The 72089-nt window shown below is 43.4% G+C and overlaps 1 long non-coding RNA gene across 1 annotated transcript; it reads left to right on the forward strand.

Annotated features, from left to right (window-relative positions):
• Positions 1-29331: 29331 nt before the first annotated feature.
• LOC143831315 (uncharacterized) lies at positions 29332-52630 on the forward strand. Its single transcript, XR_013228815.1, has 2 exons — positions 29332-29533; positions 51654-52630. It is a non-coding gene; the product is annotated as an uncharacterized LOC143831315 (long non-coding RNA).
• The last annotated feature ends 19459 nt before the right edge of the window (positions 52631-72089 follow it).

Here is a 72089-nt window from a genome sequence, read left to right on the forward strand (position 1 = left end):
AGAGTATGATGTCTACCTGTCTGCTATGTTCCCTTTAGGACATGATGAGAAAGGGTGCCATTCATCACATGCTTTATCTGCCAGACTTCAGGCTCACTAAATGTATGCGTTTAGTGTTTTTTTTTTAATTTGACAATGCAAAGCAAGAAGAAATTGAAGGCAAGGAATTCTCCTTTTCAGGGAGTAGGAAGGCTCATTGCCACAGCCTTTGCCCACAAGGTTTATCATTTCTATATCCTGTCGGATTTGTGAATGTTCTTCCATTAAGAATTATGCTGGCCTTTATAACAGCCATGTTAAGCACGCTGTTGCATTGTGTTTTGACAAATGAAAAAGTAAAACTGAGAGGTGATAGCTTAGATACTGATTCTGGACTGAGGTGAATATCTGAATATCTGAATCCACGACTTCTTCATCTGAGCCGAATTTTCAGGGGCTGGCTCCAGGCCGAGTTAAAACAATGTATAGAAAAGTACATGATTCCGAACAAAGGCCTATAGAAAGGGAAAGGATGTTGAACAGAGGCCATCCAGGCTTCTTGAGTAATAGCCTCCCCTTTCTTCCTTAGATGATGAATGAATTCAAGATTTTAAAGCCCTTTGTACACTCAAAATAATAAAGATGGAATACTAAGACTTTGGAGGAGGGGAGGGTCTTCATAATGTGGGGAATTGAAAGAAAACAATCGAGCTGTTACACCACTTGAAAGCTATGTTGAACTTTTCCAACTGCTTCTTCTGCGGCCTGACTTCAGTTTTATGATGTATCGCCTTGGACGGCTCACAGCCACATTCCTAAAGACACTTGAGTGTTCCAGAGATCTCCCAAAATACAAAAGCTATTTTAGGATCAAGGGAGTGATAAATCCATACAAATAAAAAGTGCAAGAATTCTAGGGGCAGGGAGAGAAGTCTTGCAGGCAACCAAACAAAAACAGCAAACTCTATTTCAAGGCACAAGTGTGGGAGAATGAATTACTGTGGCTAGGATATATTTGTCAGCTTCCTGGATGTGACCCAGTTGAAAGCAGAAGCTCAGGGCAAACAGGTCAATGTTTGGTTTGGGTTTCTTATTAATACTTGTGTGTGTGTGGCTGCTTAGAATCAACCCAGCTGAACATTAGTACAAAGTAATTATGTCAAAAATAAGGCACTTGTTTATGTTAACTGCATAAAATTTCTTGAACTGAATTGGGCTGCCAGTTCTGGGTTGGGAAATATCTGGAGATTTTGGAGTAGTGCCAGAAGTAGGTGGAATTTGGAGTCGGGATGGACCACAGTGGAGTATAATGCTATGGAGTCCACCCTCCAAAGCAGCCATTTTCTCCAGGGGAACTGATCTCTGTTGCCTGAAGATGAGCTGTAAAACTGGGGGATCCCCAAGTCCCACCTGGAGGCTGGCATCCCTAAGGAAAAAACACTCCAAATGGGTTGGAGGCAGCAGAGTTGCCCTCTGCACCATCTTGTCTCCAGGCTACTAGATGCTCTCCCTAAACCACCAGCTTGTCTCTTTGTGATTCATCATGTTGGTATCAAGGGAATTACAACTGCATCCCCCCCCTTCAGTGGGCACTTTCCCTTTCCCACCTTAGAGGTGGTACCACCACTCAGCTGAAGGTGGGGGAATAAAGAGGTCAAAGTGGGTCAAGGAAGAGAGAAATTGGAGCTTAGCTCCACCCATCCCCCTATATTGTCTGTGGGCAGAGCTTCCACAGAGAGGCTCTACCTGCAGCCACTACTCCCTTTCCTCTAGGTCCAAGCAGAGGAGGTTTTTCCTTTGTTCTCCTTCAATGGGGAAATTCCCAAGAGCCATGCCTATCATGCTCAGAATGGGCACATCATCATATGGAAGCTGCCTACTTGTGTTTCAAGTGAACTGTGACAGATAAAAGCTGGTATACCTAGGGCTTTTATATGGCTGTCATAAGACAGGTGGGGGTTGCTCCATCCATGCTTTTACAAATAGAATTGCAAATATATCCACTGAGAACAAAGGATGAAAAATTCTCAGTCTATATCCCTTCTGTCATTGTAACCTAGAAAGACACCAGTGTTGTGGGTCACTGTTACACCCAGCACTTTTTCTAGGCTTCTGCCCAAGAGCATGAGTTTTCAGATAGCTAATCAGAGAATAAGTGTGTGGAGCTCTAGATAACTTTGAGGGGGCATAGGTCAGTGGTAACATACCTTGTGTTCCATGGAGAAGGTTCCCAGCTTAATCCATGACATCTCAGGTTAAAGGACTGCATGTAGCAAGCTAGAAAAGATTTACCTGTGGATTTAGGGAGTTGACCATACCGGACTAGATGGACCTGTAATCTGTGTAAGGAAGCTTCATGTGGGGGCCGCAGGTCCAAATGATTTCCTGTATGACTACATGAAATAAGTTACATATTCTATGCCAATAAAAGGTTACTGACTGACTGACATGAAATAAGTTTGACATGTCCTCAATAAGAACATCTTGAATTTATAGTGTCGTTACTGATTATAGAATCTTGGTTCTTCATCTGAGAATGTGTAAATATGCTATCTTCCCATTTTGAAAAGCAAACTCTTCAGTCATTATAGCTGTGGTGGGTGGAGGATCAGGAAGTCAAATGAAGTGGCTCCAGAGAAAAGGCTCACATTAAAACCAGTGATTTTACCCTTGTATTTGTGTGGCTTTATCCTTTCAAACTATTCTGGTCAACTATGAATGTTTGTCTATTTTTAAACCAGCTATCCTCTACATTTTGATTGTATCATGTATTTGGTGGCTTCGGTGTGTTTTTTAAAATATAAAAGCCTCGGGGACAAGAGTAGCTTCCATTATCATGCTATATGCAGTAGCTTTGTCACCCCAACATTTATTTTAAAGCCCCTGTTCGAGGCTTAATATACTAATTAATATGAATAAGGGAGCTTAGAGCAGCACCATAAATGAGTAAGTGTTTCATATTGGTGAAATATTGAGATTTGTGCATTGTTTAATCACCAAACAGCTCTAGAGCATTAGATAAAATGACATTCAGTATCTGGAAACCATTTAAAGGTCTGTATGCTTATCTTGCTTTTCATTTCCTAAGTCCCAATGCAAACAACCTGATTTTCCTTTTCCTTTCTCCATTTTTGTATAATTTTGACAGCCTTTCTCTTTTTGCCTATTCATCCGTTTCAATTAGCTTCCTTATTGATTTCAATCTTTTTCTGCTATCACCACTATCATTGTTTACCCACAATACCTTTGGTGTCTGCTACACACATTTCCCATCAATTCTTGTGCAACCTTAGGAGCCATTTGATTCACATCTTCTGTTTTATTCTCTCTTTCTTCCTCCCCCACGGCCTTCTTGCAATTGCCATTCCTTTAGTAGAGTCCCTAGTGAGACCCTGGATATCTTCGCATTTTAAATTCTCTTTCCAGAGCTGGTCAGCTGAAAAGGCCTTGCTGTTACAAAAGAGGGATGACATCAGCTGTTTGCAGAATAACCATGACAACCCTCTGGAGATCAGCAAGGCTGCTACATGGGGCTGGAATTTAAAAGGAAAACTCATTCTCCCAACAAAGTTTTAGGAAGAGCCTCCAGGTTTAATTGGAATAGTTTTTGTTTTGTGTCCATGTGTGTCAGCTTTTTGACCTATTTTATAAGAGAAGACATCTCATTCATTCACAAGTATCTTTATGAGTAGTTGCAGTGGTGAATTTTGTTAATGAGACAAAATGAAGTCTCTCTTGATTAATTTTATTGGAGACCAAAAGATAAGGTTACAGTTAGGATTGCCAGGGCAAACCTGGAAATTAGTGACAGGGTAAGGATCAAGGATATGGTGTGGTGGGCAGCATCACCAGTGTCACCATAGAGTTTCCAGTGATTCCTAGAGCTATTTCTGTCCATTCTGGGTACTCTTTGGAAACTATTCCATTGAGAAAGCAATATCAGCGAGGTTTTTAAAATTAATTTAATGTTTTTCCTGCCACCATTCTAAGAGAGTAATAAACAAATAGAAATTTCCAAACTGGCAATGGCAAAAAGCTTTATTCAGAACAAGTTCCTAGGTATGAAACCTCGTTTTTGTATATTACTTCCTCAGTAAACTGTAACAAAATCAAAGCATATCATGTCTTCATGCAGACCTTATATAAGAAGAAAATATACATTTTATGTAACTAAAATAGTTTTCTACCTTATTTCTGAATTATGTTATCCCCAGGGATACAAACAAAGTCTTCAAGAGAGAGAGATCAGATGAATTCCAAGAGAGGTCTGAATCTCACAGGGCTTGAAGAAACCACAAAGTGCCATCGCGTCCAGTCTTCCCCTCACAGACACACCCCTTCTTTGGGACTTACAAATTACATACTCCTGACAGGTGTTCATCCATTTTCCTCCTAAAAACTTCCAACAAAGGAGGCCCCACCACCCTATAAGGCAGCATATTCCATCTATAAACAGCCTTTGCTGTCAGAAAATGCTAATGTCTAAGTGGAACCTCCTTTCCTGTAATTTGAATCCATTGCTCCTAGTTTCTAAACCTGAGGTAAGCAAGTTGGCCTCTTCGTCAACATGTCTACATTTTATGGAGCTAAACACAGCTACCATAGCACCCCTTGCCCTTCTCTTCTCCAAGCTACACATACCCAGCTCTTTCAACCTTACTTCAAAAGGCATGGATTCCAGCCCTTCAAGCATCCCTGTTTCCCTTCTTTGAACATGTTCCAAATGTCAATATTCTTCTTAAACTGTGGCGCCCAGAACTGGACAGTGGAGAATGGGAACTTGGGGTCTGGGGAACCCTAAGATGAGCAACAATTACTTACGAATAACTGAGCTGCAGCACACTGTTAACTACAAACACCAAATTAGAAGTTGTAGGCAAGTGAAACAGAAAGTATATCTTAGAAATACAAAAAACATTATTCACAGGACTGTTCCATACACCACAGATTTGAACAGGGTTGTTGTGTTGAGAGTGGTATTGGTATTGAGGGTGGAGAAGGTTGTAAATGAGTTTTTCCAAGGCAGGGAAGAGGGTGCCTCAGAAACCCTATCATAGTTTTCTCAGAGATGCCAAGCACTTGGAGGACAACATATACCTATTTCTCTTGGTGTGTGTCTAAGGAAGTGTGGTGTAGGTTGTAGCCCTCAAGTATTCCTAAAAAATTTTATATGCTACCATAACGAGGACAGGGGCATAAAGAATGGGGTATTTTCCCAACAAAACTATATTAGTGCCTGCTCTTGCCATCCAGGCCTGCTATGATAGCAACTCACAATCATGACTGAAAAATTCAGTCTGAAGTCTCACAAAACAAATTTATCCAAATCTTTTAATTTTTTTTTACATAGTAAAACATCTCATAGCTCTGGAGATACTTATATGTGAAATAGACTTACCAAATTAGCATTAGGCTGGCAAGGGGGAAAGTGTCTGAAAATAGGGAGGACATTGGCAGAATCCCAATGGGCTGATGTCACTTCCTATAAACCTGGAAGTGATGGCAGTGCATCATATCAAGCAGACACCTTGGCATTTGGGGAAAATATAGTTTTTTGCCCAAATACCAGGGCATCTGTGGCATCCCCCATGGTGCATTGACATCACTTCCAGGAGCATGCGGTATGTAAGTATTTTGCTGGCACATGGGTATTAGGTCCACCATGAGGAGACTGTATACTTTAAATTTGTCCTATTAGCCTTTCATTCATTTCCTGGTGTCCATTCTGGGCTGCTTCTACATGGGGATTTCTCTCAAGATAGAACAAAGTATGCCCCCCCCCCAATTTGTTGGTGAGCTTCCACATGAAGTTGTACTCTTTCCAAGCACAGCCAATAGACCTTCCCTTTCAAGGACTTAATAAAAAAAATGGACCACTGAAGTGATACAATCACCAAAATTGTGATTCTAGGTTTCTAGATGGGAATTTTCAAATATTGGTTGAAGCTAGTGATCCAACAAAATCTACTGGGTCCTCAGAACACCCTCCCCCACCAAAGATTTCCAATGAGAACATCTCAAATGAGCCAGTACCAAGAACCAGAAAACTGTTAATCAAGGTTTTTAATGTTTTGACAATTAATGTGATGTTATAGTATTTTAACAAGATTAATTTTAGTATACATTATATTTTGTATTGTGAATTACTATGTTGTGCACCACATTGAGATGTTTGGGAGGGCAGTATATAAATTAAATCAATAATAATTAATAAATAAAAAGATGCAGCCCCCCCCCCAAAAAAAAAACATTGTCCTTTGCTTCTACTTAAAGGGGCAATGATACACCAGCTGTACCACTGGCAGACCACTTAGTGCTGCCTTCTGAGTGATGATGCATTTCCCCAAGCTTTTAAGCATTTTAACAGGGCCTTTTACAAAAATTGCAAATCAGCCACTGTTCTGCTGATTGAGGAAGGGGGTTGCCCAGTTATGGGGATCCCCAGCTAGATTCTTGTCAAGCCTGCCAGTGCAACCAAGAAGAAGAAGAAGAAGAAGAAGAAGAAGAAGAAGAAGAAGAAGAAGAAGAAGAGTTGGTTCTTATATGCTGCTTTTCTCTCCCCAAAGGAGTCTGTAAAGCGGCTTACAGTTGCTTTCCCTTTCCTCTCCCCACAACAGGTGGGTGAAGCTGAGAGAGCCCTGATATCACTGAACCGTTTTATCAGTGTCGTGGCGAGCCCAAGGTCACTCAGCTGGCTGCATGTGGGGGAGTGCAGAATCAAATCTGGCGTGCCAAATTAGTGCACTGCTAGCCACCACACCAAACTGGCTGATCATGAAGGATGACATCAGCAGTGTGGAGCATAGAGAAGCTGTCCCCTTGCTCACTGTTGCATTTGCAGGGGACAACTCTTCCTAACACTACATATATTATGGAACCCACCCTGCGCATAAGTTACAACTGTTCTGAAATCTGAATACTCAGAGGTGGCAGGAAACAACAAACAAGAAGGTGCTTATCATATCAATGACCTATTCTTCCCCAAATTGTTATGTTCTAAAAGTCATAACTAGTTTAAGGTCACTCTGTGCCTGTCTGGGGTTTGTAACAAGTATTTCAGGTTCTTCTAACAAAATAGTGGGTGGTAACCTACATTTGACTGGAGGAACTACAGTCAAAAATAACAGAGTCATGTGGCACATTCAAAAGTAAAAAGTTTACTAAGCTTTTGTGAGTCAGAGCTCATAAACCACAATACTTTCATTAGTCTTTAATGACTAATGACCTAATGAACCCTCACACAACATTTATTGAAGTTTTGTATTGTTTTATAAAACATGGTTTAGAAGGCCCCACCTGAAATGGGTGTCAATAAACTGGCATTCAGGACATTTTTCTGGCTGCTGAGGTTTTCAGCTGTGGAGATTATAGATCTCAGAAATTAATCTTAAACTGAAGCAGATTCCACCTAGGGGAGCGAGTCAAGTACAGAACTTCATACTATTTGCAGCATGTCAATTCACATAATTTCTCCTGCAGGGCAAATAGATCCCCTGACACTGGATAAGTGGTACAGGTGGAAAGCCCTCTTCTCACATGCTGTAGTCTGGATTCATATAGTGGTCTCGTACTCCCAGAAATGGTGTTCCCAGAATGTCTGACTGCATGTGTCCAGGGAGCATGTGGCCCTGAAGCACATGCTTAAAGCTCACTCGTTATGCTGCATTTCAGCTTAGATGGATGGTTTTTTTCTGTTACAAAAATCCACAGAAAAGCCATGACTCTCAATAGAACAACTTTTACTGAAATATGAATCAGTAGAAATAACTCAATTTCCCCCTCAAAGTCTGAGAGTCCCCCTCAAATTACAAACCCATTTACTAGATGTACATTACTTATTTAGCCCCTCCTGTATTTCCCTGGTAGCCTTCCTAGATCACTTGCTTTTTTACAATCTGGGTATGTATAAGCAATATCAAAACTGGGATGTCTGTGGCTTATATAAATTAGTAGGGTTTTTTTTTTCCTTTTAATCAGCCTCTTTCAGGTATTCAGTTTCATCAGAAATTACAAATATAAAGATAAACTTGATTCAGATCCATCAACTTAATCATTTTATTATGCAGCCTATAAAAACCTTTGTTTCTGAGATTTTAAACCAGTTTTAATTCAGTGCATGCAAAAGTGATGCTTTAGAGTATTTACAAATGTTTAGTTAAAATCACATTTTGGGATATGAGTATGGTATATCATGTGTGGGAAAGGGAGTTGGAAAAGAAAATGGATTCTAAAGTTTGAGAGACATTTTGGAAGGACCCTCCCTTCAAATCAATTTCTACTTAATTAAGAGAAAACTCCTTGAAGTTCTCGTATACCAGTAAAACTTTGTTTGTCTACAAAACATCATCTATACAATGCTGGAGATGCCATGATATTACTGGCAAAAAATGGGGGGAGGGGTTTGATATATGATAAGAGTAATAAAATTTTGAAATTAAACATAATAGCTGACATTTGCTTCATTAAATTTAATTACAGGAGAAAATGGCATATACATCATTGATCACTTTTTTCTTAATACTAATGAAATCCATCATATCTGAATAGTGAAAAATAATTTATCAGATTAGATTAGTAAAAAAAAGAGTATAAATACTTTTTACACTATCTGGAAACCATTTATAACTTTGGCTAATTAATACTCAACAGTTCTTCATCCTCCACTCAGTACTAAGAATCTAAGGAAAAATGTAATTTCACAGATTAAGCAAACAAACAATGGAGCTGGAGCAACATCTTCTTGAATCAGTAAAACCAAATGTATGGCAATAATCATTAACATTTTGTTTTATTTTTTCTTTCCGTTTCCTAAATTTTTTGTTTTGTATTTGTTTAGGGGGAGGTTGTGTGTTTTTGTGTTCACGTCTGTGCTCGTAATGTATGATAATTTGTTTGTTTGTTTTTGTTTCTGTGTTTGTTTGTTTGTTGTCCCCCACTCCAGGGACAAGCCAGCTCCTGGCGATTTACAATGACATCCCAGTAAACTTTAAAAAAATACAAATTATAAAATCCCTTGGTAGCATATCCCCATTCTACTCCCTCCTATCCCACCAGTCCTGCATGGGCCAAATAACCCAACACCACCAGCTATTACCAGCTGACCTTGGGCGGGGGGGGGAGGTGCCTTCTATCCTAGGTGTTCAGGGCATCCTGAGGAGAAACCCCAGATAATCCACAGCCAGGCCTCAACCAAATGCCTGGTGGAAGAGCTCCATCTTGCAGGCCCTGTGGAACTGTAATAGCTGTCAGCTCTTCCAGGAGTTCATTCCACCTGGTCGGGGCCCGTATCAAAAAGGTTGGTCAAGGGCAGGCACACCTCCCATGGGCTGGGGACCACCAGCAGATTCAAACCCCAAAAGTGAAGAACTCTGCAGGGGCCATAAGGACACAAGCAGTTCCTCAGTTATGTGGAGCCCTGACTGTGGATGGCCTTGAAAGTTAATACCAAAACCTTGAACTTGATCTGGAATGCAATTGGCAACCAATGCAACTGCCTCAGCACTGACTGGAAATAGGCCCAACAAGATGAACTGGATATAGAATTATAGAAACATAGAATAACTAGGCTTCAAAGCCCATCCATAAGGACGGGCTTTGAAGGGGACAGGGCAGACACCCACAACCCATCCCTGCCAAAGCCTCCCCCACCCACCCCCCGTGGTGGGCCTGCTCCAAGGGCAGCGCCGAAGCCTCTCCCGCCTGCCCCCTCCCTCGCAAGTCCCTGGCTTTGGCGGCGGGCCTGCTCCAAGGGCCACGCTAAAGCCTCCTCCGCTTGCCCCCTCCCCTGTGAGTCCCCAGCTTCAGCGCAGGCCTCGGAGCAGGGTCGACATATGTCCAACACGGCAGGACAGCTCCAATGCCCATGCCAAAGCCTCCCCTCAGCAGCTTCCTACCTGGCACATCCTTCGGGGAATGGCAGAGGGGCCAATCAGAAGGCGTTTCATGCCTTCCGATTGTCCCCTCTGTCCTCAGGCCAGGGGCCAGGGTAAGGTGACCAGATTGTCCTACTTTTGGAGGGACATTTGGGGTACCTAGCAAATTGTACTGATGTTGAAATTAAAACATATATATCACAATACTATTTTTGCGTTCTATGAAACTTTTTGTTGCTCCATATAGACCAAATTTTTAATCAAGAACCCCCCCCCCGGTCAATGGTGTCCCGCTTTACCAATGATAAACTCTGGTCACCTTAGGCCAGGGGCCAATCGTTGGCCCCTTTATGCTATCACGGACTGAGCCCACCCCACCCTCCTTAGGCTTTTATTTATACCATGGAGCGGTATAAAAATAGAGTTGGAAGGGATTTCATCGGTCATCTAGTCCAACCCCCCTGCACTATGTAGGACACTCACAACCCTACCACTCATCCACTCTAACCTGCCACCCCCTTAAGCCTTCAGAGAATCAGCCTCTCCATCAGATGGCTATTCAGCCTCTGTTTAAAAATTTCCAAAGATGGAGAACCCAGCAGATGACCCCAGCAGCCGCATTTTGCACCAACGGTAAATTCTAGGTCTAGGACAAGGGGAGGCCTATGTCAAGTGAATTACAGAAATCTAGTCTTGAAGTGGCCATTGCATGGATCACTGTAACCAGGTGTTTTGGGAGCAGGTAGGGTGCTAGTAGTGTGGATTGGCATAGATGTACAAATGCCACCTGGGCAACTCTGGTAATCTGTGCCTGCATAGATAGGGAAGCATTGAAGTTCACCCACAAATTCCTGGCAGTGGGTACAGCCTCAATTAGTGAGCAGAATTGTAAGTGATTGCACAGTAGAATCCAGATCTTCTAGATCCAGCACTTTAACTGCTGTACCACACTGGCATTACTATGGTGGAACTATGCCATTGATCTCTCTTCAGTTATCTGATCCAAAAAACAACCCGAATCTCTGAGAAGAAAAAGTCACTGGAAGCCATGTAAGGCTAAATCAAAAGGAAAGCGACATACCAAGGACTGCAGCAGAAAAATGGAGAAAACATTCTCAGAAGACTGGTGCTGAATAGCTATAGCATTTTCCCAGAAGTTTTCTTGGGAAAATATATCATCAGTGCTGGAAAGGCCTGACTTATCCACAGTTTGTCCATATTAATCAGAGATTATTTCTCTGGCAAGAGAGTTGGAAATTAAAAAAAAAAATCTTTTATATGGTTTCCACTCATTTTAGAGGGTTTGGCCAGGTTGCAAAACAGTTTATGTTTCAATTGCAGGTACTGGCCAAATCTACAGACTTGCTCAGAGAAATAGAAAACTGTTAAATCAAAGCAAGGAAAAAAGTTCAAGGAAAGCAAGAATTTTTTTTTAAGTTCATTCTCCAATTTGAGTTTCTGGAGAAGGGCTGGGTTGTTTGCATGACTGGTCCTTGCTTGCATCACTTTAGTAAAATTGGGGTCTCATGGTGACCACAGTTATTTAGAGGTGGGAAGACGTTTGTAAACCAGGCTTCTGTTGGATCTCGGAGCCATCAGGGGTTCAATTGCCAATTAATATCCATGTGGAGTTATAATAATCTCTTTAACAGAGAAGTTAAAGGTTTTTAATTGTGCTGCCTTCTGGCTATCCAGGAACAAACAAAAGCCAGTCATTGCTGCTACCATTAGCTGGCTGATGTATTTTGTGAGAGAAGTGTGCCTGAAATCTCTACCATGTTTTCCCTGTACTAAACTGCCATAGAGATTGCCCTCAGATTTGAGTCCTGAAGAGGGCTGATTTTCTCCAGCAAATATATTATGTTTTGGGGTGTCTAAGACTCAGAACTTCTGGGACAATCTCCTACTTCTTGTGGGAGGGATACCTGAGATAGAACTGGAATATGGCTCTTTTGCACTACTTTTTAAACCATGATGATGCTAAATGAGCATAAGGAGCATGAAGAAATCATGCTCCTCTCAGCCTGAATGAAGGGAACATGTGCATGTGCTCATGAGCAAGCAGAGTAGTGCCTTAGTGATATGGCATGGGAGACTGTCTTGCCCAGCAACTCCCCACCATGGGGTGAGGAGTCCTGTTGGGTTAGAATTGCCAGGTCCCTCCTGGCAACCAGTGGGGGATGGGGAGACTTACCAAAAGAAAGAGGAAGGCTTAGGCCGCATCGCCAATGTTGCACAGGAAATGACAGCATCACATGATCTGATATTTGGGCAAAACTCTGGGGGGAAAGGTTGCCCAAATACCAGAGCATTACCCAGAAGTCACTGGCATGATGATGTCACTTTCACTGCAATACCAGCAAGGTGGTCTGGGCCTTCCTTTTTCTACTGGTAAGTCTCCCCCTCCCTCCCTCCCTCCCTCCCTCACAAACACCCACACACACACACACACACACACACACACACAGACCAGCCAGCTGATTGATAGCAGGACCTGACAACAGAGAATCCCTGCCTCTAGCAGGGGGTCAATAGAACTATATATTAAACTACTTTTGTTTTTTGTGTCTCAAACAGCTTTTGGGCTATTTTCTATCTATGAACCATTTCCACATGAGGAATCTGCCTCTGGACAGCCTCCAGATGCTGGCAAGTTTTAGAGCCCCCTCCCCATGACATCATCTGCATCCCATGGCTGAACAGTGGCTGGCTCGAATTTTGGGCAGATTTGCCTTGGGATGAGAGAAATCACCAAACCTGGATTTGCCACTTTTTATCTTGTATCTCATTGGTGAGCAACCAGGGGAAAGCCCATATGGTGGGGGAAAGGTGTTATAGTCTCAGTAGCATTGTTCTGCCCTCAAACCCACCCTCCCCTCTCCATTTCCTGCTCCAATAATTTTTTTTAAATGTTTCGGTCCACATAGCTGCGGGACTGCAAAGCTACTTTGTCAAAGGTAAAATAAAATCTTCTGTAAAGTCTCCACAGACTTTTTTGGATCAGGAAGGCAAAACACAGTCCTGTTTGTGTTTTCTGGAATTGGAGAATGAACAGAGAAAGAGTGGGGGGGACATGATGAAGCAGCCCTCTTCCAATCAGCCAGGCTTCTATGTGCTTTGTTTTTAAGCACACTGTTTACACAAAATCACTTTTTGGGGTTCAGTTACCATTTCTAGCCTCTCACAAATCTACCCGGATATAAACAGAGTCCAAAACGCCATGAATCCCAAAAGTGTGGGGGGGTGCTTTATCGTTCTGGCATTTCTCCATAGCAACACGGAAGTATTGATTTTTTATTGAAAATGCTTCTGTGTTGTGGTATCACAAAAAAATAATAATTTTGGGGCTTAGGGGTGAAGAAAGTTTCAATCCACAAGAGAACTACTGTACTGTGATTGGTGGCTTGCTGTGATTGACAAGCCAAGAAGCGGGGGGAGAAGTTTGCCTTATTTTCCCTTGCAGCCTCATCGGGAGGCAAAAAAGCACCATGAGGCAGAGGGAAAATGTGGAAAGGGTCTCTCATGAGGAGGCATGTAAACGCATGGCTTACGACTGCTCATTTGCAAGCAGGAGGCAGAGCCAGGTTTGCATTCCACATGGAAACAGTCCCACTGTTTAGCCAACTTGTCTCTTTGTTTTCTACCAGGCTGGCAGGAGGCTGGCAACCCCATGTCAGGTATATATATGAAAAACTGAAGAAAGGACAGAAATCACAATTACAGAGAGTCCTTAAACTTAAGGGCTTAAGGTGGGGATCCCTAACATGCTACTCATGTATGCTGTGGCACACATCAGCACCTTTCCTGGCACCCACCATGTGTTTTTGAGAAAATGGCAGAGTCATCTGAGACTTTTGTCCATCAAGGCTTCTCATTAGCCATTGGAAATTTGATAAACTCTGCAGATTTTTTTACATCTTCCATTGACACCAGCTGCCCCTACATCATAAGAATCTTCACTGTGTAACTAAAGCTGCAGCAGGCATTTTGTGATTGGCTTTACATCCTCTTATAACACTATTTTGTGGCATCCACGATGCTGTGTCAAAATTCCAAAGGTGCCTACAAGACCCAAAAAGGAGGGGGATCTCTGAACTGGGGATGGCTACAAACTGACTCACAAATTAAGTTCATCATGAATTTTGGCTGGTTCATAGTTCACAAAGTGGTTTTGTGCTGGGGCAACTGGCATGAACATTCTACACAATTTCATGTTGTTCATGGTAGTTCATGAAAGGATACATTTTCAGATAGACTGTCTCCACTCAATTAAGGTGCTTACAAAGCTTCAAAGAAATGGGGGGGGGCATAATTTTCCAGGCTGGAAAACACCAATAGAAGCTCTTCAAAGCTTCACAGGCACAGCTGGCTGCCAGTAACAGAGTTCCCATTCTGCCCCATGGGATCAGAATGCTATATATGCTCCGCAGCCTCTGCTCTGTTAGCCTCGGCTGTTAGCAGCCTCGGCTGTTAGCAGTTAGACAGAGGGGGAGGGAACTTGTAAAAGCAGAGCATATTCATCTATTCCTGATTGTGAACATCTACTTCCCAGTAGGGTTTGGGTGTTAGGTAGACTCTGGATTCTGAGCCACACTGTCTCTGTTCATGCTAGGTAGTAGGACATAGTTACTGGGTGCCTTGGCTCAGTGAGGACTCACATTTTAATAGCCTCCTGGTCCTCTGCTAGGGGTTAGGTGTTAGATGGATTCAGGGCTCTGAGCCACCCTGTGTCTCTGCTAGCCTTTAGCCTGCACTCTTCTTTGCTGAGCTCATACTTCCATTGCAAGAGACGTGCATTTAGGAGAGCAGTGCTGCCTTTTATCCAGAGCTCTCGGATACAGGCCTATTTGTACTTCCCTTATTGAAGATAGGATGCATCCTGGTGATGATGCCCACCTGCAACCTCTCTGCCAAGGCCCTGCCATGTGAGAGAACAGCCAGTTAGAATAATAGAATCATAGAGTTGGAAGGGGCCATACAGGCCATCTAGTCCAACCCCCTGCTCAACGCAGGATTCCAATGTGAATGCAAGCACTCAAATCAGGTGGATGACTAGCCCCTGGCTGGCTGTGTGGATGCTGAACACATTGGTGGTTCTTGAAAAATCTTGAGGATATGCACCACTTGGGAGGTCAACCAGTCCTTGGATCTGATCCTAGCTTCTCTTCCCCATGCAGGGTGGTCATGAAGGAGATGGCATCCTGTGTGGCAGTCTTCTGCTCCCCCAAATGCACAATCATAGCTTAGGTGCACTTCATCAACCCTCTCCCCCTCCCTCTTGCACAGCAGCATATTTGATGTTGCATGAGAAGTGGACAGCTAGGCCCCAGCAAGGTATCAAGCAAGGACTGAATCTCAAGGGTATCCGTGTTTCAGATGGCCCTGACAGTGCCCTCCAGGCTCAGAGTATCCTTCAACATCATCAGAAGCACATGCACCAGGAAAATATTGTCCTTGAGGTATACAGCCTTCACCACTGCCAGCATGGTGACACTGGCATCTGTGACTATGTAGCCATGGACAATGTAACCATCCCCAACCCCTTCTCTCAGGCTACTCTGTATCACAAAACAGCAGTGCCTTGCACTGTGTGGTATGCATCCATTCCCTGCACATGGAACAGAACACTTTGTAGCCCAGTGGCAGAACTGTCCCCTCCTGGGCCTGGGCCATGCACTGACAGTACTGCTGGCTGCTCCAGAGATCTGTTGTGAAGTGCCTCATTCTGCCTGGCACTCCAGAGAGCTGAGTCTTGACCATTGCCACTGCAGCTGGTGTAAGGCTACATCTCTCATGAAGGAGAAGAATTGGCCATCCTCAGCAAGCATCTTGCTGACAAGATGGGTGACTGCTTCCTAGGCCTACCACATAGCCCTTGGAGGGTGGCCCGTCTTGCTGTCCCATCCACAGCAGCTCAAGTGCAGCAGACATTCTTTCCTGAAGTGGCCTCCTGATCCCCCTCTTCTTCTCCCTGATGAAGGGGAGTGGGCCTCTTCTCCCACCTACCCAATCTGGCTGCTGCTCTATCCTCCAGTAGCAACATAGTTGGGTGCCCCCTTTGCATGTGCCTGTGGAAGATGCAGAAGGACAGAACGAATGGGATGAAATTAATTCAAAAGAAATTCCATCTAAACATCTGGAAGAAGTTCCTGACAGTTAGAGTGGTTTCTCAGTGGAACAGGCTTCCTCGGGAGGTGGTGGGTTCTCCATCTTTGGATATTTTTAAACAGAGGCTAGATAGCCATCTGACAGAGGGGCTGATTCTGCAAAGGCAAAGGGGAGAGGTTACAGTAGATGAGTGATAGGGATATGAGTGTCCTGCATAGTGCAGCTGGTTGGACAACTCTATTATTCTATGATTCTATGATTCTATGAAATGACAAGGGTTTGTGCCCCTCTGGACACAGGTATGGCACACCTGGCACTCTGCCACATAGGAACCACTGAGGATGCGGAAATGTTTCCAAACTGTGAGCTTTCCCCCACCTGAATCATTGCTGTCAGATCCCTCCTTTCCAAAGAGTGCTAACAAGTCTTTTGCCTCTGTGGAGATAATATCAGCATGTCAGCCAATGCTCTGGAGACTTTATGGCAATACTGACATCATGGATCAGGTCATCATGTCAATGCATTGCACAATGCCACGACTGCCCCCAAAACTCCTGAGGGTACCAGGCAGTGTCTTGATATCCTTTCTGGAGTGGAGATGAGGATAATGGCATTATGTTGCACATCTTCATTCTATATCTTCTGATATATATTATTATTATAAATTTATTTATTATTCAATTCATAGACAACCCCTCTCTGCAAACAGGTGTGGTACAGTTTATGTAAAGGAGTCATGACTCAGTGCTAGTCTTCATGCTTCATGTAGGTTGAACATGAGTCTCCAATAATCTACATTCCCTTAATATTCAATATGTTTGGGTTTTTGTTTTGTTTTTTTTAAGAGAAGCAATTCTGAGCACTGAACAACACTCAGGCCAATTTGGATAGCTAGTTGAGGCAGCCCCGAATTTCTCCCTTCTCTTCAAACCATGTCAGCTGTTCTTGTAGCTGTGCAAGGAATGTGCATGCTGATAATTTGATCCAATTATCACTCTTTAGCCTGTGGCTGTCATGCCAAGAGCTCTTCTCACTCACCCCATTCTCTGCATGCTTGGAGTGTTTGCAGGACTGTCTGTGATGGAAAGTGAAGACGAGAGAACTTTCTCTGGGACAATTAAACTTTGGAATGCATGACAGGTCCTGTTCTCTCTCTTTGGGCCCTTGGGGACAGCAGGCAGCATCTGATAGAGTTTGCAGGACGACAACTCAGCTGTAAAATAACCCAAGGCAAGAGAAATGTAGTTCCTTGAGAAGAATTCTTTTGGACTTGGGCTATGATTTCGCCCAAGACTTTAAATAAGCAGGTTAAAAGTAAGGTGATGTAAACAGAGCAGAAGTCTTGGTGGTGTGCAGATTAAGCATCATTTGTTTGTTTATACATTTGTATCCTACCTTTCCCCCCTACAAGAACCCACCTCCTTTTTATTCTCACGTAAACTCTTACGTAAATTCCAGCAAATTTGGAAAACTCAGCAATGGCCACAGGATTGGAAAAGGTCAGTTTACATTCCAGTCCAAAAGAAGGGCAATGCCAAAGAATGTTCAAACTACCGCACCATTGCACTCATTTCTCATGCTAGCAAAGTTATGCTCAAAATCCTACAAGCTAAGCTCCAGCAATATGCTAAAGTCTTTGATTGTGTGGAGCACAACAAATTGTAGCAAGTTCTTAAAGAGATGGGAATACCAGAGCATTTTATTTGTATCTTGAGAAATTTATATGCAGGTCAAGAAGCAACAGTGAGAACTAAACATGGAATCACTGATTGGTTCAAAATTGAGAAAGGAGTTCGGCAAGGCTGTATACTGTCGCCTTGCCTATTTAACTTGTATGCTGAGCACATCATGAGAAAGGCGGGATTAGAGGAGTCACAAATTGGGATCAAGATGGCAGGGCGAAATATCAACAACCTCAGATATGCAGATGATACCACTCTAATGGCAGAAAGTGAAGAAGAACTAAAGAGCCTGTTGATGCGGGTGAACGAGGAGAGTGCAAAAGTTGGCTTGAAACTCAACATCAAGAAAACAAAGATCATGGCATCCGGCCCTCTCAATTCCTGGCAAATAGGGGAAGAAATGGAGATAGTGACAGATTTTATTTTCCTGGGCTCCAAGATCACTGCAGATGGGGACTGCAGCAAAGAAATTAAAAGTCGCTTGCTCCTGGGGAGGAAAGCCATGGCAAATCTAGACAGCATCCTAAAAAGCAGAGACATCACCCTGCCAACAAAAGTGTGTTTAGTCAAGGCTATGGTATTCCCAGTCTCTTTAAATTGCACACTGCCCAAGTACGTCACAATCTTTTATTTCTCTAGAAAGCACCACTCCTGATTTCAACTGCTTTTTGGAGTAATTGGGAAAGTAGCATGCCTATAAATTAAACTGTGAACTTGTGCAAGGTGCAATGTCAGGTGTTTATAGCCCAGTGGAGGCCAGTGGGATGTTGGTAATTGACTGAAGCTGCAAAACTGGTTTTGTTACGTGATGCTGCACAGGATTACAGTTGTTGGCAAACAAGGAGCAGGTGGGTGGTTTAAGCTAGGTCATGAAGCTTGGCATGACTTATCCTGTCCATTCCCTGCAGCAAAGCTTGCTGCAAGGCCTTTGATGAAAGAGTGATGTGGGAAGAGGCAGCATAGAAAACAAATACAGTAGTGGGTTGTGCGTGCCTAATTAAAATAAATTGACAGGTGTAGTGTGTTCCGATGCACATGACTCCCTTTTCGCTCCATTTTGGAAACTGCTTAACACCTTGTAGGAAGAAGAAAGCTGTGCCCTGCAAATGCTACACACTAGCTGTGCAATCTGTTCCCCCTTAGTGCAGCAGTCAAAGTATTAGACTAGGATCTGGGAGAACCAGGTTTCAATCCCTGTTCTGCTAAGGAGGCATGCTGGGTGACCTAGAACTGGTCACTCTGTTGTGAGGGTAAAATGGAAGAGGGCAAAATAATGTTGGTAGCCACTATGGGCATCCACTGGAGAGAAAAGCATGGTATATCTAAATAAATGAATCGATTGCAGGAGGGGGTCACCTATTAAACATAGAAAAGGGAATTCAGTATTGCAGGGGTAGTCAACCTGTGGTCCTCCAGATGTCCATGGACTACAGTTCCCATGAGCCCCTGCCAGCAAATGCTGGCAGGGGCTCATGGGAATTGTAGTCCATGAACATCTGGAGGACCACAGGTTGACTACCCCTGCAGTATTGCACATACTCTATTTTGATGACAAAGTAAGAAGAACACATGCATGTGTTAAGAGCTGTCAATATCCTTAGGACTTAAAGTAGCCCTATGAATTGTTTTTAAGTGCGAAGTCGTGTCCGACTCATCATGACCCCTTGGACAATAATACTCCAGGCCTTCCTGTCCTGTACCATTCCCCAGAGCCCCATGAATTAATGACCTCCAAAATAGCCTATCATTAACAACTTTGCCTCAGGTCTTGCAAATTGAGGGCCATAGATTCTTTTTATTAAGTCAATCCATCTCACAGAGCCATCTCTGAGAGCCAGTTTGGTATAGTGGTTAAAAACAGCAGCTTCTAATCTGGGTTAATCACAGTCCTGATAGTACTGTTTTCACATAGCAGTCTCTCTCAGAGTTCTCTCAGCCCCACCGCCTACATCACAGGGTGTCCGTTGTGGGAAAGGAAGGGAAGGTGATTGTAAGGTGCTTTGAGATTTCTTTGGTACTGAAAAGCAGGGTATTAAAAAAACAGCTCTTTTTCTCTCTGACCTATTCTGTGCCAACAACACCATGCCAGTCTGCCACCAAATGTTTAGGCTGGGGCAAGTTGTCCTGCCTCTTCCTGGGTCTAGAGAGGGGAGCATTTTCCCTGCTGCACCCAGACCACCCGGGATTTGTGCATTCAGATGAGGCAGCCAGGGCGGCAAGGTTCCACTGCACTCTGGAGCAATGGTAGCCTATTTTTTTGTTTGTTTGTTTGAAGAACATGGCATTCTTTAAACAAGATAATGCCCCCGGGAGCTCCACTGCACTGTGCAGTGTGGCAGAGCCACCTCAGGCATTTTTTGTCCCCTCTAGGGTGCTACAGTCATGAACGCAGGTGGGTATTCGCTGGGCAAGGATAGCCTCTTCCCTTCTTGAGGGCCAGGCCTGACATAGGCCCTGTAGGCGCCCAGGCAAAAAAGGGAATGCAGAATTATCTGCACTCCCTTGACGCGGGGCAAATAAAGGCCTGTGTTGAGCCAGGTCTGGGACAGCCCCAGCCCAGTGAGGATGTCATGCTCTCTCTCTTTCTCTCATATCAAGTGTATCCTTTTTCTGCTGCCTTCTACTTTTCCTAGCATTACTGGGAGGAGGGAGAGGTTAATGAGGCCAAACTATGATAGCCTCACTTTGGTCATTTTAGCTTCTATGGAGAATTCAGGCTTGATTTGATCTAGAACTCACTTATTTGTCTTTTTTGACATGTTACAGTACTCGTAAAAACCCTCCAAAGCCACATTTCGAAGGAATCAATTTTCCTCTTGTTAGCCTCCTTCACTGTCCAACTTTCAAATCAATTCATAATAATACGTATTATTTTGATCTTTTTTTCCAGTGACAATTCCTTACACTTAAGGATCTTCTCTAGCTCCTTCATGGCTGCCCTTCCCAGTCTCAATCTCTCTCTGATTTTTATTTTGTTTTGTTTTGTTTTTGCAGTCTCTCTTTCGGCTTATGATGGAGCCCAGGAATAAGAAATCTTTAGCATTCTTTAATTTCCATTTCTTCATCATCAACCTTAAGGTTGTGTGATTTCTCAGTAATCATTATTTTTGTCAATTTGATAGACAGCTGTTGTCCTGCTTTGGCACTTTCTACTTTAACCTTCACCTGTAATTGCAAAAAGTCTTCATTTTTTTCTGCCAGTAATGTGGTACCATTAACACATCTCAGATTATTAATGTTTCACCAGTTTTCATTCTACCTTCTTATAAATCTAATCTGGCTTTCATTTAGGTCAGTGGTTCTCAACCTTTTCTTCACCACGACCCCAACTTTGGAGCCAAAGCCCAGTGGGGACCCAGCTGAAGGAGCTGCCAGCTAGCAATGGGGAGGTGCTTACACCCCCCCCAGCTGTGGCCATGGCTGACCCACGGGGGAGGAGGCTGCTGCTGCCACTGCCACATCCACATTACTCACTGTACCACACTGGGCCAGGCTTGGGTGCACATCTTGTTCCCTTGGCTTGCCTCTTCTCTCCTTTCTCCCTTCTTTTAACCATGGGGGTTTCCACAGCGGCCCTGCTGCAGAGCATGTGGGGCTTGCTAGACGGAGTCAGCTGAGATGGGGCGACTTTGGACCCGCAGGAGAAGGGGGTCACTTTCTTGCCAACTCCAAAAGAGCTGCGCGAAGCTTTTCAGCACATTCCTTGGCAGGCGCCAGCGTGAACCTCCGGGCAGGCTGGGCAGCTGCAGAAGGAGCCAGTGAGGTACTGGAAATGCGTGTGCACACACATGTGCACAACAATCGAGGCGGCATGGAGGCAACCATTGCCATGGTTCTACCGCCTCCACCCGCCTCTGCCACCACCACCCACCTCCACATCCCATTCAAAATATTACAAATATTCAAAATATTAACCAAAAGTTCAAAGGACATATAATGTGTTCAAGCATCAAGCTGGCCAAAAATACAAAGAAAAGAGGAAATATGCAGCCCTTTAAATCCCATAATTTATAATTATTCTATAATTATTTAGAACATGCAGCATTTAAACTCCGTCATTACCTTATGTCTCAGAGTTGGAACTTCTCCTAATTGTCCTTTGCTAGATGATCAAGATGGGGTCACTAGGAAAAGTTTAGTCCTTTATGTCTTGAACCTCCCTAGTCATAAATCCAGAATGTTAGAGAGAACTTTTCCTCATGTCCTAAGAATGTATAAACTTATCGTTGATGGCTTATCCCTTTCTGGAGTCAGTCCTTATCTTCTTTCTTCAAGAGGACGAAAACACCAGTTTCTGTCCTCTTTAGGTGTGACATTACAGCAAGGAAAGATGGTAAACCTTTAAAACATCATATGTAAGCATATTACATGATCAATTCCATGTGGACACACCCAGGGTGACCAGGGTACCAAGAATTTTGTTCCTTTAGTCCCTATGAGATGAGATCAGAAGTGGACTAGAAGGGGGAAAGGGTCCTGAAAAAATGTTCCCACCCACATGGCTCCAAAGGGAAGAAAGGAAAGGCTACCTGCCTGCTCTGCCTCCCCCAGCCTCCCCCCCCAAAAAAAAAGAGGGTAAGAGAGGCAGTGGAAATTCCAATGGCAGAAGGGTGCCACATGGCCTCCCTGTCACCACAAGAGACTGTAAAGGCTTTCACACAGCTCTTTAGCCAGTGGGCTGGCCTAGTCCTGATAGTGGGAACCCATTTGCCTACCAGCTTCATAAAACCATTGGCCCACCAGGAAAAGTCCCACTGGCCATAATGGCCAGTGTGCCCTGGGTAAAGATGCTGGGGACTGATTAAACCTGTGACCATCTGCTTGCAAAGTATATGTTTTTCTGCCACTAATGAAGGAATGCTCGGATGCCTGTAATCCCATGCACATAGGAGTAAGCTTCATAGAACATATCGGGACATTCTGCATAAACATGAACAAGTTTACACTAGAAGATGGCAGTACTTTGCATACTTTTTTGGTCGTAAGATCCATTCAACTCAGTAGGAGATAGTTTTAAGATAGTTTTGCATGGGCAAAAAAACAGAAGGCATGGCGCAAAGCCTGATACAGCTTTTTATGTAAACCAACCATGAAATCCATGACTCTTGCAAAGTGCTCGTAGCATTTCGACTAGAAATTCTTTGTATAAACCACTGCTAGATGCCTTGTAATCTAGTAACTCCACAGGAAATAAGAGATATTTTTTGCTGGCCACTGAACCATAGTGCTTCAAAATAATGTTTTGGTAATTTACAGAATTTCTTCAGGCATATCAATCCAGATATTTAAAACTGGAAAATGAGGCAATAAAAATTTTGATAATGACATGCCTCGTATCAAAGCAGTCATCTTCTATTTCATTTGCAATACAGCCTGAACTGCTACAGAGAACTGAGTCAAATATACAGGAAATTACTGGAAGAGATTTGCCTATTCACATTGCCTGTGGTCTTTTTCCCGTTGGAAAATATGCAATAATCAGAAAACTTGGGTTTAAAAAACCAATGATATCCTGTGGCATTTAACAGTAAGATCTGTTGACTAGCTGCAGAAAGAACAAGACTCTATCAGAGAATTTTCCTTGGTTTTCAGGCTTTGTGGCCATCCATGAATAATATTTCAGATTTCTACTATAAGCTTTATCGGATAACAAAAATCAGAATCTGACACCTTATTTAAACTTGTAAGGAAAAATGTATAGCTTAGAATTTGGGATAGAATCATAAAGCTGGAGAAGAAACCACAGGTCTTGTTTTTGCTGTTCCAGCCTAAACTACTGCCAGGTTTTCTTCTAGCTGAGTATTTTCTTTTAAAAATGAATAGAAAGTGTTTCTTTCACTTTGCATTCCATTGCACAACTGTCTTTTATCATGGTGACTAATACCTTAACTTTTGGCCACTGGAACTATTAATCAATGCAACAATAAATGGAAGGTTGCAGAAGTCATACAGGCTTTCATTTCCTGCTTCATGCAGTCGGCACACACAAAAATGCGCCAAATATAACAAAAGGTGGAGATTAAAGAGTCTTTGCAGTTCTGTGCGCCGACCCAGTTCAAAGTTTAAGAACCCTTAGAGTTGAAGTGAATTCAAACAATGTGGGTGAGCAATGGAATGTCAATAATTATTACTAACAGAGCAAAAAACCCAGCAACACTCAATTGTTGTGGAATAAAGAATGGTTAAAAAAATGGTTATTATGAATTGGTGCACAAAATATACCAATTCTATAAATAGGTTCAAATATATGTTTAAAGATTTAATATATGCTTAGAGATTAAGCTTTAACAAATACTAGCAATTGAGATTAATAATTTGCCACAGTGACATTCTAATGTTTCCCTTCAGTTCTATAATGACATGTAGAAATATCTGCATACATTATCCGTGGATGTCTGCACTATTTTGTAAACCAATTTTTTAAACACAATATATGTATACTTGTAAGTTATCCGTGGATGTCTGCACGGTTTGTAAACCGATTTTTTAAACACAATAAATACATAATTGCAAATATGGCATATTTCCCAATGATGGAAGCAGGTATGTCTTTTTCCTGCCAGTGAAAAAATAAGTTATTTTCTGCCACAAACTCCTGGCACCTGCGAGAAGGTGCTTAGAATTTGCTGATATCTAATTCATTCCTTCCCCTTTGTCCTGCCCCAACATACTCAAGAGTGGAAAATCTAGCATGAGCTGCAGGTGACATGGCGTCCAATGGAAATTCTGACGCATGTGAAGTTCAATGGTTCTTTCTTTCATTTCTGCATAATATATACTTATTTTCTTTCTATCACCTGTAGGAACGTTTTATAGAGTCCTCCAGAACAAGCAAAAAGGAAAGTCTATGCTCTTTCTTTTTTATTACCCAGCGGGCCGTGAAATGAACAAAATAAATTAATTGCACATGGTCCACATGTTTCCATGGAACAATCAGCACTTTTAAGAGGCAAACCACAAAATTTACTCCTTAATCATGACAAAACCTGGTAGTTTGCCGTCTTTGGGCCTGAATGCAAATACAATTCCATGCTTTTCTCTAGCTTTTTTTTTTTTAAGGCAATACAATATAGATTTAAATATAAATTATGTATTAACCCAACTTCTGTAAAATAATCCAGATTTTTGACTTCTTCTTCCTTGGTAATAACATTAATGCTGCCTAGTAGTAGTTAACTAGCATATTTTAAAAGTGCTCACATTACTTCTTATACATTATTTCATCATGCCTACAGCAATCTTTAAACCCCCCCCCCACTCCGGAGGAGCGGGAGGAATAAAAGAGTAAGGGCATGTGGGGAGGAGTTAGGGCAGGGCCTGTCCGGGTTAAAAACTCGGGGGGCCCAATCAGGAGTGTGTCCATCCAAGGCCAAGTGGCCAATGGGGAGCCTCGCTTGCCCTGGCTGGGGAGTCACCAGACAGACAGAAGACGCTGCATGCCCGGTGAGTCCTCCAGCCGCCTTCCTCCCACTAGGGAAAGGAGTAGGGACGCCATGTCGAAGAAGCCTTCCCCGCCCACCGCCGCCTTTCTCCAGCTTCTGCCGGACCCGGGCGCTCCTTCGCGGCGGCGAAGGAGTGCCCGGGGCCGCCAGAAGCCTCGCCGGCCCTCCCCAGCCAGGCTGCTCCAGCAGCTGGGAGAAGCCTCCAGAAGACCTGCCGGTGGGGGGGGGGGCTGCGCAGCCTTCTCCCGCCCGCCCTAGCGCCCATTTTATTCCCCTTTAAAATGGGCTTTATTCCTAGTACATCAATATTACAGGTGTGTGTCTCGAAGGGCTACCTGATAGATTCATGGCTGAGCTAAAATCTCTAGTTTCAGAGCTCACAGTTGTTAGCTGGTGCACTGTGCAAGGGTCAAAGGCTATGCAAAGTATGCATCACTTTTTTCTTGGCATACCTTGAGTAGGCTATGCCATGCACTCTTCTCTTATTTATCAGAAGTCCCCTGAAAGCAAGTCAGATAAATAAATGCCACAGGAACCAATTTACTGGTATCGGCTGCCAGTTTTCTGGCAGGTGTTTCCTGCTGAAGGCAGCATAATTTTTATTATCATCTCTTTCATTTATTAGCTTTGGAGCATGTTTAAAATCCAACTGGCATGTCATGTTTTCTTTCAGTGGATTTATAGGTTTTTGATTGAAAATTACAGTAGCTAACTTTAATGTGTCTTTTAAGTGCATTTTGTATTTTTAATAGTTATGGCCTTTAAAGGCTCCTGGAGAAACACCAAGTTGCCTTTTTTGTTGTTGTTGCTGCCCTGTTCTTCAAACAGAGGAGGTGGAAAAATGATAGAAGCTGTGAAATCACATGCACATAATATTTAGGTAAATGGACAATGCTAAGCTATGGCTGACACTGCCCCAAAGCCCAGGGCTCAGTTACTAGTATTCCTGGCATAACAACTGGATTCTCAACAATGGCCTATGTTTTCCAGGCCACGTTACAATAATATCACAAAGAAGGGTATGTACTTTTATGAGTTGTGTGAAGGGCTGCCAGCTCAAAGTTGGGAAAAATCCTGGAGATTTGCAAGTAGTACAAGGGAACAGTGGGGTTTGGAGAAGGGAGAAACCTCCACAAGGTATAATGTGATATAGTCCATCCTCCTAAGCAGCCATTTTCTGCTGGATATCTAACTTCTCTATCTTGAGGATCAGTTGCAATTCCAGAAGATGTCCAGGCCATACCTGGAGGTTGGCAACTCTGTGTGTGTGTGCGAGATAGTTACTAAAGGAAAAAACAAGAGCAAGAGACTTCAGGATGACCAATCAGAACCATCTTAATGAAAAATGACTCTACTATTGGATACCTACAAGGCGACTGGTGTAGAAAACTCAGTTTTTCCTCAAGTTTTGGGAAAGTATCATATGAAAATATTGTTCAGGGTCCCTTTCTTCTATAAATGCAAATTTAAAAATTAATCTTAAAATGTAAAAAAACAAAAGGAATTGTTGATAAATTAAGACATTAAATATGTCAATGGAGTTTATGTTTAAGGAGTTTTGTGTCAAAACTTCGGGAAGATTGTTAAACTGACTGCTACAGGAGATTAGATGCTGACTTTTCCAGATGCTTGCAGGGTTTGTTAATTCCGCTCATTTGAAACTCAGCTTGTGCGCATAGAACCTTCAAACGCAACTTTACAGTAACGAGAACCACACGGAGCCATAGGACTACTGCTCATTTGCATATGTTGTTTATACAAGCTCAGTATCTTGACCACAAACCCATTTTTGCTCCTTAAACACCACTGTCTTTTAAACCAAATAAGTTTCTAACTATAGAAAAGGTACTCTTGGGATATAATGGGCATGGAGCAAAGCAAAGTAGTAATTTGGAAAGCCAGAAGAGGACAGGAGCCAATTGTTCTGACGTGCGTTTGGTTGGATTAATTTCCTGTGACCAGACTCAATTCATTAACTTCTGGTTGGCGGAGAATTTTCAAGAAACAAGAAGCATAAAGTGGCTATATAAAATTATTATTTTCTCCTTTATAATGCCAATTACTGTTCATCCAGTAAGCGCTACTTTATTGGCAAGTCAGTCTACGTCAATAAACTTGCATTGCTCTTAGCCAGCAGAATTTAACCTATGTAGCATGCTCAATGCATGGAATCTGGCCACAGAATAGAACCAAAGGCCCTCAAAGCTTGATCAGCTTGACACTGAGGGTCTGTTCTCATATATGGAGAATGCTTATGCCACCTCCCTGTGCTGTGGGACCCTAGTGGACTAGGGTTCCCAGTGCTTTCTGCTGATGGATTGCAGGACCAACCCATCCATAAATGCAAATCCATTGTTGTGTTCATGTTTTGGCACTGCATATTTTCTGCTTGCTGTCTCCCCTTTTCCTTTGGAGTAGGTAGAATGCAGCTTAAGTCTCAGGAGTATCCTTTTTCAGTGTGACACAAAGTTCACTGCAGACAACAAACACTTCTAATGAGAACAGCTTCGCAACTGCACACAGTACACAGTGTACACAGTGTCAGCTACAAGTTCTTCCAATAATCCAAGTTCCTCCTCCACAGGGATACTAACAAAGGAAGTTTCCTCACATGCTAAAAAAGAATCCTGAAGGCAGGCAAAAGACTCCTCTTAATCATTAAAAAAAATAACAGTGCAATCCTGTGCAGGTTTACTGTGGTGTAAATCTATTAAAACGAGTGTATTTAGACCTGAGAGACTCTGCATAGGATTCCTCTTATGACTGTCGTCCCACACATAGCTAATAAGGAGCAAGGCCATATGGAACTACTACATATAGTACAGGCTACAGAACTCCTCCAAAATCTTCAGTGTCTCATTCATTTGCCAAGAAAAGCAATTTTACTACATTGTTGTCTTCGGTTTAACTCCGTATTATGACTTCTTGTTCTCATATTTATGATCTAAGGGAAAAGATGATTTAGTCCAAATCCAGTCCGAACTTGTTTGTAGAGAACTGGTCATCTTGTCTCCTTATTAACTAAACAAGAAATCCCATAGAAGCAACTGCTGCTGAGGTAAAATGCTGTTTGACATGGCATTCTATTCAAACTGTGGACAATATGTTTTGGTTAGGAGTGCGGACTTCTAACCTAGCATGCTGGGTTTGATTCTGCACTCCCCCACATGCAGCCAATGGCAGAGAGGCAGGGCAGTCCCCGAGGCAGCAGCCGGGGAGGATTACGAGAAGGAGCTGCGGCCCAGTACCAACTGATGCAAGGACCGGGGGTTGGGCACCACTGATCTATAGTGTCTCTGAAATTGTACACAGCAGGCTTGATCCAAATCAAACTAGCAATTTCCACTGACTCCCCCTTCCTGGTACAAAAACCGTCATCGTCACCCCCCCTTCATTTCATTTTTCAGGGTTTCCTATTCCCCAGGAGCAGGATTTCATGGAGATCAGTAGGCTATGTTGGTTGGGGGAGGCAGGAAATGTCCTTTCTACCACTGGAAAGTTTAGTCTCGATCCAACAAATGCTATATGGTTAAGCATCTGCTTAAGTCTCATGGACTAAAATTTCTGATTTGCTGAGTTGGAACCTAACAAAGATGCTGTTCAGAAGAGAAATCAGAAAAACAAATTAAAAAAACAAGTTCTTTGTTTATCTCCACATTCCCTGTAGTAAAACTGTGGTTTTCGTTCCTAAGAAAACATTTTGGGGTGGGGGATCTTAGTTGCTGTCTAACTCAGGAAGACTGACTAAACCTGTCCCCTTTTGTTGTTTTCTCAGCAGGGTCAAAGTTCATTCTGTTTGCTTTTTTATAGCTTTTCTCAGGCGTAGGTCCTGCGCTAGTGACACAGCCAACAATTCCTTGTTCTAATTTGACTTTGGGTTCCTTGCAATTATTTCCGTATAGATCCTTGCCTTTTATTTGCTTACCAGGGAGCCCTCTGTCAGATTTAGGGCCTGCCACAAAGCTGTCCTGGAGCTTTTGAGAGCCCCTATTGATTCAGAGTGTGATCCCAGACTGTGAAGGCTGCAATCTTATCCTCATTCTTTCCCCAGTTTTAATTTACTTCTGACACCAGGAGTCTTCAACTCAGAGGCTTCTGCTCATTGCAGATGCCAGCCGCTGCATCAACTTTCCACTGGCTTCTGAACTTTAATGAGGAAAGTGACATCATGAGAAGCTGTTTCCATGGGGACAGACAGTGGTCACTATTGGTTTCCATGGCATTGTTTAAGACATGTGCTGATGTTAAGGGAATGAAGAATACACACCCACCAAGCTATTTGTATGCTGTCTAATAATCTTACAAGTTAAACAGTTTTACCTTTATGTTCTATGCTCTATATTTCCAGAGTATAATTGCCAAGGCAAGTCTGTAAGCTCTGTGGGACAAAAAGGATTTCTATACAACAGCTCTTTGCTACAGAGTTGTTTGCTTCTGAACAGAAGAGTAGGTGAGTGCTAAATTGTGCCTGGCTATATTTAGATGAACCATGAGTAAGGTTCATAGAATCATAGAGTTGGAAGGGGCCATAGAGGCCATCTAGTCCAAGCCCCTGCTCAACGCAGGATCAGCCCTAAGCATCCTGCCACAAAGCTGTCCTAGGTTGCCACATCCCCACTGGCCACCAGCAGGGGTTTAGGGTAAGGTTGCCAGATCTATGTTAGGAAACTTCTGGAGATGTGGGGAGCAACCTGGTATGGGTAGGAACCTATGTGAGGGCACAATGCTGTAGATCCTTAAATAACAAAAATGTACAATTATATTCCAGATAATCCTCAACTTTTACATTTCTACAAAATTTCATATTCCCCCATATGACATACTGAACCTGAAATATCTTTTCTCAAATATAGCTATGTATGAATCAAGATCTAAATTTGACCCTACACATAAAGTGGGGGCTATATCTATGTTTGAGAGGGTGGCGATTAAGGATTTGAAAATTATGGAAAGATCAAAACATCAGTTTATAAATTAGAATAAATGGGAAATTAGGGTTTTAAAATCATTATTGGATGATGATATGATTGTGATTAGACCTGCATATAAGTGTGATAGTGTAGTCATGATTAAAACTGATTATAATAATGAGATGTATAGACAGTTTTGTAATAATCAACATTATAAAAGGATTCAGTACAGTAAGATTTCAGAAGTAATGAAAATAATCCAGATAGTGGTACAGGAGAGATTGTATTTAGATTACATATCTAAAAATAATGCTCAGTTTTTTATTAATAAACACCCAGCCATTCCTGATTTATATATATTTACTAGAAATGGAGTAGCCTTCATAATCAATAAGAAAGTAGGAAAAGCAGTCTTGGGATACAATCCCCAAAATGACAGAATTGTCTCAGTTTGAATACAAGGCAAACCATTTAACATAACAGTAATCCAAGTCTATGCCCCAACCACTGCTGCTGAAGACGATGAAGTTGATCAGTACTACGAATCCCTACAACACCTTCTAGAAGCAATGCCAAAAAATGATGTGCTTAACATCGTGGGGGATTGGAATTTTAAAGTAGGAAGTCAAAAGATAACTGGGATAACAGGCAAGTTTGGCCTTGGAGTACAAAATGAAGCAAAGCACAGGCTGGTAGAATTTTGTCAAGAGAATACAATGGTCATAGCAAAAATTCTTTTCTGACAACCCAAGAGACGACTCTACACATGAACATCACCAGACGGTCAACACAGAAATCAGATTGACTATGTGCTCTGCAGCCAAAGATGAAGAAGTTCTATATAGTCAGTAAAAACAAGACCAGGAGCTGATTGTGGTTCAGATCATCAGCTTCTTGTTGTAAAAAATTAGGCTTAAATTGAAGAAAGTAGGGAAAAGCACTAGGCCACTCAGGTATGAACTAAATCATATCCCTGACGAATATACAGTAGAGGTGACAAATAGATTTAAAGAATTAGATCTGATAGACAGAGTGCCTGAAGAACTATGGGCAGAGGTCCTCAACATTGTACAAGAGGTAGCAACTAAAACCATCCCAAAGAAAAAGAAATGCAAGAAAGCAAAATGGCTGTCTGAGGAAGCTTTACAAATAGCTGAGGAGAGAAGGGAAGTGAAAGGCAAGGGAGAAAGAGAAAGATACACCCAACTGAACGCTGAATTCCAGAGAATAGCTAGAAGAGATAAGAATGCCTTCTTAAATGAACAGTGCAAACAAATAGAAGAAAACAATAGAATGGGGAGGACCAGAGATCTTTTCAAGAAAATTGGAGATATGAAGAGATCATTTCATGCAAAGATGGGTCTGATAAAGGATCAAAATGGATCTCGCAGAAGCAGAAAAGATTTTTAAAAGGTGGCAAAATTATACAGAAGAACTATACAAGAGCGAGCTTAACATCCCTGATAACCATGATGGGATAGTTACTAACCTGGAGCCAGACATCCTGAAATGTGAAGTCAAATGAGCTTTAGGAAGTCTGAGCAAAAATAAAGCTAATGGTGGTGACAGCATTCCAGTAGAACTATTCAAAATCTTAAAAGACGATGCAATAAAAGTGCTACACTCAATATGCCAGCAAACTCAACAATGGCCACAGGATTGGAAAAGGTCAGTTTACATTCCAATCCCAAAGAAGGGCAATGCCAAAGAATGTTCAAACTACCGCACCATTGCACTCATTTCTCATGCTAGCAGTTATGCTCAAAATTTTACAAGCTAGGCTCCAGCAATATATGGACCGAGAACTTCCAGAAGTATAGGCAGGATTTTGAAGAGGCAGAGGAACTAGAGATCAAATTGCCAACATACGCTGGATCATGTAGAAAGCTAGGGAGTTCCAGAAGAACATCTACTTCTGCTTCATTGACTATGCTAAAGCCTTTGATTGTGTGGAGCACAACAAATTGTGGCAAGTGTGTTTTTAGTCAAGGCTATGGTATTCCCAGTTGCAATGTATGGCTGTGAAAGTTGGACCATAAGGAAGGTTGAGCGTCAAAGAATTGAGGCTTTTGAACTCTGGTGCTGATCTCCTAGAGGAGATCAGCCCTGCCTGCTCCTTAGAGGGCCAGATCCTGAAGATGAAACTCAAATACTTTGGCCACCTCATGAGAAGGAAGGACTCCCTGGAGAAGAGCCTAATGCTGGGAGCGATCAAGGGCAAAAGAAGAAGGGGAAGACAGAGAATGAGGTGGCTGGATGGAGTAACTGAAGCAGTAGGTGCAAACTTCAATGGACTTTGAGAAATGGTAGAGGACAGGAAGGCCTGGAGAATCATTGTTCATGGGGTCATGATGGGTCGGACACGACTTCGCACCTAACAACAACAGCAACTAGAATTAAAGCACTATTGGGGGGTGGAGGGAGGAAAATAGCAAAGAGAGAGGGAGGTAGAAAGGAAGAGAGTGATTAAGATAGAGAGCATGGCATTGGGAAGAGTAAGGGGAGAGGTTGTCCAGTCTGTAAGGGCATAAGGTTAAATATGTGTGTTGGGGGGGGGTTGTGGTGGCGTGGTGACAAATGAGGGCAAGGGTTTTTCATGTATGCTATAATCTGTTGTAATCTGTTGCAAGACAGCTGTACTGGGAGTGGCGGAATATAAATGTAACTAGGGGCAAAGCCTGTTGTATCCAAGAATACAGTGGGCGCTAGAGCTTGGCAGTGGGAAGAGGAAGGGGAGGAGTTGTCCAGTCTGTAAGGGCATGGGGTTGAATGTGTGTGTTGTGTGGGAGGTTATGGTGGCGTGGCGGCAAATGAGGGCATGGGTGTGGAGATATGGGTGTCGATAACCTGTGATTTGGAATGTTCATTGAGTGTGGGAGAGGACTGACCTTTGGGAATTGTGGCATAGTGGTTACAGATGAGCTTTCAAAAGCCATGTCTTCAGACATGTGAAGGGAAAACCAGACTGGAGACTCTTCTTAGGGGGAGATTACATGGGGAGGTGAGGAATTTTGTTGAAAACTGTTTAAATCAACATTTAAATTTCATCTACCTGCACATTTTTGTTAGATCTTTTTGACATTGTCCTAGAAAATAATTGCTTCCAGTTTGAAGACTAATAGTTTAAGTATGGAGGTAGCAATCGCAATTGCACCCATGGTCACCAATCTTTTTATGTTATGGATAGAGAACGTGTGGGTTTGCAATACACTGATCAACCCTTTCTTTAAATATGTCAATTTCTATGTATGGATATTCCTTTTCTATTTTTCCTACTTGGAGGCTGGCATTCCTGACCTTGAACGGTTCCTAGGAGTTACCAAGGTATATTTTACAGCAGAATGTGGCTCATTAAAGCTTGTGCTAATTTCTGCCAAAGTGGAACAGCAATGCAAATTTGCTTTTCTTATACAAAGTAAGGTTTAGGCCATAACTCTACTATACTCATATAGGGGTTGGTTTTGTATATAATATCCAAGCTGTCATTGTGATAAATGCAGAGCTAGTCCCCTCACTTGTCCACATGGCTGATGGAGATAATGTCAAGATCTGTACAGATGGCATTACACTGTTACTATGAACATGTATTCACCCCCCCCCCTACACACACACTTCCTTTGAGAATGCTTTTAGCAAAATATTCCATGTAGGCTGAATAGAGCCTTTTAAATATAGAAATTGAAACTGCACACCAAAAGAATCAAAAGAAAATCATTTAAAATAACAGGGCATGTTCTTATAAAGACTGATATGATTTTTTTTGGTGGAGGGGGGGGCTTTTGGGGCTCTCAGAAGGCGAGAAAGATGAATGGGGACAATGTGCCATATGGCATCATAGCTTCACTGGTCAGGGCACTACAGAGCAACTGGGCAATTGAGATTTGGGTGACCTTAAGTGTGCATTTCTGAACCTTGGAAATGCCACTGTTGGTGCTACACTTCCCTTCAATGGGGCCAGAGTAGAACATACCTACCCAAAGAAGCCTGCAGTAAAATTCTCATTGCCATTATTATCCCCATCCAGGTTTGATTTGGGCAGCCTCTATAGCATTGCTAAAGCTGTAGAGGCCACCTGTCCCTTACACCTGGGTTGTTTTACCATCCCACACAGTTCTTGCTAGGTTGGAATCAATACATTTTCCAGATCCTCAGATGCCTTCTTCATTAGTTTTCTGGTACCAACAGAACTGACACAATTAGCAGCAAATGTGGCACTGCTCAGTTTGTTTCGCTGGAAGAGTGCTTGAAGAAACAGTTGCAATGTTTCCAGTTTTAATTGCACATTAAGATAATATATTACCATATTCCTCCAGTAATAATTGTAAACAAAATATCTAGGATGAAGTATCTGTGGTGTTATTGATGTGCCACAAAACAACAGCTGTATCCAAAAGGTGAAAAGACATCTGGCAACCTTCATCTTCTCATGAAAATCCTTTGATCATAAAATTTGTCCAATCAATGAAAATAGCCTGGCGGTATTGACTTTATAGCAGAAATAAATACTTTGAACCAAACATACACTGTGTAGCTTTGATATATTATTACAGAACATAATTTTAATTTATAGTAGGGTAGAAAAGATCACAAGAAAACTGTGTATGTTGATTTCTCAAATAGAAAAGTACTGTTTTGTTTCAGGACAAACCATCAGCTGTACATTATCCAAATATTAGGTAACGTTTTGCTGAAAGGCAAAGTAATTTGGAACTTTCATTTTAGTATACATCTTTCTCTGATTCCAGAGTTTCACAGACATAGTTCTGACTCCAGGTCTACAGTTTCACCAGGCCTATAGTTGAGGCCAGGTACAATATTGAAATTCTGGTCTCCCTGCTCAAAACAGCACCCAAACTGTCACCATCCTGCAAACCAACATATGCATCTCCTTCCCCTCCCCCCAATTAAAGGCAACTTTGATATAATTTGGTTTGTTAGCATATTAATATACTAGGGGCAAAGCCCGTTGTCTCCAAGAATACAACGGGCGCTAGAGCTTAGCAGTGGGAAGAGGAAGGGGAGGAGTTGTCCAGTCTGTAAGGGCATGGGGTTGTCATGTGTGTTGTGTGGGAGATTGTGGTGGCATGGTGGCAAATGAGGCCATGGGTGTGGAGATATGGGTGTCAAGAACCTGTGGTGTGGAATGTTCATTGATTGTGGGAGAGGACTGACCTTTGGGAATTGTGGCATAGTGGTTACAGATGAGCTTTCCAGAGCGATGTCCTCAGATATGTGAAGGGAAAATCAGACTGGAGACTCTTCTTAGGGGAAGATTACATGGCAACCAATTCCCCCCAGTTCTGCGTCATTTCCCTTCTTGTGTGAATTAGGCCACATTCACCAAAATGCCCCTCTGCCCTAATACACATAGGGTAGTCACAGTACACAGGTGTCCACCCTGTTCCTTCTGTCTCCCATATTTTCACTGTTGGTAAAATGTTATGTGGCCACATGCTTCTTTCATGGTTGCTCCTTAGAAGAACGGATTTTTGTACCCTATTGCTTACTACCCAAAGGAGTCTCAAAGCGGTTTACAAACACCTTTTCCATTTGTCTCTCCACAATAGTCAACCTGTGAGGTATGTAGGGTTGTGAGAGATCTGAGAGAACTGGGAATGGGCCGCAGTAACCCAGCAGGCCTCAGGTGTCTCAAAGCATTTTCCAATCGTCTTCCCCTTCTCTCCCCATAGCAGACTCCCCATGAGGGAGGTGGGGTAGCGAGCCTCACAGGGAAGGTGGCAACCCTAAGAGGAAGACTGTCTGTGCACACCTTAGTAAGGTTTTTAATACTGTTTTTTTATTTGCCAGGCCAAGGTTATTTGCCAGTTACTATTTCAGTTACTATGTGTCTCCAGACATTTACTTGTTCTCTATTTAGTTTCAGTCTGTAAATATTTATTTAGATCTTCCTGCACTTTCCAGACTCACAGGACTGATGCTGGTCTGCCTGTCTGCGCCACAGAATACAAACGGTTGCTGATAAGGGCTGGCCATAACCCATAGGCCAGGAGGGACACTCCTGCACCACTCCCTACCAACTGCAGGCAAAAATGGCTCATTTGAAGGCTGGACTCTGAGGCATTGTACGATTTTGAAGTCCCACCTTCAAACCTCCAGGAATATTTCCAACCCAGGGGTAGCCAACCTACAGGTGTGGCCTGGAGAGCTCCTGGAATTACAGCTCACCTGCAGAGTATAAAGATCAGCTCCCCAGGCAGAAAGGGCTACTTTGGACAGGGTTGTGGTAGAGAAGAAACATTTAAGGCTTCCCACACAGGTTGTTGTTGAATTGAAAGACTTGAGGCCTACTGCACAGGGTTGTTGTGCAGATGAAACAGGAGACAATAGAGCCAGTTTCCTCTGCAGAATAACACTGTGCAGTGGCCTCAAATCTGCAGAGAGTTGCAAAGAAGAAAGACACATGGCTTGGCTGTGTCTAACCCCCAGCCAGAGCAGTATTTTAAGTGAGAAGGGGCTTTTATGTGGCCTCCCTGTCAGGCAACTGTTTGGCAGAAGGAGTAAGTCCCCTCCCCCTCAAAAGGAAGGCCCTCAGGCTCCCCTGCGTTGCTCTTGGAAAGGCCTCCTTCCCTCAGTCAGGGCCTGTCAGAGGTTCCTTTGCAGCAGGCCTGAAGGGAGGGGGAGGGGGGAAGCGCACTCTGCAGCCTCCTGCCAGCTCTGTCAGGGTTCTGAGGCCATTTGCAGTTGGACATGACAGTTAGGACAGCCTTGGGGCGAAAAGGGCTGGCACTGTCCAAGCCTCTGTTCTCACCCCCCTTGGCAGCCCTGCTGACCTCCTCTCCCTGCGGTGGTCAGGAGCAGACTGGCAGCCAGACTGGTCTGGGTGAATGGAATTTTGGTCTGTCCTGGTGAGGGGCCAATAGGAAGGCACTTCGCGCACCTCCCCATTGGCTGCTTGGCCCTGGATGGACACTCGGAGGACCCAATCAGGAGCCGCTTCGCGGCTCCTGATTGGGCCCTCTGAGTTTTTATCCTGGACAGGGCCCGCCCTAACTCCTCCCCAGGTGGCCTTACTCTTTTATTTAATAGGACCCTGTCCTATTTAAAGATATTTTAATGTGATAATTATTGTTATTGTATTGTTTTATAAATGTTGTTACCTGCCCTGAGCCTTAGGGGAAGGGTAAGTTATAAATAACAATTTATTATTATAATAAAAGCATGTTTGTTTCTCAGTCTTATGTGCTGTGAGTACAGTTCAGGTCTGAACAACAAAACAACAAGATTATGGATGACTGCCCTGCCAATAATATAGATGGCACTCAACACAACATGTCATTTTAAACAGTAAAGTGAAATGATCAATCACTAGCATGCAATAAGACTTATAAGATTTTAAGCCTGCCAAAACTGTTGGAAGAGTTTAAATAGGCTGAGTAAAGAATAAATAGCTTTACTGTTAAGAGAAACAACTTTGTAAAGAGGTAGGAAAAATAGTTTTAACTGTTTAACTCTAACTGAATCAGTCTTCTTCTTCATCTGAAGGCAAACAGGGAGGAAATGTGTTCTAAGGAGGAGGAAGTCTCCAAGTGATCCAAGCAGGGAACAAGAGGAGACCATTAGAAAAATACTAGGAAGTTCCTGTGAGTGCTTCAGTTCCAGTTTCCTTTGACAAATCTTTCATAGCTAAATAAGAATTCCACCCCCAAGAAACACTTATATTCATGTTGCCTTGTACTATGAGTATTATTTTTTTATGTAGTTAATTTTTAAATTAACTTTTAGATAATCCTAGGAGCATTTTAGCACTTTCAACTGCTATAATGACTCTCCACTATCTTACTAAGTTTGCTAGTTATGATTTTTGCATCTGTGTGTATACACATACATGCGTACACACATTTATATATCATGTATAATATTCAGTTCCCAAGGAAATTTATTTGATTATTTAATTATTTTTATTTGTTGCAACTTTAAAAATGAATGAATTTGGAAAAAATATATAATTATTTCCAAGGACATATTTCTATTTAGAAATTATTGCTGAACTTTTAAGAGGCTAGGGGTTGCTTAAACTAACTGTTCGCTTTTCTTTCCATTTGATTTTATCTTTGCTCATGTTCATTTTTGTGAAACTGTAACAAGGAGGCATCTTGGTGGAAGAGCAGCCAGCATTGCACCAGATTTCATCTGGGCTGTGTTCCAGGAATGATCTTTTTGTCACTTAACAGCCTTCTTGCTTTCAAGTGATCTCTTCTTCCCTTAAACTCTTTGACTGAACCCTATGAATGATGGAAATAAGCAATTGTCTATGTAAACCTCAGCCCAGGAGAAGTTCGTGGTGATTGCTAGAAGATGAGACAAATTAATCTCTATAATATATGGAAGGGATTTGGGAGCCTTTAAACTCCTTTTCTCCTTACAGTCGGTCTCAAATTTCTTTAGGGGAGGAGGATGCATAGACATTCCTACAGACCATTCCAAGGAACAAAGGTTTTTCTGTGGCGTTGGAAATTATGATAATAAAAGAATCATAACTTCTGCAGAGCCTGGAGTTCTTGAAGGGCTGTAATATTATCTCCCACACTTTTCATCTGCTTCTCTCTAAAGTAGACACATTGGCTGTTCAGCCATATATTTTTCAGGCATACCCAAAAATAACAATATGGGGTTTCTTCTGCTCCTTTGAAAAAGCTTTCTGTATTCACAAAACTTAATTACAAACACTTAATTTCCACTGAGTAACATCCCTCACGAGTGTGTCCTTTCCAATGAACAATGATATGACCATGAATACAATCACAGGGATGAAGGATGACTATGGAGATCTTGGGAAGCAGCTGATATGAATAGGGACACAAGTGGCATTATCTTTAATCATGCCTCTCAGGGGAAGAGGAATGAGTCAAAAGCAGAAGATAATGGAGGTAAGCCATTGGCTGTGTTGGTGGTGCTGGAAGGTGGGATTTGGATTCTGGGACCACATGATAGGTTTTCTGGAAGAAGGCCCACTAGCACATGATGGACCTCACTTATCAAAGTTGGGGAAGAATGTGTTTGGTAGAAAGAAGAGATTAATCAGGAGAGCTTTAAAATGATGTCCCAAGGCGAAGGAGACATGCAAAATAGGGATTATATTGAAGGAGAGCAAACAGTAGTGGACCTCCTGGGAAGGCCAGGTCAAATAGAACCCAGGGTAAGAGGTTTAGGTGCCTATATACCAATGCCCAAAGCGTGGCCAATAAGAAAGAAGAGCTTGAGGTTCTCATGCAGATATATATGATTTAGTAGGCATTACAGAAACTTGCTGGAATAATTCCCACGACGAATACAACAATGGATGGATATGAGTTGTTAAAAAAACAAACAGAAAAGTTCAAAAAGGAGATGTAGTGGTGTTGTGAGGAGAGGACTTGCCTGTCAAGAAATACTAGGGGAGGAGAGTGACACTCCAATGGAAAGTATCTGGGTGAATATAAAGGAGGGAAAAACAAAAGTATAGCTGTTGGTGTCTGCTACAGATCACCTGACCAGGGTAAGGACTTGGGTGCTGCCCTCCAAGCAGCTTTATAGAATATCCAGGCAACTTGTAAGTATAAGTGACTTCAAATTATCTTATGTATGCTGGGAAACAAACTCTGCTAAGCATCCAGAGTCATACAACTTTCTGACCTGCCTGGCTGACAATTTCATTTATCAAATGGTGGAAGAACCTATAAGAGGCTGGCCATACTCTTCTTAATACTTACCAACAGGCAAGAGTTGGTGGATGGAGTGAAGGAGGTGGGGACAGGAGTGACCATGTCCTTCTAGAATTCCTTTTGAGAGGGGGGGGCAAGGAAGTTTTCAGGCAGACATGTATGTTAGAATTCTATAGGGCAGACTTTAATAAACTCAGAGACATCCCATGGAGAAGAATGCTGGAAGAGACAGGAGCAAGTGATAGGTGGATTCCCCTTAAACAAGAAGCCATGACTATGCCATCAGCTATGCCAGAAACATGGTAGGGGATCCAATAAGCCTATATGGATTATCAGAGAACTTTATGAGGAGCTAAGGAAGAAAACAGAACCTCTTGTGGCACAGAGTGGTAAGGCAGCAGACATGCTATCTGAAGCTCTGTCCGTGAGGCTGGGAGTTCGCTCCTAGCAGCCGGCTCATGGTTGACTCAGCCTTCCATCCTTCCGAGGTCAGTAAAATGAGTGCCCAGCTTGCTGGGGGGTAAACGGTAATGACAGGGGAAGGCACTGGCAAACCACCTCGTATTGAGTCTGCCATGAAAACGCTAGAGGGCGTCACCCTAAGAGTCAGACATGACTCAGTGCTTGCACAAGGGGATACCTTTACCTTTAAGGAAGAAAAAAGAAATAGTCAAGAAATGGAGGGCAGGACAGACCACTAGGAATTGTAGGTCACCCATAGGAGAGGCCAAAGCTGGGAGTGAGTTCAGACTAGCCAGGGAAGCCCACTGTAGCAAGAAAAGCTTCTTCAGATATGTGAGGAGCAAGCATAAGGTAAATGTGGCAAATAGGTCTGCAGTTAGGTGGCCCCACTTACTGGGGCAAAAAGTCCATTATTTAAAAGTGACCTCTTTCATTTTATGGCTTCATTGACTTGCATTGTTAACCCTGCAGGTATTCTTTTACCTTTCATAACCTGGGGTGGGCATTCTACCTGGCTTCAATTAGTAAGGCTTTAAAGAGCGTTAAAGAATCCTTTAGGGATATGACTTGCTTTTCTTTCAACTCCGTTTTACTATTTCCCTCAGTTTTGACACGGTCCCCCTTTTGAAAACAAATGTTCCTGTTTTGAACTTCCATTGATGCGAACTCTAAACTTAATAGCATTATGGACACTGTTCCCAACTGTTCTTTGGAGAGAATGATTATACTTCTGAATCAGAGAATAGTGGGCTACAGTTCCTGGCAAGGTGGGTAAACATGCTTCCAAATCTGCCCCCCTACCACTCAGCCATAGGACCTCCATCTTAGAGTGGTTGAGTTTCAAGTGACTCTACTTGAGCCATCCAGCCATGGCTTCCAAACATCTGGTTCCAGGGAAGAGTCCTGGAGGCCATCCATGATGAGATACAACTGGGTGTCATCTGCATATTGATGACACCCCAAGCCAAAACTCCACACCAGCTGGGCCAGAGGGTGATTAAAGATGTTGAATAGCATGGGGGAGAATACCGAGCCCTGTAGGACCCCACATGGGAGCCGATAAGGACTCGATAACTCTTCCCCCACCTCCTTTGAGGACCCAAGACAGACAGGGGTCAAGGGGACAAGTGGTCGCCCTCACCCTCTCCAGCAACCTGTCCTTTTCGGATAAAGAGAGCCGCTTGAAGCCATCAAACATTACGCCCAAAGTTGGCCAACAGGCCACCAGTTCATTCATTCATTCCTTTATTTATTTATTTATTTGGATTTTTATATCACCCATTCTTTACAGCTCTGGGTGATTTACTATATCAAATGTAGCTGGAAGATCGCGGAGAGTGACAAGACTTTATCTGCGAAATAGCTCGCTAATGCCTCACAGCTGAGGTCCAGTTGCCTAGACATTTGACACCCTTCCTCAAGGGTGGTAAGAGACTGAACTACCCTAGATAATTGAGCTGGGCGAAAGCTAGCGGACACAATTTCCGCAGCAAAATAATCACGTTTTGCTGCTTTCACTGCCTTCTTATACATCTTCATAAGTGTGCAATAAGATGTTCTTGCAGCTTCTTCGCGAGACTTCCACCACACTCGCTCTAGTTGTCTCACTTCCCTCTTCTTCTCTCGGAACACCCCAGTATATCAAGTGGCCCATTTGAGTCGAGGGTGGAGAGGTCGTCTAGGGGCAATAACATCTATGGCAGCCCTCATGCGGGACTTCCAGTCCTCCACCATAGCTGCCAACGAGATGCCAGGAGGCATCGAGTCCCGCAGAGCATTCCAGAAACCAATTGGATCCATAAGTATCTGCGGGCGGGCATAAATATGCCCGCCACCCAACTGGGGAGGGGGGTGGAATCTTGAGCCAAGCCCTCAGGGCATAGTGGTCTGACCACACAACAGCCAAGGCCATATCCAGACTCACCTCTATCCCTCCACCGAAGACAAGTCAAGGGTGTGGCTGGCCTGATGAGTGGGCCCAGTAACAAATTGCGAAAGCCCCAGTGTCACCATGGACGACACCATGTCCAAACCAAGTCCTGACGATGGCGCGTCCACATGAACATTGAAGTCTCCCAGGATTAATAGCACATGTCTACTGTTTCTCCTTGTAATGCAGAATTTATACTCCACAACACCAAGGAGAAATATTGGAAAGGAAAAAAAAATTGGAAAGGAAAAAAAGGTGCAGAGTGCATGCACAACCTTTGAAGTAAACTCCTACCAACTTGACTTCAGTGAAAATTGAAAGTAAGCTGTGCATGCATAATAGGCCAAAAACAAATGATAAAACAACTGTCTCCACGCAATGTAGAAGGTAGAGCTTTTAAAAGAATTGTCAGTGAAATCGCCCAGTAATGCTGCTTTTATTATTCCAGCTCACATGTTATGGATCAAATCTCCTGCTAAGATGACAGGGGCAAGAGAGTTGATTATATTTAAGTCAGTGCCCCTGCAAGAAACCTTCTTTGGTGACTGGTGCAAAAACTCTGCAGGAGACCCATTTAAGTCAGTAGGACTCCCTGTATTAACTTTGGCCCTGTGGTGAAGCCATGAAGGGATGAAAGGTTAGAGGACTATCTGGCAAATTATCATCTGTGTTCAAGAAACCTCTTGGACAAGAAAGGCAAAGAGAAGGGATGATTTATACATCCCTTGTTCATCTCTGACACCAGCTTCAATAAGCCCACACTGCTTTCTTAATTTATAGCCTTGTCAACGCAGATTTTACAGGCTCTTGTTACATTTGTTAGCCTAAACCAATTGGACCTTGAATAGGGTTGCCTGTTCTGGGCTGAATAATACTTGGAGATTTGGGAGTCGAGACTGAGGAGGGCAAGGTTTGGGAGGGGGGATTCAATGCCAAATGCCATTTTCTCCAGGTGAACTGATCTCTGTTGTCTGGAGACCTGATGTATCAGTGGGAGATCTCCAACTACCACTGGAGAGGCTGACAAACCTAACTCAAAGAGGCCTTACGCCAACCAATAAGGTATTATGAGAATAAGCCCCAAACTGAGTTAGTATAAACTCCTATTAAGAGGCATCCTGTGCCCTGCCTCACTATAGTATCACAAATACAGCCTTTTAATTAGCTAGGATAGTTCACATCAACGACCTAAATTTCATCAAAAACCATGTAAAAACACTCTGAATTTTTGGGAAATAGTCAAACAGCACTTTTTTATATGATACATGCATTTGTGGTAGGCTTCTGATTTTGGATTATATGGATTCCTAGTTCAATCACTTCAAAATGCAAAAGCTATACTTTGTATGCACTGTTGTCCAAGCATTAAAATGTTCTTTAGTAGCACTTACACACAATAAAGTTTCTATTGTAGACTAGAATTTACAGAAACCATGAAAATGTGTTACTTCTAATTTTTCCTATAACATACTGCTACATTGCAGGAATTCTTCTGAAAACATAACACTGCTTTGTCTGCAGTGTTATATATATATATTTATTTATTGATACAACCTTAGACCAGGAAAATAAAAGTATAACAATAAATGCGTACATGGAACTATCTTTGCTTAAGATCTTTGATTTAGCTTGCATTTTCTGAAGTGAGGACAGAATATTGTATTGAAAGTGGTGAGATTTACTTATGATTAAACATACATAAGGTTGGACTTTAAAAAAACTTAATTAAAAAATATCCTACAGGGGCATTTCATGACCAGAATATCCTCAGTATGTAGAACAAGAAGGAACAGTGCTGCTTTAGGTCACTGGAGAATAGAGTTGCCAGCACCAGGCTGGGAAATACCGGGAGGTGTTGGGCAGTGGAGCTGGGGTGGCAGGATTTGGGGACCTTAGCAAGATATAATGCCATAGTCCACTCTCCAAAGCAGTCCTGAGGCATTTTCCCTTTCCAAAATTCTTTTTATTCTTTGTCTTTTTGGTAACATCTAACCAGGACAATAATTCTGGAGAACGTGAAAGTTCATATGCTGATATGTGTGACTGGATTCATCCTAATGAAAGGTATTACACAGATTGTATTCAATTTCCCCCCATTCCCCTCCCCCCAGCCGCTTGTCTCTGGAGACCATTCTGGAAAACAGCTGCAATGGCTTCTAGCCATGTGATAACTTGCTTGGAATACTTTTGTGAAATTAAAAATAAGTACAAAAGGGATAATCAGTGTAATCAATGACCTTGATTATGTAATCTTCTCTTCGAGAGCGGGACAGTGTCTCCTGCCATCTTTGACAGAGGCTGTACCTCAAGCTTCCAGCCTTGCCTTGCCTGCATGCTTCACTGTCCCTTGGGTTGCACCAGAGTTCATAGGCATCTTTTCCCACCACTCTGTGTTTCAGTATCATAACTGGTAGCACTTGTTAATTAAGAGATGCAAGCCATAGCGTCCAGCCTGTATTTGAAAAGGGCAGAGTCTGCACTTACTTTTTTATTCCATTGTCAATCCTGTTGAATTCAGATCGCTTTGAACTCGAGTCTTCCTCTTCCCCCCCCCCCATTGAAACAGGAAAGTGTTCTGCACATGGTTAGGGAGGCTCAGAAGAGCAGGGGGGGGGGAATGGAGACTCTTTCTTTGTTTTCTTGAAGGGGGGGGAGAGGATCCAAGAAGTCAGAGGAGGGAGGAAAAAAATCCTTTCTTTTCTTGAAGGGGGGGGGAACGAAGAAGTCACACAAAAAAATCCATGGCCGACAGAAGTTGAGAGAAATTAGGGGCTTCTCCTTTGATGCAGGCTTGTCACATGGCCACCTGTAGCCAATCACGGGTCCTTTACCACGGAGGAGAACCCAGATTCAAAACAATGCGATATTCTGAATATATTCAGGATTAGCAGCAGTCTGAGATATCCCACACTAAAGGTAGGGTCCCTCCGGATCAATCCTTCTTGCTGCAGAAGGAAAATTTAAATCGCCCAAAATCCAAACGGAAATCGCATTCTGTGTAGAGGCCAGGGACTGAATCGATCTGGGATTGGAATAAAAGCTCCGTGCAGTTTACACCGAGGTCTAAAAAACAACTATGTAAAAAGACCACATTAACCTCTGTGATTTGACTTTGCCATCGTATCACTTTGTCATTAATAACAGATACTCACTTTGATCACTTGCAATGTTATCCTCAGGAGGCTTGTATTTCAAAGTGAGGAGATGTTTGTAAAGCTTGTTGCTCTCTTCTGAAGGGTGAGAAGCATGATTGGGCTGCAAATGTGCAAAAATGCCCCCAAAATTAATTGTGTTATATAGCAGTAACAACCAACACATCCATATGCCAGTTATTCAACTGTTTGTATTAAGTTGTGTGTGGGGGGGGTTAATTTGCAGGTTCTATTGCAATGATCATATCATTCCTTTTCTTCGAAACAAATGGAAAGGCTGCATTTCAGCTCAGCCCTGGAACCATATTACACATTTCAGTTCTTCTATGTCAAAAAAATAGTATTTGGTCATGTATAATGACTGCAACACTTCAACAAAATCCATGATTATAATGCAGCTAGAGTTGTCAGGTCTCCCACCATAGGGGAAGACTTCCCAGCATGCTGGTGCTTTACCTACCAGTGTCCAAACTACTGGTGGTGAGAAATGAAAGGGGAACTTTGGTCATGAGCTATCATCAAACTAGAGCATAGGCATCATGTCCAAAAAAACTCCCAAAATGGTATCACAGACATTCTAGGATTTCCACAGCTCTATGATTTTCCATAGAGTTTTGTAAATCTTAGACCATCCTGTGATGTCACTTCAGGGTTTTTCCAGAAGTGATGTTATCATGTCATGCCAGTCCCCTTCTTGGGTGTTGATTTAGCATGGAAGCCCCATGTGTGTTCAGTGGAGATGTCCACTAGGCTGCAGTGGGCCTCATTGTAATCTACTTGCCCTCCCTCCAGCCACATGTTATGAATATCTGTACCCCCTCCCAAAACATCTTTTTTGGTATTCTAAGCCAGTGGTCCACAACCTTTTCCAGGCTGCGGGTCGGCGGTGGTGGGGAGGGTGATTGCCCGGCCGCGCATGCCACGCATGCGCGGCAGGGTCACGCATGCGCATTTGCACCATGCACAGTCACAAATAACCAGTGCAGTTGTTGAAGAATGGGCCAATTGTGGGACATCCAAAGTGTTGCTGTTAGAATTCAGGGGCTTTCCGCAAATTGTTCCATGTAGCAAATTGTTTGCTGAATTAAAAATCGCCATTTAAAATAGTGGAATTCGTCGTTATGCATACCTGCCTTTGTAGTGGAATCCAGTTGCATTTCTATTATTTCCCACAGGCTTCCGGTCTCGGCAAAAATCGCTAGCCAGGAAGCGCTATTGCCAAGCTCGTCCCGCCCCTGGCCGTCAAGCAGCCAATGGGCGGCCGTTAGCATGCTCCCAAACAGCCCCTTCCCCTTTAAGAAAGGTTTAAAAAAAACACACACACACACCCGTTGCACTGAATCTGCGTTGATTCGTTGCAACGGAGAGACCCATCCAGCTAGCGGGTGTGTTTGAGCTGCCGTTTCATCGTTGCCACGCTCCCCCCGAGTGAAAAAAAATCCCCCCCTGGCCAAAAACAATGTGAAAAATAAAGGAAAAATACAACAGCAAACAGGCTTCTGTGTTGCTTGTGCTTAGTGACTGTAAACAGAGGGACTGCAGACGGGGAAGCCTCGCTGGCTAAACGGAGGCTCGCCGGTGCGTTGATCTCCGCTCGCTCGGAGAAAAAAAAATGGCGATCGCTTCGCTGGAAGATCAGAGGAGAGAGCCAGGGGGAGGGACTTTGTAGAAACCACAACAATGGTAACGCACAGAACTTTCCCGCTAGTGTTGCAGATTGGTTGCAGGAGTGTAGCGCTTTCCGGAGGGTGAATCCACTTTTTGGGATTTCCCTGAAAGCGCTACAACGAAGCACTTTTTGCGGATCGGTTTCAGATGTGTGGCAGATTGTCAACGACGTTGTGCATAACGGCAAATCAGTAACGATTTCAATTGGCAACCATTGTGCAATTTTGAAGGAGTGCGGAAAGCCCCTCAGAATGCTGCATTCTGGACTAGCTGTAGTTTCTGGATTAAATTTAAAGGCAGGCCTGCGTAGAGCGAGTTGCAATCTAGAGGTGACCATTGCATGGATCATTGTGATTAGGTGTTCCTGGGCCAAGTAGGATGTTAGTAGTTTGGCTTTGGACTTAAAAATTCACACTGCAGCTACTGAGCTGTGGTTAATTTTTGTTGCTGCATGAGTATTTTAAGCAGTTGTCTAAGTATTTGGTCCTTGTGGTTTGAGTTAACTCCCCCAAGCTAGGGGACTATGAAAGAATAGTAACAACAGTAGGACAACACAGGGCTTTGTATTTTGGATCACTCTTATTCCTTTTGAAGATAGTAGCTGCTGAGGCAACTTGCTTCTTACTATTTTTCCCACCCATTTTTAAGTCCTGCTTCTGAAATGTTTTGCTGGCGCCACTGGCAGGAACCTGGAGAGGATATGATATAGAAGAAACAGGCAGCTGGGAAGGGAGACTTGGGAAAGGAGACATGGGGGAGGAAAAGAAAGGGAGGACAGTAGAGAGGAGATGAGGTAGAACTAACTAGAGGAGAGAATAGGGAACTTAAGAGAAGAAATGCATGAAGCAGGGGCCAGTGAAAAGAAAACAACCATGCTAGTTGGGACAAGGGGGAGGGGAAGCTAGTATAGCACACAACGTTGTGGGTTTCTATTGCATACTGAGCATCTCGCCAGATTAAATGCAAACAATATTTGGAGGGCACTAGCAACCTTAGTTCTGTTCTTATTGGAAAATGAAGTCAAGGATCCTCTACTCTTTGATCATTCAGTTGGCCCTGCTTAAAAACTACAGTAAAGCACTCTATCTACTACTGACTGAAATATGTTTACAGAGGAATCAGTTCCTGAGCTCATTATGGTTGCAACCAAATCCTTGAGGATGTTAACCTAAAGCTGAACTTCCAGCTAAAAAAAGGGGGGGACCAGCCCTGGCTTGGCTCCTTTACAAGTCAGCTGACAACTGTTGCTTTAACTCCTCCGTGGTTATCTTGGTTTCTTCTCAAGGGCAGACAGCTATTAAATCAATTCTGTTCCAATACTTAGCAGCCTTCACTTCTTCCCCTAGATGCAGCATTTTCCTGACATGGCCAGTCTCATTTAAGCAGACTGTAGGACAAGTTCTAGTAACATCCAAAAACCTGTCCTGCTTCATGTCCCTGGAAAGGGAAGGTTATCTTTTTCTCTCTTTTTAATAGGGAACAGTTTTTCTTTATTGCTGCATCAACTGGGATAGTAGTCACTATTCTTCTTTCACTCCTGTTTCTGAACATGGGAAATGGAATCCTTTAATAATTATTATTATCATCATCATCATTATTATTTATTTTTAATCCCTCCATCCATATTGTCCAAGTGTGCCTATGTTTACTTTATAGTGCTCATTTATTCCTGTTGCATATTAGAGGTTTTTGCAGAATTTGGGAAAATATTAGCAGAAATTGACAGTGACACAAGGTCATTTCAGGCAGCCAGCAGCTCTCAGCCAGCTCCCAGCCTGTTGAGCCAAGAGCAGGCATCATCCCCACTACCATACCACTTCTTTCCCAAGAGCAGGAAGGGGGGGAGGTTGGGATGCCGGCACAGAGGCTTTTGCTGACCCCTGGGCTGTGCAGGCTGCCACCTCCTTCTTTATAGCTTAAGTAACATAAGTATCATGATTTAGCAGCACTGAAGCAATAGCAGTCTCCAGATATCTACTGCCTATAAGTCTCCAGATCAGGTGTCTCTCAGTGTTTTTTTAGGAAGGGCCATAGATGTCATTAAGTCATTGGCCCCAACCAAAAGCTTGGTGGAAGAGCTCCATCTGCAGAACTCCCTCCTCCAGGAACTCATTCCACCAAGCACCTGGTTGAAGTCAAATGTATTTCTTTGGGGCCTGGGAGCACCAGCTGGTTGGAATTTGCAAAGCAAAGTTTCAGAGTCTTTACCAACCCTGCACCCTTTCAATACACTTTAGAAGTAGATTTTCCTGTTTTGCACAGGAAAATCCTGCTACAAAAGCACATTGAAAGTGCATTATCCAACACGTGCAGAATGGGTCATAATTGACTAAGATTCTCTAATTAGAGAGGCTAGGAATTGAACTTCGCCAAATGGGTGTGTTCTTAAATTACTGGTATCATGTTGTGACCAATGTTGAGTGTTCTTAAAGGTTGCTCACTTGTTCCAAAACACATCAGTCATTTGGAACAGCCCTGTGATTGCTCGGCTCTCTTTGCTGTGTTTAGAAAAGGGGGGGGGACCCTCCTTGCTCCATACGAGAAACTAGAAGCCAAAGTATCTCAGTTTCAAAGTGAGGTTTTGGTTTCAATCTTTTTGCAAGTATCCATTTTCCCACTAGCAAACTCTGCTTACAGGGTCAGTCTGTTTAAAGCTTCTGGTCATCCCTGGACAGCTGAAAAGAGGGAGACAGAGAAAGAAAGAGGCGCATTAATCTTGCAAATTATGCCTATATTGGTCGGAAGGAAGCAACAAGACAAAACCCCAGAAGGGCCAGCTTGTCTCTAATACAATGTTCACTACTGTTTCTTACAAGAAGACATCTGCCTGGAGAATCCTCTTCTTTAAGAATCCTACTGTTGGAATGAAGAAGAATATCAGTTCCCCTGGACCATCCTCTTTCTCCACATAAATCTTGCTTTCATGCATGAAAGTACATAGAAGCTTAAAAAGGCTGATCCTCCAAATCAGATTATGTTGGGGGAGGGGGCAGGGAAGCACCAATGTGGCAACAAGCAGATGTGGAGGATATTTATCAGGACATCCTGCTTTCCCCATCCACCTATCAGCCAAAAAGAGTCTAATTTCCATCAGTCCCAAGGATATAAAGAAAGTAGATTGTATGTTCTGTTTTAGACTACCAGAAGCTTTCATATTATACTGGATGCGCTTTCTACTTGCAGCCCAATCCTATGCGCATTGACTTAGAAGCAAGTCCAACTGAGTTCAAGAGTAACATGAGGCATACACCATGAAATGATGTGCTGTTGGTCAATGTAGTTGGTAGATAGCTCCATTCTGCCCTCCATTCTGAATTACAGTTCAGAGACTTTTTCAACATTTTGACCATGGAGGGTCCATTGAAATTTTTTCCAGGCTTCGAGGAACCCTGGAAGTGGTGCCATGCTCTTTCAGAGAAGTAGGTTTGGTGTACTAGTGGTTAGGAGTGCGGACTTCAAATCTGGCATGCCGGGTTTAAATCTGTGCTCCCCCACATGCAGCCAGCTGGGTGACTTTGGGCTTGACATAGCTCTGAGAAAACTGCTCTGACTGAGCAGTAATATCAGGGCTCTCTCAGCCTCACCCACATCACAGGGTATCTGTTGTGGGGAGAGGAAAGGGAAGGCGACTGTAAGCCGTTTTGAGCCTCCTTCAGGTAGAGAAAAGTGGCATATAAGAACCAACTCCTCCTCCTCCTCTTCTTCTTCTTCTTCTTCTTCTTCTTCTTCTTCTTCTTCTTCTTCTTCTTCTTCTTGGTGCAGTAGTAAGGTGCAGGAGCCAGTTAATCAATTGAGCATTAACCTTTTTTCCATTGTGGGGAAAGAGACTAGGCCTGTAGAGCAACAGGGCAAGTGGGATCCAGTGACGTCTAGTGCTGTCAGCAGCCACCCGAGCTTCTCGGAAAGGTTGTGTAACCCCTAGGGAACTTTTGTGTGACTTCAAGGTTCCTTGGAATCCTGGTTAGGAATTCCTGGCTCAGAGGCTAGAGTCGTCATTTTGATTGCAGTTCGGTGGTGCTCCGAGAGAAGGGAACCAAACTGCTACCTCATGAGTGCTATCAGCAGAGATGCCCAGGGGCAGACCTTTTGCTCTGTTTGGTTGTTACATGTAAAGATAAAAGACAGAATGGCAAAAAGCATGAGATCGTATTCCCACCTTGATGACAGAGGAAGAGAAGAGTGGGAGAGAATGTGCTCAGAGAGGCCACTCAAGCAAGACAGGCACTGACATCTGATGAGTTGTGTCATCCTTACATGTAGGGAGCAGATGAAAACCATCTGCTTTTCATCAGCTCTTCTTCTCTTATTTGGAGGGAGGGGGAAGCAGGGGCAGGGAGGATAAAGCAAGCTTGGAATAAACTGCTATCTGGATTGATTGCAGTACTGACCTACAATGGGGACTTTTTCTTCCTGAATTTATGATCATATGCCTCATCATGTCATGACATCATCCAACATGATGAATTTTAGGTGAAATGCACACACATCTTGTTGGAAGGAGGTAGGGGGAAACACCCCTGCAGCACGGGGTCAGCTCCCTTGGCTCTCTGGTTTCTGATAATCACTCGGCACATCTGCAATAGATAAGGCCGGAGGAAGGATCCTCTCTCTCTCTTTTCCTCTCCCTCCCTCCCAAGCTGTGCTGCATCTAAGAGAGTTTTTAAGCAACATTTACTATTGTGTCTCCAGGCTCCACCCTGAATCTGTACTTTACTTGTAAGGCAGCCAAACAGACAGATCTGGGATAGGATCATATGAATGATTCGTGTTGTTTTTCTCTTGGCAGCAAAGTGTAATGCTTCCAAAACCGGGAGAGAATCTGAAGCATCACATCTCCATGGCTGGCTAAGAAGCCTGGAATCAAAAGGGCAATGGGTGAAGTATCTGACACATTTCTAGTTGAGACCAAAGAACAGGCCGAGACGAGAGGTGTTTACGTTTCCAGAGGCCTATAAACCAATTAGCTGCTCTAAGGTGGCCAAAGGAAGTCTTTGGTGGCTTTCCTGAACTTCACACATAGATGACAAGCAAGCCTGGAGAAAATCTATGGAAGAGCAAGGCAGATAAAGAATCACTGGCACAGCCTGTAAAGAAAGAGAGAGGACTGAGAACCAGTCTGCCTGCAATGCTGACTGAGCGAAACTGATGCCTTGTCCCTGTGCTCTGGTACGCAACCTGTTTCCTTATTCCATTGGACTCCACGGCAGCCTCACAATTCTATGGAAGCTGGGTAGGACTGGTGTGATGATGCTCCATGATGAAGAACTAGGATATATTTACCAGTGCTACTGATTATGCTATGGAGACATTATCAGAGGAAGGTGGTTTTGATAGATAAATGTATGCACTTTGCAAACCTACTATTCCTTCTCCCCAAATATGCAGTTGCAAGATACTGGCCAGATATTCTTCCATGTGTCCCCACTCTGAGCTGAGACTATATCCTAGGACCCTCTCATGAAATCTTCTGTCAGTGTAGGAATGGAAACTGCAAAATGCAAGCTTCACTGTAACCATGTTGTTCCTCCTCTCCCTCTCTTCAGAGGGGCACCAGAACTAGCATGGTGCCAGGACTAGGGATGGTCAAACACCCACTGGTTCAGCTAATTACCTGTTTGCCAGTCTGGAGGATGTAGCAGTCCTATTTTCCTCCCACAGACCTGTGGTCACGGCATCCTGCTCAGTCTCCACAGTATATATCAACAGTGAGTAGATCAACCAGTCAACAAGTAATTATAAGTAAACACTCTGTTTTTAAAGTCTTGCTGTTTGTAATTTATTTAGCGGTGTTGATTTGGAGAAGGGCAGCTGGCTAACACAAGAATATGGACACCATTTTGTTGTTGGCAAAATCAAAAGGCCACAGTTTTATTAACAATGAATGCCAAGGAGTGTTGGTTTGGCAGAGGGATAGGAGCCAAACAATAGTCATAGAATCATAGAATAATAGAGTTGGAAGGGATCTCCTGGGTCATCTAGTCCAACCCCCTGCACTATGCAGGACACTCACAACCCTGTTGCTCATCCACTGTAACCTGCCACCCCCTTGAATCTTCACAGAATCTGCCTCTCCATCAGATGGCTATCCAGGCTCTGTTTAAAAATTCCCAAAGATGGAGAACCCACCACCTCCCGAGGAAGCCTGTTCCACTGTCAGGAACTTCTTCCGGATGTTTAAACAGAATTTCTTTTGAATTAATTTCATCCCATTGGTTCGGGTCCATCCCTCTGGGGCAAGAGAGAACAATGGGCCATGGGCACGTCCACATGGGCCATGGGCCCACCTGGGGTTACAGGAAGTGAGGTGGACTTTGGGCCAGTCTTGGCCCCTCCTCCCCGCTCCCAGGTCCCAGACTCATCGGTCTACTGACCCTTGCTCTGTAACATCTCCCCTGCCGTTGATCCAAGGGTGGGGAACCCCCCAAAACGCTTTTACTGCCAGCAAGGCTGGCCGGCTTTCCACCCCACCGCCTATCCACCTTCAGGTGAGGAGTCTTGGGCCCTACTGCCGCAGTAGGGATGTCCCTCCAACCAAGCGGCTACCTCCAGCTGGCTCCTCCCCCTGCTAGGCCTTGCTGCACCTGGCTCGTCCACAGGTCGTGCCAGCCTCGGCGCATTTCCCAGCACAAACGGAGGCTGGAGCAGCCACGTGGCACTTAAGTAATTGACAAACATTTTGGTTCCCTTGCTGAAGGGCAGTAAGAGATTAAACTACCCTAAATAATTCTGCCAGGTGAGAGCTCGCGGACTCAGTCGAGACAGCATAAAGCTTTTGTTTAGCTGCCTTCACAGCCATCTCATACACCCTCATAAGTGTGTGATAAGATGTTCTTGCTGCCTTGTCACAAGTCTTTCTCCACTCTTGCTCTAGTTATCTCACAGTCCTCTTCCTCTCCCACAGCTCCACCATATACCATGGAATTAGTTTGAGGTGAGATTGGAGAGGATGTCTAGGAGCAATTTCATCGATGGCGGCTGACAAGCTGGATGAATGTCCAGCCCCATAGTTTGCAACAAGCAAGTACAGGTCCACAAGTTACCTAAGGATCCTGGCCCATAGATTATAATTCTGCATTATGCAATTTTTTCTCAGCAGCAGAGCACTGAGAATGCAGAAATTTCCAGGTTTAGTCCTCACTAGCAGCATCTTAGTTAACAAGATGGTGGGTGGGGGAGGGACTGCTTGAAAGATTGGAAAGGCAGCATTAATCCAAGTAGACAGCATGCAGGTTAGCTGAGCTGACAGTCTGACTTTATACTGAATGCAATGCCACATCTACATGCACAGTTACTTTTGCATGATCAGATCTGGTGACTATTTAGAAACATGAGGGCTAAAATGCGAGTGGCCTCCTGCTTGCAAATGCGGGGTGGCAAACCTCACATTTGCAGCCCTCATCTAGGGAGACCCTCTCCTGCGTTTTCCCTCTGCCCTGTTGCGGCTTTTTGCCTTCCAACAAGGCTGCAAAGGAAAGCAATGGGAACTTCTCCACCCACTTCTTAATCACAGCAAGCCACCAATCACAGCACAGCAGCTCTCTCCTGGACTGAAACTTTCTTCCTCCCTGAGCCCCAAAATTAATTTTTTTAAAGGCACTTCTGTGTCGCTATGCAGTAATGCCACAGCACAGATCCATTTTTAATTAAAAAAACAACACTTCTGTGTTGCTATGGAGAAACACCAGAATGATAGAACACCACCCCCCTTTTGGGATTTGTGTTCTTTTGGACTTTATGTCTGGGTGGATTTCTGAGACACTGAACATGGTAACTGGAACCCAAGGAGTAATTATGTGTAAACAAATGGCTTAAAAACAAAGTGCTCGGACACCTGTATGATCAAGAGAAGGTTGCTCGATCACACACACACCTTTTCCCAGCTTATTCCCCACCTCCAGAAAACACAAATGGGGCTGTGTTTTGCCTGCCTGATCCCAAAAAGACCATGGACATTTTGCAGATGATTTTATTTTATCTTTGACAATGTAGCTTTGCAACACGGACTGTGCCATTTAAAAAAAAAATTACTCGGAGCAAGAAATTGAGAGTGGAGGATGGGTGCAAGGGTAGGGCAACACTGCAGAGATTATCATGTCTTTCCCCCTCCATATGGTCTTGCCTCTGTTTGCTCACTGGTTGCTCACTAATGGGATGCAAGATAAAAAGTGGCATATCCAGGGCACTTCCACACCCTTTAAATATAGTTAAATAATTACCTTATGTAATCGTTATATTCCAGCCCCTCCATATGACATCACCAACATCCAGCATCTGGGCAGTAACTGGCTGGCTACAAAGCACTAGTTGGGGAATCACATAAAGTGGATTCCCCAACCTATTTAGCATGAGCTCCAGGAGAGCAACCAGCAGAGGGAAGTTATGGAGGCTAAAGCACCTCTGCCTCATCCCGCCCTCACACCTGCCTCCCTCTCCCTTGTTCCTGGGGACGGGAATTTCTTTTTTAAGAGGTCTAACATCCTGGAGCAACTAATAGGTGGACAAGCGTGCAGGCAATGCCAGAAATAATTTTTTTCCTCAAAGTTGTAACACAAAGCATGCTTCTCTAAAGCCTCGTGGAGACAGTCTAGAAATCTCTGTGGGCTATTTCTCCAATGGTTGCTTAATATACTTCTGCACTCTTATCCTGCACTGCCTTATGGTTCAGGGTCTCATGAAACAAAATCCCTTTCAGTTTTAGACCCCATTCATGACCCCAAAGATTTACAAAACTTTATTAAATTTTAGCCGATGAATCGTATCTATGGCAAGGAACTTCTGGCTAAGCATTTGACCTAAATATAGCATCCTAATCATGGACAACTTGAACAAAAGCTCCTTTTCCCCTGAATGTCTGGCTCATTTCCATCTCACTCCCAGGTCAATAAACAAGTTGAATACCAACACTGAGCTTTATTCTCCCTTACTGCAATATATATATATACACACATTCATATCTCATACAGTGACACAAAAAACAAGATTTTACAGTCTCCTGTTGGCATTGTTGCTATTTTTATATAAATTATCTTCAGATTATAAAATAGTTGTACCACATACCATTAAAACTTTTTAGATTACATTACATGGGCTGCCAAAGCAACAGGGGTGATATAATAAATCCTGTGTCAAGTCACCAAATTCCCTGCATTCCTTGACTTCCCAGTCTGTGTCAAATGTCAGTTTTCATGTTGCTGCAATATAAGCACAATCCAGAGCCACTGTGTTACATGGGCTTTGATCAACAGCATTCATAGAGCTGAATAGCAATAGCTGAAATTGAACCAAAACCCATGTATGGTCTTGACTTTGACCATAGTGTAATTTACTGATAGTACCAAAAGCTGGATCACATCAAGAAAGTCCTCACATAGCTGGTGCCATGGTTTATTATATGCGTGGGTTGGATCCAACCATAATTTCCATGAACTTCCCCCAAATGCTGTTCCTAGAAGATAGGGGCCTAGGTGAGATATATAGATGATTAACAATTGTTGGTGATTAGAGCATGACTGTGTGCACCAAAGAATCCACAGTCCACATCTCAGTTTAGTTAAGAATTTGGTTGCTAACACACCAAATTAGACCTCAGATAGGGACCTGTAACCTTCCCCCCACTTTATCCCATAGACTCAAGAGAATCGAACAATTTAGTGTTTGATTGTGGGTTTAATGCTTTTAAATATATTAATTTATTTGATTTCCTAAATTATATTTTATTTTCTATGTAATTTATATTTATTATTATTTATTTATTTATTATTACATTTATATTCCGCCACTCCCAGTACAGCTGGCTCGCGACAGATTACAACAGATTATAGCATACATGAAAAACCAATATAACAATTTTTAAAAAATCCCACCCCCCTTTAAACTATTCCCCACACCAGCCTTCAGCTCACCCATTCTCCTATTCCCCATACCATATACCCGGAAAGATGACAATACAGCATTCTGGAGGGGCTGAGATCATCCTTTGCTCTGCCTCACCTCAACCAAAGGCCTGGTGGAAGAGCTCCATTTTACAAACTCTGAGGAATTTAGTCAGCTCCTGCAGGGTGTTCAGCTATTCCAGGAACTTGTTCCATCAGACCGGGTCAAGGCCAGGCAGACTTTGTGTGGCCTAGGGATCTCCAGTCAATTAGCCACTGTGGAGTGCAGTAATCTATGTGGGGCATAAGGAGTTAGTGCCTCAGGTACACTGGGCCCAGACCACATATGGCCTTAAAGGTCAAAGCCAGTACCTTGAGCTTGATCCGGTACTCAACTGGCAACCAACACAGCTGCCTCAGCACAGGCTGGATATGGACCATTCAAGGTGTCCCAGTGAGGACCTTCATAGCTGCATTTTGTACCAGCTGTAATTTCCAGAGCAGGGACAAGACCCACTTAGAGTGAGTTACAGAAGTCTAATCTGGAGATGACCGTTGCATGAATCACTGGGGCTAGGTGATCATGGGACAGATAGGGTGCTAGTAGATTTGCTTGGTGAAGATGGAAAAATGCCAACTGAGCTACTTTAGTGACCTGGGCCTCCATAGAAAGGGAGGACTCCAAGGTCACATCCAAGTTCCTGGCGGCGTACAAGATTTTCAGTTGCACACTGTCCAGGCTGGGTAAACACGCTTCCTGATCTGGCCGTTTCCTACTGAACCACAAGTCCTCTGTCTTGGCAGGGTTGAGTTTCAGCCAACTAAATGAATATACTGTCTTTCCTCCTACCAGTAACAGAGTGAAATAATATGTCAATTTTGTATAGGCCCAGACTAGCCCAATTATGAGATTTTGACAGATCTCAGAAGCTGAGCAGGGTCAGTCCTGGTCATTATTTGGATAGAAGACCACTAAGGGATACTTGGATCACTACACAGAGGCAGGCAATGGAAAATCTCCTCTGAATGCTTCTTGCCTTGAAAACCCTATGGAGCCACTATAAGTCAACTGCAACTTGATAACCACAACAACAAAAATTGTATGGATGCTGTAAGAATTACATTAATAATGAAAATGAAGGGCACTCAGGAAAATAATCATAATGTATAGGTGTAGAAAATGGGGCTAAGAGACAGTACTTTGCACGAGACACAAAAGAAACGCTCTCTGAGCATTAGTGGAGGTTTCCAAAGTCCGAATGCATATCACTGAGCTGTATTACATATCTTTTGTAAATACTGCGGCATCTGACAATCTGGTACGCTGACTTACAAACCAGCTTGGTGTAGTGATTAAGATCAGTGGCCTCTAATCTGGATTTGATTCACCATTCCACATGCAGCCAGCAGGGTGACCTTGGGCTATTTTCACAGCAGTTCTGACAGAGCTCTCTCAGCCCCACCTACCTCACTGGGTGTCTGTTGTGGCAAGAGGAAGGGAAGGCAATTGTAAGCTCTTAGAAGTCTCAGTCCTGTTCGAGCTGTTCACACAAACCAATTATGTCACTCACTCCCACCTACCTCATAGGGTGCCTGTTGCAGAGAGAGGAAGGGAATGTAATTGTAAGGCACTTCCGAGTAGTGAAGAGCAAAGTATAAAAAGCAACTCTTCTTCTTCTTAGTGTTCAGTTCTTGCTAAGGAGGATACTGGACATCCAAGGCATAACTTCATCTTTAGCTGCCCAGCCAGTAACAATCACTTTGAAACAAAATGGTGGTAGAAGAGCAGGTAAGATTAAAACATAGAACCTTTGCCTTTCATCTGCAACTAACTAGTATGCAGTTAGAAGAAACGCAACTCAGTCTTGTACCCAGGACTGATAAACATTGAAATGGCACCATAACCCAGGAGAACGACAAAGGATTTGGGCCATGCAATCTAGATTTGACCTCTGTGAGGCCATGAAACATGCACCCACACAGAGAACTATTGAATTAGAATACGCTTGAAGCCGCTTTTAATGCTTCTCCTCCATCTTTCCATCCAGCTACTCCTCCCCAGTGCTTGACTGGTTGATTGCCAGGGCCTATTCGGTATTGTGTCAGCATCCATCCTCTCATCTCATCTTTCCAATTCAATTTCATGCATCCCAGCTGCATGGTTTATCATACTAGCAGTAACCAAGGGCTGTTAGGAGCTTTTCCCCTGATCTGTGTTAGAACTCAGGTGGGAAAGAGACAGGCCTCTGGAGTCCATCTCATTGAAAACAGGGTTCTTTCCACCATTAACGTGCAAAATACCTCAAGACTTGGAGCAGTGTCTGAGGATGGGAGTTTAGCAGGGATGTGATAAAACAGAATTCTATTTCAAATGGTATCTCCACCTCTGTCCTCTAAAACTTCCATTTCCTTCAGGGGAACTGATCTTTGTAGAATGAAGTTCAGCTGGAATTTCAGAACTGCCCAGTTAGAATATGCCTGAAGCTGAATTTAGTGTTGCTCGCCCATTTTTCCTTCCAGCCACTCTTCCCTAATGCTTGACTGGTTGATTGGCAGGGCTTATTGGATATTAGAGGAGGAAAACTGCAGACCCCACACTGACAATTGAAATCCCACCTGAAAAGCAGCTCCAATGATTCACAAGTTTTCAGATTTCTAACAATGAAATATAACTATCCCAAACCCACATTTCAACATTTTCCAAAGTCTTTCTTTGGACAAACAGTCCACAATATTTGGCTTATGAGCTGAAGGAGTAAAATGGCAAAGGCCATAAGGGATCTCTAAGCTAAACTCCAATCAGTCTCTGGGCCAAGCATTTGTGATTCAAGTGGATGTTGAGTTAAAACACAAGGGTTTTGATCTTATTTCCAGCCAAGAATGGGAAGAGGCTGCTTGAGCTTGTGAGGGTGGTTTTTATTGATTCGGGTTTTTAAAGAAAAATGTTTGTCTCCCACACCATGTGGTTCCAGCATGTGTAACATTTTGTGTTGTTGTTTAGACTCTGAAAAGTAGATGATGAGAGCATGTTGAATACTTGCATCTGGAGCAGTTTCATTCCTCCTGTGATTTATGTGGACCTACCATGCAATTCCAACTGGCCTAGAATCCAGCCATTTTGGAAAGGTGCCTAGGGTAGGAGAGGTGGAGATACTATTTGAAATAGAATAGGAAGACAGACAATTTCTCAAGAGTTTCCTCTTGTGTTCTTCACTATCAGCTCCCTCAACTTAGTTTTCTCAAATGGGGGGGGGGAGAATCAAGGGAGAGTTAATTAATTGTTGTTGTTGTTGTTATGTGCGAAGTCGTGTCCGACCCATCGCGACCCCATGGACAATGATCCTCCAGGCCTTCCTGTCCTCTACCATTCCCCGGGGTCCATTTAAGTTTGCACCTACTGCTTCAGTGACTCCATCCAGTCACCTCATTCTCTGTCGTCCCCTTCTTCTTTTGCCCTCAATTGCTCCCAGCATTAGGCTCTTCTCCAGGGAGTCCTTCCTTCTCATGAGGTGGCCAAAGTATTTGAGTTTCATCTTCAGGATCTGGCCTTCTAAAGAGCAGTCAGGGTTGATCTCCTCTAGGACTGACCGGTTTGTTCGCCTTGCAGTCCAAGGGACTCGCAAGAGTCTTCTCCAGCATCAGAGTTCAAAAGCCTCAATTCTTTGATGCTCGGCCTTCCTTATGGTCCAACTTTCGCAGCCATACATTGCAACTGGGAATACCATAGCCTTGACTAAATGCACTTTTGTTGGCAGGGTGATGTCTCTGCTTTTTAGGATGCTGTCTAGATTTGCCATAGCTTTCCTCCCCAGGAGCAAGCGTCTTTTAATTTCTTTGCTGCAGTCCCCATCTGCAGTGATCTTGGAGCCCAGGAAAATAAAATCTTTCACTATCTCCATTTCTTCCCCATCTATTTGCCAGGAATTGAGAGGGCTGGATGCCATGATCTTTGTTTTCTTGATGTTGAGTTTCAAGCCAACTTTTGCACTCGAGTTAATTAATACAGGAGCAATTAATGCAGGAACTGAGGCGACTAGAGCAAGTTTGGAGGAAGACTCGCGATGAAGACTCAAGAGCATCTTACAGAATGCAGATGAAAGCCTATGAGATGGCAGTGAAGTCAGTGAAACACAATTTTTAATCGACATGCCTTGCATCTGCATATTCATCCCCAGCGCAATTATTCAGGGTAGTTCGATCCTTTACCACCCTCAATGAAGGGCTCCAAAACAATAGTCAATTAGACATTAGCTATGAGGAATTTGTGGGCCTTTTCGCACAGGGATCTTTGTTGCAAATTGTTTGCGGAATGAAAAATCGCCATTTAAAATAGTGGAATTCGTCGTTATGCATACCTGCCTTTGTAGTGGAATCAGTTGCGTTTTTTAGCGTTTCCCACAGGCTTCCGGTCTCGGCAGAAATCGCTAGAAAGGAAGCGCTATTGCCAAACTCGTCCCGCCCCTGGCCGTCAAGCAGCCAATGGGCAGCCGTTAGCATGCTCCCAAACAGCCCCTTTCCCTTTAAGAAAGGTTTTAAAAAAAAAAAAAAACGACCCATAGCAACGAATCTAGGTAGATTCGTTGCTACGGAGAGACCCATCCAGCTGCCTAATGTGAGCTGTCGTTTGATTGTATGATCGTTTGCACGCTGCCTCGAGTGATAAAAAAAAAATCCCCCCCCCCTCTCACGGTCCCGATTTTCGGCTGAATTTATTTGTAAAAAATAAAGGGACTTTATTTCAGCAAACGGGCTTTTCAGTGGTTTGTGCTTAGTGACTAAAGGTGAAGGACTGAAGCCAGGGAAGCCTCTAAACAGAAAGAGGCTCGCCGGTGCGTTTATCCCCACTCGCTCGGAGAAAAAAAAATGGCGATCGCTTCGCCGGAAGTTTGGAGGAGAGAGCCAGGGGGAGGGACTTTGAAGAACCAGCAACAATGGTAACGCACAGGTCTTTAGCGCTACTGTTGCAGATTGGTTGCAGGAGTGTATCGCTATCCGGAGGGTGAATCCACTTTTCTGGATTCCCCTGAAAGCGCCACAACGAAGCGCTTTTTGCTGATTGGTTTCAGGATTGTTGCAGATTGTCTACGACGTCGTGGGTTATGGCAAATTAGTAGCGTTTCCAAATAGCAACCATTCTGCTACTTTGAAGCCGTGCGAAATGGCCCTGTGAGTCACTTCACAGACAAAATCTTAACTTTCCACCATGACCTTCCTCCAACTTTGGACACAGAAAGTGAACTAGAGGCCTCTTGGCCATCTTTGGAGAAAACACTGAGTTACTTCAGATGACTCTCATTAGCTGAAGTGGACAGGATGCTAACAGCAATGAGGTCAACCACTTGCTCACTAGACCCATGCCCATCGTAGCTCCTAAAAACTACGGACATAAGAACTGGGGTCCCCTCTAGGAAATAATCAATCTCTCTCTCTCAATGGGAGAATTCCCAGAAGGACTAAAAGAAGCAGTGGTATGCTCATTGCTCAAAAAACCATCCCTGGACCAGCAGAAGCCTGACAACTACCGTCCCATTTCGCACCTAGCATTCCTGGGGAAGTTAGTTGAAAAGGCTACTGTGGACCAAATATCAGCATTCCTGGAGGAAACTTCAGCCATGACCCATTTCAGTTGGGTTTCTGGCCTGGCCATGGGGTGGAAACGACACTAGTCACCCTGACGAATGATCTCCATCACCAGCTGGACTGAGGTGGGTCAGTGCTGCTTATACTATTAGATCTTTGCAGTGTTTGACACTGTAGAACACAAGGTCCTAGCTCACCGCCATGCTGACACCAGGATATGGGGGGCAACCCTCAAATGGCTGATCTCCTTCCTCTGGGGTCATCGATAAAGGATTGAAATAGGAGAGAGAGTATCCAATCATCATCAGCTCACATGTGGAGTCCCACAGGTAGCGGTCCTCTCTCCTATTTTATTTAACATCTTCACGAGCCCTCTTGTTCTGCTGATATGGGGGTTTGGGCTGGATTGCCACCAATATGCAGATGACACCCACCTTTTCCTCTTAATGGATGAAGACCTCGATCCCCCCCCCCAGAAACCTTAGTCAGATGCCTAGAAGCTGTGATAAAATGGCTCAAGCAGAGTTATCTGAAGCTTGGCCCTTCAAAGACGGAGGTCATGTGGCTGGGTAGGAAGGGTCCAAGTAAGAAAGCACGCTTAGCCAACCTGAACGGAGTGTGTATAGCAGTAGCCCACTCCACCAGAAACCTGGGTGTGATCCTAGATGCTTCCCTCTCCATGGAGCCTTAGGTCACGAGAGTAGCGCAGCAGGCCTTCTACCATCTATGCCAAGCCAAGCTACTAGCGCTCTACTTGTCACCAGAACACCTAGCCACAATGATCCATGTGACAGTCACCGCTAGACTGGACTTCTGCAACTCGCTGTACACAGGCCTGCCCTTAGCCTTGAACTGGAAACTGCAAATGGTTCAGAATGCCACAGACAGTCTGTCTGAACAAATACACCGTGGAGATCCCACATCCAGCCTATACTTCAACAGCTCAGCTGGCTCCCAACTGAATTCCGGATCAGGCTTGAGGTTTTGGTTCTTACCTTCAAGGCCATATGCAGTCTGGGCCCAGTGTACTTGGGCCCAGTGTACCGTCTCTCTGCCTATCCCCCCAAAAGAGCATTACGCTCTACCATCGCCAACTGGCTGGTGATCCCTGACCCTAAACAAGCATGGCGGTCCTGAACAAGGGTCAGAGCTTTTTCTTTCCTGGCCCGCATCTGGTGGAATGAGCTCCCTGAAGAGATCAGGGCCCTGCCTGAACTCCCACAATTTCACAGGGCTTGCAAAAGGGAGCTCCTCCACCAGGCATTTGCCTGAGACAACCCAACAACATCCATAGATCCTCCTTCAGACATCCATGCCCTGATCACTCTGACCTCTCTGGGGGCCTATTTAAGTTATCATTCCTGGATCAACAATAATCCAAGAGGGGTTCTGAATCTTAATCAATAACAATATGATTAAGATTCAGAACCACTCTTGGATTATTGTTGATGTTATTTTTGACTATGTGATATGTTAGGTTGTTCCATATATCTCCCCATGACGTTATATGTAAACCACCCTGAGCGGTATGGAAGGGCGGTATAAAAATCTCATTAAATAAATAATCAAAAGTGTTTTTAAGTTTGCAGCCTATGGGTTGAATCCTAAGACTCCTTCCCTTTAACAAAAAAATTTGTCTCCATCAGAGTGAGCCTTTCTCCTTTGAAGGAAGACTTAGAAGACAGTCATATGATCCAGCCCTATGTCAGCTTCATTTCATTACAAACCCAAAAATAAAGCCTGTCAGTTTAGACTTCAAGGATTCCAACCAGCTGTGACCAAGAAAAAACATCTGCAGGGAAAGTGCCTGCCTGCTGACTTTCAGAAATGTCGGTGAAACCCAAGAGGAATGCTGCAAACCTCATGTAACCTTGCTGCTGAAAGTTATTGAACATGGCTGCTTTGTGCTGCATCACTGCGACATTTTAAACCTTGCTTAATTCTCAGGAAATATGCACATGCCTCCCTCCCATTGCCCCTCAATCATTCCATTCTTCAATGTGGAAAGAACACAAAACTACTTTGGGGGTAGAGTATCCTCAAAAGGATCAGAATGAAGTGATCCAAAGCTAAAGTTAAACTATGGCTCTGCAGTGGAAACATTTACTAACTGATCTTTAATGAGAGCCAGACCAGGTTGTGTCACAGGAGTCAAAGATGATCCCTTTTCTTTCTCTATGAAAGTCTAGTTAAAGAAAGTACATTTCCAGGTCAGTCACAAAATAATTTACTTCTGATTACAAATTAGCTTTTCCCCCTTCAGTCCCTCTAAATTCAAAAGTGTATGGTGTGTTCCTTTTCAAAGTCCTGCCATTTCTTTACAGACATGACCAGTGCAATCCTGTGGAGATTTACTCAAGTCTGAATTTCATAGGCGTAGTCAGAACTACAGTAACTGAAGAGCTTGAGCACTGCAAAAGACTGCACCAAAAATGGTGGGGGAAAGCCCAGTTTCTTTATGAACTTCTCAAAATAGGTCAGCTCAAAAGCAATGATGAGCTTTGGGGAAAGGTACATCTCAAAAATGCAGCTACTTCATAGCAAGCATTCTGCCGATGTCCACTAAATACAAATCACGGAGCAACTCTGGTGTGAAATCTGAGCAGTGGGATCTGAGGCCATTCGTTCATTGTATTATGAATAGAACTTCCAGCCATTTATTAATTATGGAGAAATGGCATTGAATGCTTCCTAGTCTTCCTCCGCAAAATGTAGTCTTAATGGGCAGAATGTACCATAGCAGCCTAGTCTGGGGATTATGGTGCCACTGACCTGTAATAGACAGAGAAACAAGGCAGCCATGGAGATGAAGAGGTGAAGGCAGCTGGCATCCTGGAAACTGATTTGAATCGTAAAGAAGGGCAGGAAATTCTATATCCCAGAAATGCTGCGTACAGAATACTCTAATTCATAAGCCACGAGGAAGTCTTTTTCTAAAACAAAAACAAATATTCAGCAACAGACATCAAATTCTTTGCTACATTTTCATGGTAGAGACACATTTGACTGTTTTCTGTTCTCCTACTCAGTACCTGGCAGAACCGTGTCTTTAGCACGTCCTGGATTAAGAGCAACCATAGCCTGTGAACTCATTGCAAGAATGATTTAACTCCAAATAAGCTAAATTGGCCACTGGGTAATGGAGCACTTTTACACACACCTTTACAACTACAGATTTTTAAGGCAGTTGGGCTAGCATGCCAAAAATTACCCCAGGGCTCAGTTCAGTATTTGGCAGAAGGCAGCAGATAGCTTTCATAGCACTGTCTCTGTCACAGCTCAGGTGAACATCAGCATATAAAAGAGAGCTATCCCATCAGACTCAATTATCTGAAAGAAACCTGAGGGAGTGGAAGGTGGTGGGAAGCAATTCTGAGGACTGTTTTATCTAGAAAATCCCATCTCACTTTTCTAGCATCAGCCTGCCCATCAGCAAAAACTGATAATATTCAAGGACTAGAAAAAGAAGAAAAACTAGTAACTGTCCTTTGCAGGTAATCTGTGCAAAGGAACAAAGGGAAGAGTGTGCGTGAGAGACCACTGAATCTTTTTATCCCTCACAATCTACCAATCTGTCAAGAAATTTGGAAGCATACATTTCTTTCTTCAGTTTCTGGGCTATTAAACAGCAAGACAGGGAGTAGAGTAGAGTAGCCAGAATGACAGATCAGGATCGGGGAGATCTAGGTTCAAAACTCCCCCTCTATTAAGAAGCAGATAGAACAATTCTATACATGTCTACTCAGAATCCTGTTAAAGTCTTCTCACTGGGTCTTACTCCCAGGAAACCTACCTCACAGGCAGGGTTGTCAGCTCCAAATTGTGAAATACCTGGAAAATTAGGTTGGAGCCTAATGAGGTCAGGGTTTGGGTAGGGCCTTCAGTGCTATAGAGTCCTTCTTCCATTGTGCCTATTTTCTCCAGGTGAACTGATCTCTGTTGCCTGGAGCCCTGTTGTAATCCCAGGAGATTTCTAGCCAGTGACAATCCTACTCACAGGACCACAGTGAGGCTAAAACTGAAGATGGAAGTAGAGCTATCTATGCCAAACTAAGCTCTTTAGAGGAAGGTTGAAATAAACACATCATAAATACAAACCTCCTGTTGGGATGTGTGGCTTGTCTAAAGAGAGGTAAGATACATGTGACTTTCTTTGGGAGCTTCATTTTATCCAGACATTTAGGGAGGCATGAATGATGCCATGAGCAGTCTGCCTTGCATGTATTTGAAGGTATTTAATATGTCTTGCTTAGATTGTGTCTTGGGCAATTTGTAAACCTTGTATGAACAAGCCTTGAGTGCTGTAATTCAAAATATCAAAGGTGAGAAGACCTACAGGTTGCCCATTATCAGCCTTTGCAAGATATTACATAGCATGAATCACCACCCTTTTAAGGCGCCAAGAAATTACAAATTAATCAAGGCAGAAAGTGTAATCACTGTCCCATTAATTGACAGAACAGGCTGCCAAATAGATGGGGTGGATTAGCTATCATCATTTTGCACCCTTAATGTCAAGACTGGATGCTGTTAGGCAAGGTAAGGTGACCCTGCTTTAGGTCTCTCTTCTGACCCTTATTCAACAAAGGAAGAGCAAAAGGAAGACATTCATGGTTTGCAGGAAGTACAGCAGTGCCACCCTTTCCTGACACTCAACCCAGGGTAAAGCAACTTTTAAAATGAAAATTTCTAACCCTGTTGAGTAAGGAGATAATTTTCAGTCTGAAACAGCAACTGTGATGGTGATTTAGAAACATCAAAACAGAAACCTATGATTGTTTTAAATGAAAATCCTATTATTCATATTGACATCTTATTCATGTTGTTATGGTGCTCTTGCTTTGTGAGTTTTAATACTGATTCTAGCAATACCGGACTTATCAAAAGCAACACTCCATGAAGGTGAAACTCTGGACTAAACAAATTGCTCAGTGCGGGGCAACAGAGAACTGAAGGAAGAAAAGCAGAACATATCACAGAAATGGCAAGTTAGAAAAATCAGACCAAAAACCCATGTACACCAAAATTCTATTTCCTGAGTACCCAGCTGACGATAACTAAAAGAGCTAAGGGGGGATCAGTGATTCTTGCTCACTCCTTCTAGCAGCTAACATTTGCTTACCTGCATTATGTCCTATTCAATTACTGGCACAAGAGAGTTGTTAGACACACCCAGTAAGAGGATCTCTAGCAGTCTTGCCAAAGAAGGCAGGGTGGGAAAGAAAAAGAAGGGGGGGGAAAGGAGATGCCACTAGTGCCAAAAAATGGTACACTTGGAGCATGTACCACCTACCAGATAAACTATGTTCACGGAGGAGATGACTGAGAGGGGATCTGATAACCATCTTCAAGTATTTAAAAGGGTGCCATATAGAGGATGGAGCAGAATTGTTCTCTCTTGCACCGGAGGGACAGACCAGAATAAATGGGATGAAATTCATTCAAAAGAAATTCCATCTAAACATTTGGAAGAAGTTCCTGACAGTTAGAGCGGTTTCTCAGTGGAACAGGCTTCCTCGGGAGGTGGTGGGTTCTCCATCTTTGGAAATTTTTAAACAGAGGCTAGATAGCCATCAGATCCTCTTGTGGTGCAGAGTGGTAAGGCAGCAGACATGCAGTCAGAAAGCTCTGACCATGAGGCTGCGAGTTCAATCCCAGCAGCCGGCTCAAGGTTGACTCAGCCTTCCATCCTTCCGAGGTTGGTAAAATGAGTACCCAGCTTGCTGGGGGGTAAATGGTATTGACTGGGGAAGGCACTGGCAAACTACCCCATATTGAGTCTGCCATGAAAATGCTAGAAGGCGTCACCCTAAGGGTCAGACATGACTAGGTGCTTGCACAGGGGATACTTTTACCTTTACCTTTAGATAGCCATCTGATGGAGAGGCTGATCCTGTGAAGGCAAAGGGGTGACAGGTTACAGTAGATGAGCGATTGGGATTTGAGTGTCCTTCCTAGTGCAGGGGGTTGGACTAGATGACCCGTGAGGTCCCTTCCAACTCTATTATTCTCTGATCATATGAACCACCTATAATGATATTATAGGTAATTCATAGAATCATAGATTCTATAGATTCAGTCTTCATAATATAAATGCTGGGTGCATAGCGTTTTTTGGGGGGGGAGGGGATTAGCCCTGATTTTGTTGCTTTCAGACGTCAGTATTTTAGCAAAGAAAAGCGCCCAGTCTCTCCAATGTACTTAAAATACTGCCAGGCTCCAGCCGACTCGTGGTGACCCCATAGGGTTTCCAAGGCAAGTGATGTACACAGTGGTGGTTTGCCATTACAAGCCTTTGCATTGTAACCCTAAACATCCTTGGTGGTCTCCTGTCCAAGCGCTAAATACAGCTGATCCTGCTTAGCATCCAAGATTAGGCTAGCCTGGCCTACACAGGTCAGGGTAGTTTCTTCCATACTATCTCCCTAAAGTTTGTTTTTTGACTATCCTTTTCCTTTATTAACTTCAGAAATGTTTACAGACTTGGGTCTGGCTAAGACTTGTTCTGAGTCAGCTCTTGTTTGTCTCAGGCTTTTTGGTTGAATCACTCCAAAAGTGTTTCTAGAAGGCCAACAGGATGCAAGTCACTCTGCTTACAAATGAAAGGAGAAAAGGTTTTGAAGGCCTGCAAGATGGTGCTCTTTTGCCAGTCATGCAGTTGAGGCCAGTATATCGCACACAGTAACATCAACACAGACCACCCTCCTCACCCCCCACCATCACTACTACTGAAGACCAGATATACAAGAATCTGGTTTAGTGAGATAAGTCAGAGCTTTTTAACAGAAATGGTTTTACTTATTTAGGGTTTTATTGGTTTAAAATGCCTCTGGATTTTCTGGTTGCTGTTAGCCACCCTGAGACTTTTGGGTCAGTGCTGCTTATACTGTTAGATCTGTCTGCAGCGTTTGACACTGTAGAACACAAGCTCCAAGCTCACTGCCTTGCTGACGCCAGGATACAGGGGACACCCCTCAAATGGCTGATCTCCTTCCTCTGGGGTCATGGATACAGGATTGAAATAGGAGAGAGAGTATCCAACAGTCATCAGCTCACATGTGGAGTACCACAGGGAGCAGTCCTCTCTCCTATTCTATTTAACATCTTCATGCGCCCTCTTGCTAAGCTGGTATGGAGGTTTGGGCTGGGCTGCCACCAATATGCAGATGACACCCAGCTCTTCCTCCTAATAGATGACCGCCCCAATTCCCCCCTAGAAATCTGAGCCAGATGCCTGGAAGAAGTGATAAAATGGCTCAAGCAGAGTCATCTGAAACTCAACCCTACAAAGACAGAGGTCCTGTGGCTGGGCAGGAAGGGACCAAGAGAAGAAGTGTGCCTACACAACCTGGACAGAGTGCGTCTAACAGTAGCCCACTCTGCTAGAAACCTGGTGGTGATCCTTGATGCCTTCCTCTCCATGGAGGCGCAGGTCACAAGAGTAGCATGCCTGGCCTTCTATCACCTACGACAAGCCAAGCTACTAGCGCCCTACTTGGCACCAGAACACCTAGCCACAGTAGTCCACGTGACGGTCACCTCTAGGCTGGATTTCTGCAACTCGCTCTACGCAGGCCTACCCTTATCCTTGACCCGGAAATTGCAAATGGTGCAGAACGCAGCAGCCAGGATTCTCACCAACACACCATGGAGATCTCGTATCTGGCCTATACTCCAACAACTCAGTTGGCTCCCAATTGAATTCCGGATCAGGCTTAAGGTTTTGGTTCTTACCTTCAAGGCCCAGTGTACCTGAGAGACCATCTCTCCACCTATACCTCCAAAAGAGCAATACGCTCTGCCACTGCCAACTGGCTGGTGATCCCTGGCTGGAGGGGAGGAGCACTTTTCCCAGCATGCCATGTTCACAAGTAGAAAAGGGGAAATGTATGCCTGGAAAAAACAATGTTCCTATCATATGTCTGATGCAGAGTCCTTCTGTCACCCACCAACAAACACAAGTGCTTTTGACCCAATAGTGTAAGAGTCTTGCTACTCTTAAAGCCTTTGGACCTTTTATACGGTCTTGAAGAAACATCTGTCATTGCTGCTGTTTTGCAAATAACAGCAGGAAAAAGAACCTACCCTAGGCTATAACTAGCAATTGAACAATTTTACTGTGAATAAAGGCGGAAATACAGTATATCCTATATCTTCTTTTAATAGTAAACAACCAAAACGGACTCTAGATTTGTACCGTTTTCCATGTAGCATTTTCATCAGTGGTTGTTTCCTAAATATAGAAGAATACTGTTAATATATTTTTGTCAGTAATTATTTTTCCTTACAATTAGGGTAACCAAAAATATACTTGCCTTTTTTAACTTCTCTTCCATGGACCACATGGATCCTTGAAAAACCTTGTCATTTTGGATTACTTTCAGAAAAGCTTGATGGCCACAACATCAGTGAAAAGTTATTGTATACTTTTCGTCTTACTGAAAACATTTTTGTGACTTCCCATGATCCAACAGTTCTTGCTCATGACCCATTTAAATCCTTTTAAACAAAAAGAAAGGCTTTGGTTGTGATGAATGTCTTTGCTCAGAGGACAGGTAACTATGCCAAAACCATGCGGTTGCAAAACTGGTAGAATGGAGGCCAAGAGTTTTTGTGAGCTGCAGTTTAGAAAGAGTTTGTTCAACAATTGAATTTGTGAATCGATGATACAGAAGGTTCCTTTATAAGAGGGAAAGTCTTTTTGCTACATCTACCATCATGTGCATCTGCTCTTCTCAAACCATTCTGATTGACAAGTTCAATTAATCGTTGCATTTAAATTTTCCTTTGGAAAAATGCAAATGAAACCTTGGCTCAAACGAGTCTGGCTTTGACTCAGCACTTTCAGCATTTAACTGGTGAGACCTGTTTTATGATCTGACAAACCTACCCACCTACCTCCTCCCCCTACCACTTTTAATTGCTGCCGTCATTAGACAAGACCGCACAGGAAAGTTGGTACTTCTGGTGCTGTCGGGCATGTGACCATCTTCCAGCCACTGGCTTTGCTTTGTTGGCAGGCTTTTCCCATGCAATGGCAAGCGATTGGCATTTGCACAGATCGCTAGAGGGCGTCACCCCAAGGGTCAGACATGACTCGGTGCTTGCACAGGGTGCTTTACCTTTTATATTAAGTTCTAAATATTACATGTTATGAGGTTCTCTTTCTCTGAATAGATTAAAAGGAGAAGGTCTGTGCTAGTAGGAACTAGGAAATCAATTTTCATTTATGTCTATGCCCTCTAGTCAGTGTCTATTCCTATACACTGTGGGGATGCTCAGTAGGCCTGATAATCTCTAAGATACAAAGTGGGTGGCAGGACCAACAGCATGGGTAGTTGATGCCCCTTTGAGCTATGTTCACATGGTGGCCATTAATTTCCACCTCAGAAAATGTTTTTATGTAATTGGCTGTGGAAACATGGTGCTGTGATTACTGAGATTCTTCAGGGCTAGACCTGGTTCTCTCTAGCTGAGTGGTTTATTGAGACTTTATCCTGACAGAAAGAGACATCGTCTGAAACAATAGCTATCCTCTTCTCATTAGAACATGTTGAAGGTAAATCCCCAAGCAACACAGAAAGCTGAAGTAAACTTGGCTCAAGTATGAATGTGGCCTATTGCTACCATGCTGGTCACACAAATAATGCTTCCCTACTCCCCACCCAAAGAACTCTGATAGACTTGGCTCAAGTTAGTTTTATTATTCACAGTTATATCCAATTTTTCTTCTATCATGAAACTCCAGTACCTTAGATAAGGTTACTATG

This window comes from Paroedura picta, chromosome 3 (genome assembly GCF_049243985.1).
Source record: "Paroedura picta isolate Pp20150507F chromosome 3, Ppicta_v3.0, whole genome shotgun sequence".
NCBI classification, from domain to species: Eukaryota; Metazoa; Chordata; class Lepidosauria; order Squamata; family Gekkonidae; genus Paroedura; species Paroedura picta.